Source organism: Adiantum capillus-veneris, chromosome 26 (assembly GCF_014529385.1).
Source record: "Adiantum capillus-veneris isolate H3 chromosome 26, ASM1452938v2, whole genome shotgun sequence".
NCBI lineage: Eukaryota > Viridiplantae > Streptophyta > Polypodiopsida > Polypodiales > Pteridaceae > Adiantum > Adiantum capillus-veneris.
Genome location: NC_140956.1, coordinates 42995042 through 43067130, shown reverse-complemented (window position 1 = coordinate 43067130; position 72089 = coordinate 42995042).

Below are 72089 nucleotides of genomic sequence, written 5' to 3'. Positions count from 1 at the left end.
GTTATCCTCCATCTCATCATCTTCATCATCATGACAATCATCCTTGCTAAGACTTGCTGCTGCCGGACTTGATTCATTGACCTCCATCTCCTCTGTCTTCACCTCATCCAAAGTTGGAGGTGAAGAGGGTCAAAGATTGTCACCACTTCATTAGTGGAAAAAATGGTTCTCCCCCGAGGTGTTACGGAAATTACAAACCAAAGTTTTGGTTGGTGGATTGCTGGGATATAGATGACCTATAAAAGAGAAGTTCAAAGTGAGTAATGTTGGTATAATTAATGCTACAATCAAATAAGAATAAAAAAGATACATGTCACTCACCTGCTCACAATTTCACAGTAAAACTAATTGTCATACCTCCATGTGTGATGCACACTAGAGTCCACCATGTAGAGGCCATTCTCATGTCGTCTAGACACATTTACAAACCACTTGCGCTCAAAGATGAAGGTATGAAAGGTTCTTAAATTAACCTTTAGTATCCTTTCAATAGTCGCAGTACTGGCTTCATCACCATCTGTGTCAAAGTTGCCCATGATGGCAAAATCCATGGTGGTTCTACTCTCATCAATGTGGTGCGTACAAAAGTGACGACCCTTTGACCACATAGAGTTAAAGGAAAGGCACTACAATATAGAAAAATATTTTTTATCAAATACAAATTAAAGATAACACACAAAAAAAATTTACAATATGGTTAAGGTATATGAGTAATCTATCTTTGGTATGCAACCTCATGCATACTCCCATTCTTTGTTGCTGATGGCTTCTCCGCCTGCTTTTGCTTCGGTCATTCTCTCATGAATCCACTCCTCACTAATGAGATCTGGGAAACATGCAAGGTGTCTATTTGGCGAACGAAGCAACAGAAGGTCGTGGCCAGAAGGACCATATTTTTCTAAGAAACCATTGTAAAATTCTTTTGTAAAGAAGCATCTCTAAGCCGGGAAATTGTTAAAAATGTATGATTATTCTTATGGGAGCAATTGTATATGAGAGAGTCAGTTTTGAGATTAGGGGCTTATGGACGGACAAGCCATTTTTGCAAAGACCTAATCTATAAAGGTCATTTTTTGTAAGTTTTGAATAATCTTTTTGAATGGAAAACTGAGAAGACAGCGTACGTTTGAGAGCTCCTTCTTGTTCAAACTTGTAATCTTTGCCATTGCGGCTACGGTAATCCAAATTCAGTTTTGATTATTGCATTGTGTTCCTCTCCTCTTGCTCTTTCATTCAAGATTCGGTGTAGGTTTTCGACTACGTGTTTGAGGCTTGAAATCGCTATTTTGAGTGTTTATATGCGTGTTTTATGTCGTTTCGACCCTAGGAGGGGCTTTAGGGACCCTAAAACGACTCATTAGGATCAATTGTTTGCTATTTTTGTTTACTTTGGGACGAACGATCGCGATCGTTGTACCTCTCCAGAATGCTGTGACAGTGATAGGATATGATCCTAATAGTCCCCTAAAGGTTCCCTTCAAGTTTCGTGCGATTCCGAATAGATTTGCATGGTAAACGGGCATGACGATTGTAGAGCTGGGTAGAAGGAAATAGTCAGATTACTTGGGGGTGATGTGTTTGATTTACTTGTATAGTTAATAGTTGCATCTCTTTGAGTTCACTTCATTAGGAGTGACAACCTAGTGAGTTTCCATGCCTCATCCGAGTCGCTTCCCCTGTATTGATAAATATGTTGATGCTTGGGAGCTATGCTATGGACGTCCGTCGCGGCGACCTGCAAACATTGGCGCCATTGCCAAGGAATGCACCTTAGGTGATGAGTGACCGAGTGCGTAGTTAGACTCCTTAAAAAATATCAATCCACAAATCTATTTTACACCTCAGTTAGGCTACTAGACAAGGGTTTAGAGCCTAGGGGAATCTAGAGCCAATGGACTGGCCAGATCCTCTCTTAGGAGATTTAGGGAGCTGTGAGTGAACGTGTTAAATCATTTTTGCTCTTCAATTTCTCTAATTCGATTGAGTACTGAAATCTCACCCGAAATCCGTCGTGTTTGCTCTGTTTGATTCAATTTCTTATGTTTTTTCAGTTCTGTACTTAGAAGTAGGATAAGCAAATCACATTCCAATCAGATTTGGGGCAAAAGTTAGAGTCGAAAAACCAAAAAACCATGACCTTGGCGGAAAAAGCCATAAGACTCTGAAATTCTGAAAATATGACCAAACAAGGCTAATATTGATTCAAATCACAAAGTGGTAGCACAAAACACTAGGAAACACTTGTCAGAGGGAGTAGACAAAATTTCATCAGATTTGGCTCAGGTACTACGATCGCGATCGGTGTACCTCACTCTCAGAAGTGTACAAGATTTGACATGTGATTTCCTGATAAGATTCTAAACAAGTTTGTCTAAAGCAACCACACCCAAAAACATCAAAAAATCAAGGGAATCAGGCCACTTGGGTAAAACTAGCCTGACAGACCCAGAAACTGAAAAATCTTGACTTTTGGTGATCCAAATGCAAAAAGACTTTGAGGATAGCCTTACAACATCAGTGTCTACGAGCATGCCAAATTTGGTCTGATTTGGGCTCAGAAGTATGATCGCGATCGGTGTACATAAGTGCCAGATTTTGACCAGATTTCATCTGTGGAATCCCCAGGTATCTACAAACATAAAAGCCCAAAGGACCTAGAGCTAGAAACCTCAAGATACTTGTCAAACCACCTGAATACAAATCCAAGTCAAAAATTGCTAAACTGGCTTAGAAATTGTCTTTCAGTTGACCAAAACACATCAAAACTGGGAAGGAACCATACAGAGGGATAGCCTCTACACAGGACAACGCCTGGTATCTTCTAAAGCCCAAATCAAACTTCAAAATCCAGTCAAACTGATAAATTTGGGAGAAACAGGCACTTCCAACCAAGAAATGGTAAAAACTTAAATTTTTTTAGTCCAAATACAAAAGTGTATGGCAGGTAGTCTTAAAATAGCCTAGTGAACAAGTTGGTAAAGTTTCATCTGATTTGGGCTCAGAAGTACAATCGTGATCGGTGTACCTGTGGCCCAGATCCAACTCATTTTTGACCTATTCATAGACCTAGGTTATACAAGATACCAGAAGTTGTCAAAACTCAAATTGGCCATACTGTCAATAATCTGCAAAGCAAAATTGTGTTGAGATCATTTTGAAGTGTTGAATCTACTAACAGTTGGAATGATACAGTGATCTCATAGCCATCCAGTGTATTCATTTGCAGAGACCGGTCAAGTAAAAGTCCATGCAGTCGCAGGAATCGGAAGATCATTCCATCTCCAGGTAAGAGGTTTGGATTCAGTTAGTAAATCCCACTTTCTTCATGTTTTTGAGATCGGGAAAACAAATCAACACCAGAAACCTAAATTTAGCGGATCAAACGAGTGTCGCGTCAACGGAGGAGAGTGTAAACCAAGGGATAGTACGACCGTTAGAGCCGATCCTTGAAGAAGTCATTTCCGATACTTCTTCAGAGAGATCTTCCGAGTACTCCACATAACACTTGGGGCAAATAAAACTAAACCGGAGAGAAAACATGGCGGCAGGACCATCAGACCCATCGGCCACACTAAAGCTAGTGTTCATCAAGTATCAATATGACAACAAGCAAGGTGCCAAGATATACAAAGATGGTATGGACCGCTATTGTGTGAAAATAGAAGATAGACCAAGCGAGTTCAGGGACTTAGTGCCGGTGATCTATAGCAGAGACATGTACCTAGATGACGAGGGTATCTTGTATTTGGTAGTCCTAAATCCTAACATTGTAGACAAGTGGGGATTGATGGGCACAAAAGCCAAAATAGACGAGGAACATGAGGAAAGAGCTCCAACAATGAGCTTACCGAATGCGAAATCAAGGCGAGAAAACGAAATGATGCGAATCAACACGGATAATGTCTACTTGGGGTTATACAAGTATAATAATGGAGAGCAAGATCTCTATTATAGATACGAGGAACCCTACGTCGGAGAGATGACTGAGCGGAAAAGACTTTATGTCTTCACTTACACCGAGGGAGCAGAAATGAAAATTGCTGCATATGACAAGTATGGAAGACGATATGCAACAATCGATAAAAAATAATTGGAGGGATATACGTACTTTGGGAGACCACTTCACCAGTACTATGTCACTCCAAGCCCTCTTAGACCAGCACCTACAACTGTTGTGCCAGAATCGTTGACCACCAGTGGGAGAGGACTCATGTAGCTGATTCTTTCAGTCGACCTCATTATTCGATGCCAAGCACCATGGGAACGTTACATTCTAGAGAATCGATGGCTATGAATCAAGGTAGTACGGCTCCTATCTCTACACATACGGCTTTAGGTCCGACATTTGCAGCCATCCCATCACATTTGCCTCCTAGTAGTAGATTTGGGGCAGGTGAGCCAACGAGAGCAACCTACAACCTCCCCGAGGCACGAGAACGATTAAGTCGAGACATGGGAGTATGGTTCCTATCTCTACACATACGGCTGTAGGTCCGACATTTGCAGCCATCCCATCACATTTTCCTCCTACGAATCGAGGTAGTACGGTTCCTATCTCTACACATATGGCTGTAGGTCCAACATTTGCAGCCATCCCATCACATTTGCCTCCTAGTAGTAGATTTGGGGCAGGTGAGCCAACGAGAGCAACCTACGACCTCCCCGAGGCACGAGAACGATTAAGTCGAGACATGGGAGCAATGAGATTGACCGCAGACCATAGACAGATCAGGCCATCCCAAGTAGCGAAGTGCATGCCGAGGAAGTATAGCGGCTAGGGGGATCCATATGCCCATGTATCGCTTTTCAGGCAAGTCTTAAGAGCGGAACAGATCACTGATTTCCATACTCAATACGAGGGATTCGGGCTGACCTTGGAAGGGACAGCCTTAACATGGTTTCAACCTTTAAACCTTGAAACTTGTCCGAATATTGAACATGTATTGCGCGAGTTCGCAGAAGAATTCTCAAAACGGGTATAAATCATAATACTGTATCACAGATATACGCTTTTAAGCAAAGGGAGAATGAAAAAGTGAAGGAAGAAACCTTGAGATTCAAGCAATACATTGAAAGGTGCCCGAGGAGAGAATTACCACAGGATGAGAGATTGTTTGTGCTCTTCGTTGAAGGACTTAGGAATGAAACCTTGAAAAAGGACCTTCACCTGAAGGCATGTAGCACATTTCAACAGGTTACAAGGGAAGCGTTATATCTTGTCGATAACTGCAAAGCATATGGGGAGGTGTCAGAGGATACTGATTCAGTAACCAGTGGCTCTTCATCGATTAAAAGCGAACCCTCTACCAAGAAAGATACCCAGGCATCCTTGATGCCGACAACTGATCAATTGATAGAGGAGGTAACAAAGAGAATGCAGCAACATATGAGATCAAATCTGGTGATGAGATAGCCTCAGACGAGGAAGTGTGACACATGTGGGGGGGATCATCCGACACCGTGGTGCACTCAACAACCGAAAGCTTCAGTTGCGAGTGGACGAGTACTGAAATGGTGTGCCATAGAGCAGAAATGGATGAATCATAGCACTGAGGAGTGTTTTTATAACAAAAATCATGTGAGGGAAAGACCGTATGGACCTCCAGCAGGACCATCCCAACCACCTTCTCCAAGGTATAAAGTTGGACCAAATTTGAATCTGGTAGCAGGAGCAGACAGACCTCAACCTGTGTTGGGTCAACAACCTCCATTACCACAGGAAAATAGGGCCATGATTAGATACGCTCAACCTTGTGAAGCATCACCAGGAACGAATAGTACACTTCAAGTGTCTTATTACGAGGAACCGAATGAGCCTTACGCAATTGAACCCGAATCACAAATATACGCAGACGAAGCATATCAACCGTGGAGAAATAGCGAGGGTAAGGCACCACCAACGTATGTAGCACAACCTTCGAGAGATCAATATTTAGTAGACGAGAAAACGTTAATGTTCATTGCGAACCAGAATTACAAACCAAGAGGGTATCTTAATAGAGCAGGATACCCTATGGGACCACCTCCTCAAAATCAACCACCAATTGGATAGTGCTATAGCTGTGGAAGTACGGATCATTGGGAGCATAACTGTCCTTTCAAAGGCAAAAGAGTGAAAATTTTTGGGTTTTGTGATGGATGTGGTGTGAATCACATATTGCCAGATTGCCCAAAAAATCCGGACAACAAGGGAAAAGCGACTATGAATATAGTGGGGGTGATACCAAGTGCAAACAGCGGATCAGAAACCGATCCAATGATCCAAATCAATGCGATAACCAGAGCCCAAGCCAAGGACTTAAGGAAAAACGAGTCCATGGAGGAAAAGGTCGAGATGCCGATACCCATAGAAAATGAGATCTTATCCGTGAGAACCCAACAAAAATCCTGGAAGGCGAAACGAGACAGGATGAAAACGAGAAGGTTGAAAACGCAAATTGCCATGCAAAAAGAGTTGCATGAAACGAAGGAGCAACTCAAACAAGAGAGAGAATAAGACAACTGAGGTCAACAACAAGCCGAGGAAAGCGTCCTCAAGAGGATCAGTCTTGGTTGACAAAGTGCTAGAGCCGTTAGATGCTCTATTACAAGCATACGAAGCAAGGCTAAAAACAAACCAAACCTTAGAGCAGAGATGGTTGACTTATCCTCAACCAGAAGTGGAAACAAAACGTTTGGAAATGTGTAAACACCTCATTGAGACAGCCCAGGCGTTGATGGAACCTGAGATAGCTAGAACCCCAGAACAAGAAGTATTGATTCACAAAGAGCGAGAAAAACTAAAAATCGATGAACCAAAACAAGTAAACGAACCCAGACCTGAAACAGTATTGCTACTGGATCATCGAGTTGTGCCAAACACGACTGATGACGCTAAATCAATGACGATGATGCCAATCCCAGAAGTTGAAGAACAATGGCCACAACACTTATGGGAAACCATTAGAAACAGAAAGAATGGAAGCGCGACGTTACAATCTGCTCCAATTCTTGAAATTAACATGGATAACGGATTTTATCCAGTCGATATACAATCGTTGTATGGGGATACGGGAACAGAAGTTTCAGTGGAAAGCAAAACCCAATCCTTGAAAACGTTGCCTTCATTTATAGGTGAACATGAGGCACAATCGTAGATAAAGTTAGTCCCATCCAAGATGAGAACTATCCCACATATGGTTGACTCAAAGAGTCTTCAAGATATGCTGTCGACACCTATAACATGCACAATCACGTTGTCCGAACTCTTGAGAGTCAGACCACACTTATGGCAAGACATGGGGAAACATTTGGAGCACAAGGGAGTAAAGATTCCTCTTCCGACAAACCCTACGGGAGAAGAGAACAAACGGGAAAGTCAACCCTAACCCCAACCAGTGCCCATAAACAAGGTCGGAGATTACTGCGAAGGAGAGGAGGGTAACACAACATTACCTGTTGAATATCAGGATATAAAAACAATAGCTATCCTAGACAGTGGAGCGGGAGTGGCGATTGCTACAAAGCAAATCTGGGAGAAGTGGGGCCGTCTAGCTCTCACGAAAACTAGAATGAAACTGCAATTCGCAGATGGGTATGTAGAGAGACCATTGGGGATCCTGGACCAAATAGTTGTAACTTCGTGTGGAATTAACTATGAGCACACCTTTGCCATGGTGGATTTCGGAAAAAAGAACAACTTTGACATTATTTTGGGACGACCATTCATGCGTCAACTCAAAATGATACAAGATTGGGGTTACGATCAAATCTACCTAAGGCACGAAGAGCTAATAACGAAAATCAACATGAAGGATCACATATATAGAGACGTTGCGAAAACACCAGTGCAAGACTTTAATTCGACCACTGTAAATGAAAAAGAAATACCTGCATGTATGCAAACAAAAGCGCATGTCTGGATGTGTGGAGCATCTGACTGTGGTGAGATAATCAGAAAGGAATGCATTCTGGAAAGATCCGTCGAAGACGAGGCATATTTCCCAGAACCTTTCTCGGAACATTTACTTGATCCATTCGGGTGGACTCAAATATTGTCAACTTTAGACCTATGTGTTAAGGAATGCACACCTACGAAATTTTGTGACGAAGAAGGATACGACCTAGTAACATTGCAAATGGCTAGCATTATCCTTGAGTCGGGGTTGGAGAGCGAGGAACAGGAAGAACCTCCACGTGAGACTGAGTGTAAAAGAATAATTGATGAGGTATCTGTAGTGAACGATAGAATTCAAACGGAGGAGGAATTCACGGATTCACTATGCTATGACCTTCCATCAATGGACGATGAAAACCAACTGATAGAGGCTGACGATGAAAGATCAAGCGCATCAGAGACAAACGGGAAATATAGGTTGAGACAGGACAGGTTTTACGAGTTTCATAACCAAAAGCCTAGTCAACAGGAGCGGTATAAATCAAAGAGAACGAGAAAATAAAGGGCGAATAAGAATAATCCGATGCCTCTTGTCAATGACAGAACGGGATATCTAAAGCTTGTCAAAGCCGAGGATTGTGTCAAAGACGAGGTCACTGGCCGGTTTACCAAAACTAAACCATGGAAAAACAACAAGAAGAACAGACACGAAAAGCGGATGACTAAGTCGCAAAAGGAGAGAAAAACAAGGTCTGTAATGACCAAAATAGAGAGGAAAACAGAGTACAATAAGCTCAAGAGAACCCTCAGAGACATATGGACGACCGACTTTGAAACAAATGAGGACACGAGTTCTGACAAGATAGATGTACCATCCCATTATAAGAAATATACCATACAAGATAGGAAAATCATAGTGCAACAACCTATGAGGAAATTGAAGGAACCGGGTACATCCTACGACGGTCTTGAAAAAGCCAAACGAAAAGATCTAGCAGCTAGGAGAAGATCCAAAACTTGCATATATTGCCACGGATCTTACTGAAGAAGAGGAAAAGATTTTGGTAACTAATCTTAAACAGTATAGAGATGTGTTTGCGTGGTCGTACAAAGATCTTAAGGGGGTGGATCCTAGTATCTGTCAACACACGATACCCCTTAAGAATGACGCCAAACGCAGCAGACAACGTCCCTATACTTACAATGAAACATTTGCCAAAAAGATCAAGGAGGAGATAGATAAAATTAAGGAGACAGAGTTAATTTACGAAATTGAGCACACCGATTGGGTTTCACTGATTGTGGTGGTCCCGAAGAAAAACGGAAAGTTGAGAGTGTGTGTCAATCTCAAGAAAGTAAACGCTGCTACAATTCAAGACAACTATCCCCTACCCATTACTGATCATGTAATAGAAAGGGTAGCAGGAAAAGAGGCTTATAGCTTCTTAGACGGCTTTTTGGGTTACAACCAACTCGCAATAAAGCTAGAGGATCAGCAAAAAACGGCGTTCGCAACTGAATGGGGTATTTTTGCATTCCGGGTAATGGCTTTTGGCCTAACAAATGCACCAGCCACATTTAAGAGGCTAATGGGTCATGTTTTTAAAGAATATCTAAGACAATTCTTAGAAATTTATGTTGGGGTATAAAGCCCAATGTGGTCGCCTAGGTAAGTGGGCGGGCCGCCAGGTATGTACACATATTCTTTTGTGAAAACCTAATAAGAACTCACTATGCTCTACACATTACAGTAGAGCGAGTTCACCATATCATCGTGCTCTTCTTCTCGCACTCTCTCTCGCGTCGCACTTCTGCTCGTACTCCTTCAACTGGTATCAGAGCTCAGATCGAGGCTCGGGGCAGCACTGCAGGAGGCTAGAGTCACTAGCTTAGATTGGAGAGAAATTTGACAGGCGAAGACACGACCCCAAATCCTGTGGGCAAGCCCGAAGGGCTTGGTGTTGTCAGAATTTCATTCTGAGGTCATCTCGACCACCGTTCGGCTTCGACAAAGGTCTGCACAGGCCATTTTCGACTACGTGGTCTCGACACGTGCTGATACGACTCTGCAAATTTGGGGTTTTCGGCCTATGACTGCAGGTGCTGAGGATATCGACACTCCTAGAGTGTTGATTTGTGGCTATCTACACATCGAAGGATGGCTCACAGTTCTTGGAGGCGTGTCACATATGACACGGACGCATCTACACACAGACTGTAGGCGACATCCACTAGTTCATCAGGTAGCTTGTGTTTGCTGCTTGATATTCCAGATTTCATCCTGAAATTGCAGGTACTTCCACATGGGATGTATTGTCAGAGATGATGTATGTTTGTTGAGGGTTTGCTGGCTGTGAGTCACGCAGCAAACAACCGCCGCAGCGGTTACACCATATAGTGGGAAATTTGTGGATGTATGACTGTTAAGGCGGTTACGCCGCTAGCGGAAGCTAAATAGCGAGAACTCAACCAACAACAGAATTTGTCAGACGAGGACGGACCTTGACCCACAGGCACATGGAAACAACTAGGTGGGTGTCAAATCACCTACTCGACCTTCTAATGACAATCACTACTAAGGAAATCAAATCTAAGTTCTAAAATACGCAAGTGACTGAAATCCGTACTACGAACGAATGCTATACGAAACAAGATCTAGAATCATTGAATCGATCTCAAACTCAAGGGGAAGTCTATACACTAGGTAAGAACAACACCCTAAAGACTTGAACTGCAAACTCAACCTATAAGCACTCCGTGCGGTAAACGCGTATGAAGATAGGCCGAAATATACAGGTGATCGAAACTTGACCCAGATGGTACTAATGTGTAGCTCTACTCGTTGTGGTTCTATAGATATGTTGCATGCTCAATTCCGACACACAAGTTGGAAGAAAATTCACACCGAAGCTCGTAGGAACTTACCACACATAGAAGTCGATAGCGCGCACTCTTGGTATCTGTGCGTATCTCTCGTCGTTGCTAACACAATGGCGGTGTCGCTTCTCCAATGGCGGCTCCGTAGTTCGTGTAGCAAGTAGATAAGACTCTCTCTCTCTCTCTCTCTCTCTCTCTCTCTCTCTCTCTCTCTCTCTCTCTCTCTCTCTCTCTCTCTCTCTCAGACACAGTCACGGCGCTCCAAAACTCACTTTGATTAATAATCTCAATGCTTAGGTTACAAAAAATTTGGCTTATATACCTCAGCCTTAGAGGTGAGAACATCTCTAGCAAATTACATCAGCAAGTGAAATTACTTCGAGATTACAAGCTGGAAACTCAATTGAGTCCCGTTACTTAATGAATGGCTCAAATCAAAATTAATGTCGGAAAGACATTTATTACAATCAATGGCTACAAAATGATGAGTGTGAGAAAAAATGTGGGTGTGATCCTCTACTGGCTCAACACTTCCCCCCCTCCGCGTTCATGTCGTCCCTGACATGACTTTTATTGTTGGTAAATAAAGTCCTGTCGTCTTGAGCATCTGCAAATGTGATTCACATCGTAGGTTGCCGATGGTCAAGGTTGGGCCGAATATTTTGCTTTCGTGGGTGAAAAAGCTGGTGTAGAAAGCTTCTTCAAATGTTTGCATGTGGAAGCTAGGCAAAAACATAATCCTTTGGTATAGGAGGTGTAACACTTTTGGAGAAGGCTGCAATGAAAAATCGTACATCATATCAGACACCGTGTCGGCCGTCGATAGTAGACTCGAGGTCGTGGCTTTATCTGGCGCGAACACTTCAATGCAAGCTAAGAGAGTCCTGTAGATTTTCTTGAGCATCTGACATGAAAGGTCAGGAGAGCTAGTAAAGAGCTTGATGGTGCCCGTTAGGGTTTTCACCATGTAGGCTTTACCTATTCTCTCTCCTACCTTTGGTCCTGGCATCCTGGGATAATTAAGTCAATTTGGTTTCTTTTCTGAAATCCTGCCATGCTCTTTCCAGTTTTTGACTCTTGGCACCGGGCAGAAGGTTGCATCCTCCCGGATCTCCTTTGGTGCCTCCACCAAGTAGATGAGGTAGGCTGGGTATTTATTCAGCCAACCTTTCCTCCATCTAGGTTGTGAATCTACTATCTTCTTTGATTGTTCCTCCTTTGTGATGTTGCCTTCATAAAGAGCGACATACTGCTCCCCTTCTAGTCTCTTTATCGTCTTGAGCACTTCAAATTTCATCAAAGGGAAAGGCAGGCTGGGTTGCATCCAATGTTCATGGAGCACTTTTGTGTCTAGTCCCTGAAGTCTAATGGAGATTAGGAGTCTCCTCTCCCATTCCATTTCTGCCTTGGCACTCTCCTCTGCTGACTTTTCTATTTGGTCATGGAGCCTTTGTTCTTCTTCTTCAGAGATTCTTGAAGTCGAGGCCACCTCTTGAGCTGGGGCTGGATCTTCAATTGTGGTTGCCTCTCCAATTTCTGGTAGCTCTATGGCTGCTCCACCTGATTCTTCTTGTGGTGTCTCTGTCTCTCTTCTATGTTGATCTTGTAGATCTTGGAGCTGTTTGCGGAGGGCCTCATTCTTTGTCCGTAGTGTTTGATTTTCTAATGTGAGCCTCTCCTCTGTGGCCAATGATCCCTCCGCAATGTGCAACCTTTGCACTTGCTCTAATCTTAGCTCTCTTTGTAAGCTTCGGACCTGGTCTTCCAAAAATGGTACGATAGCTCCCTCTTGTTCGGTTCCTGCTCTGCTAGCTCTAGGGGTAGACCTAAGTCTAGTGATTGTTCTTTCTTGGAGCTCGACTCTTTCCCTTAGCTCAATGAGCTCATCCTTAGCCGCCTCCAACTCATCCTCTATCCACTCCCTTGCTTCCTGTGCACTTGTTACTTCTCTTGAAGCCTCGGCTAGTTGGAGTATCAAGCCATCTCTCTCGTTTTCCGCGTCATGGAGTGATGCTTTATGACTTTCAAATTCAGTCATAGCATTCTCTAAATTTCTCTGCAACTCCGCTTCCCTTTGTTTGGCTGTCTCAATCTCTACTTCCTTTGCCTTGGACCTTTCTTTTATCTTGCTGAGCAGTTCATGCACCATGTGCATGTCTTTTTCATCATCATCTGTCAACTCTAAAGCTCTTTCCGCCACCACCTCCACTGGCTTTGGCTCTTCTAGTATTTTCGGTTCGTCCAGTTTCTCTTCACTTTCTTTTTTACTCTTTGTCTTTTTCTCCGTCCCTCTCCGTTCATCTTGTTTTTGTAGGGTGATCCCATAAACTGCCTCAAGGGCCTCTTCTTCGGTGTATCCTATTTCTACCAGATCCTCATAATCATTTCTCTTTTGCTGAACTGGATCTATCTTCTTTTCTTTGGTCTCGGCTTTCGGCTTTTCCAAAACATCTGTGTCCACCTCTACTGTGGTCTCTTCTGTAAAGAATGAGGATGCAAGAGAGCTACACAAGGCAAGCACAAAGCACACAGAGATGGAAAGCTTCTTCTTCTTCTTCACAGAAAAGAGAGTACAAAATGACTAAGTGCTAAAGCTGAAAAGTAGCACATATGTACATGAAGTCACTAAGTGTGAACTCGCTAGAAGCGTACTAGGCTGGCACTATAAGTGTAGTCCAGCTGTAGAATCACTGGCAGAGATCCTCCCTGTCGGTCACCTAACGCGCCAGTGAGTAAATACAGTAAGCGGCTAAGACCCGTAGTGGATGCCAGCTCAAGGTGTAGAGCTCGACATCTCAACACTCCCCCTTGAGCTCTGCATGTCGCAGAGTCCAAGCATAGTCCGAAAACGTCGAAGCTTCTCAGCTCCGAGGGCCTTGGTAAAGATATCCGCTATCTGCTCCTCTGTGTTGACGTAGACCAAGTCGATGTCGCTTGCCAACACTCGCTCTCGAACGTAGTGGTAATGGACCTCTATGTGTTTGGTCCTAGCATGGAACACTGGGTTCCTAGCCAACTGCATGCTGCTGAGGTTGTCACAATGAATGACAATTTGCTGGTCCACCTGCACTCCCAAGTCCTCAAGTAATGTGCGTAGCCAAGCTACCTCGCACGCCGCAACTGCTGCACCTCTGTACTCGGCCTCTGTGCTCGATAAAGCAACCGTAGGCTGCTTTTTGCTGCTCCAAGTAACAGCAGCACTCCCAAAAGAGAACATGAAGCCACTCGTAGATCTCCTATCAACAATGCTACCTGCCCAATCTGCATCTGTATACCCATACAATGCTAATGGTGCATCTGCTGCATAGAACAATGCGTAGTCAAGAGTCCCTTGCACATACCTAAGTGTGCGTCGTACTCCATCCAAATGTGGCTTCCTCGGAAGCTGCATGAACTGACTCTCCAAGCCTACTGTGTAGCTCAAGTCTGGCCTTGTGATAGTCAAGTAGATTAGACTACCCACCATCTTCCTATACATATTGACATCCTCAACAACATCACCCTTCTCTGCACTCAGCTTTGCATTCACATCCAAGGGAATGGAAATCGGCTTACAATCAGCCATACCATACTTTGACAACATGTCCAAAGCATATTGTCTCTGTGACAGCCATACACCCTCTGGAGTCCTGATCACCTCAATGCCAAGAAAGTAGCGCAACTTGCCCAAATCTTTCATTTCAAACTCCTGTTTGAGAAGACCCTTCACATGGTCAATCTCCATAGCATTGTCACCAACAATAATAAGGTCATCTACATATATGGTAATGACCACAATCCCCACATCACTCTCACGTACATAGAGTGAATGATCAGCATGAGCTCTCCTAAAACCAATACTGACAAGATACTTGGCAATCCTGTCATACCATGCTCTAGAGCCTTGCTTCAAACCATACAAAGCTTTGAGAAGTCTGCATACATAATCTGGGTAACCTGGATCGACATAACCAGGTGGCTGATCCATATACACTTCCTCTTGCAACTCACCATTCAAGAAGGCATTCTTTACATCCATTTGATGCATAATCCATCCTTTAGATGCAACCACTGCTATGACAGCTCTCACAGTCGTCATCTTTGCCACTGGAGCAAAGGTCTCCTCATAGTCTATGCCATACGTCTGTGCATAACCCTTTGCGACCAGCCTTGCCTTGTGACGCTCAATGTTACCATCAGCCTTATGCTTGGTTTTATACACCCATTTACAGCCAATAGCTTTCTTGCCACTTGGCAATGGCACCAACTCCCATGTGTCATTTGCTTCCAATGCAGCCATCTCTTCATTCATTGCATCATCCCAATGCACATTTCCAACTGCATCCTCAAAACATGTGGGCTCCACATCCTGTATCACCTTAGCCATGTAGGCTTGGTGATGCGCTAGATACCCATCATAAGTCAATTTCTGAACTGGATTTCTGACTCTATTAGATCTGCGCGGTCCTTGGTCACTCCTTTGCCCTCTAGCATCTTCTTGTACTTTCCTTACACCAGGTGTCCTGACAGCCGGAATTCCAAATTCCTCATCAAGACTTTGTTCAGAACCATCTGAATCCATGTCTACATGTGAAAAACCTGATGATGCATCAACCATAAGGGGAGGTTCATCAACCTTTTCCTTTCCTTTTCGTGATACATTCCCTGTACCTGTTGGTGGAGTAACCTGCGTACGTTGTCTACCATTCCATGGTTTCTCAACAGAGCCACGAGAAGAGGACTCTTGTGGTCCACTCAAAACCTGTGACTGTGGCCTCACATTTTGTACAACCACATCATCTTTTACATCAGTCCCAATAGTGCCATGTGCATTACTGTACCAGCTGCTCATCTCATCAAAGACTACATCTCTGCTCACTCGTAATTCTCGTGTAGTAGGATTGTAGCACCTGTACCCCTTTTGTTCAAGGGAATATCCCACAAGAATACATTTCTCTGCTTTAGGATCCAATTTCCTACGCAACTCATCTGGTACATGCACGTAAGCTATGCAACCAAACACTTTCCAGTGTGCCAAATCAGGCTTTGTACCTGTAAACTTTTCCTCAGGTGTTACATCATGCACCGCAGCTGTAGGTGTCCTGTTCATAATGTACACAGCTGTATTTACAGCTTCAGCCCAGAAATGATGAGGCATGTTCTTCTCATTCATCAATGCACGTGCAACCTCTGCAATGTGCCTGTTTTTCCTTTCTGCGACCCCATTCTGCTGTGGAGTATATCTGCATGTAAACTGCCTGTGTATACCATGCATTCGCAGAAAATCTGAAAAATCATTGGAGAAGTACTCTCCCCCTCCATCTGACCTCAATGTCTTGATTTGCATATCTGTCTCCTTCTCAATCATGACTTTGAAGTCTTGAAAGTGACCAAACGCTTCACTTTTGTTACGCATGAAGTAGACCCATACTTTCCTTGTATGGTCATCAATGAAAGAGACATAATACCTGCAACCATGTATACTTGTAGTATCGGTTGGACCCCAAACATCTGTGTGCACCACCTCAAGTGGCCTTTTACATACATTGCGCTCATGTGGAAATGAGCCCTTTGACTGTTTTCCAAACTGGCATGCTGCACACACTTTATGCATACCATCCACCTTGAATTTGGGCAAACCTTTTACAATCTGTTTTGATTGCATGCTGCGCAATCTCTGCTCATTGACATGGCCAATGCGTTTGTGCCAAATGTCAACATCAGCCACAACACCTCTACCCTGTGCAAATAATGCAGCTTTTACCTCAGGCATGTCTACATTCAGCGTAAACATTCTGCCCACACATTTTCCCTCTGTGATCAGCTTACAGCCATTCTGGAAATCTTCTACATAACAGCCATTTGGATTGAAGCGAACCTGCAAACCCTGCTCAACCATTTGTCCAACATAAACAAGATTCTTTGTAATGTTTGGGACATGAAGTACATCTGCTAAGTACTTTGATTTCCCACTCTTCGTATTTAGAGGTATGTCCCCTACATGAGCAATGGGGTGAGCTGTATCATCTCCTGTCTTCACATAGCCTGACACATCTGGTTTGCGCATATCTCTAAACCACTCTCCACGAGACGTCATGTGATTAGAGGCACCTGAATCCACATACCAAACATCATCTTGGGTGGAATTCTCTGCAGTCATTGTATTCATTACATGCTGCATAACAAACATGCGCTCGTTTTTGCTGTCATCTGCATCTCTGCTAGTAGATGCATAGTTGCCCTGTTCTCTCTTTCTACTTGCTTTTCCCTTTGGACAGTCACGTGACATGTGACCTCTTTCACCACAAGTCCAACATTCTCTACTATCTGGAGTATGTTGCTGCCTGCTTGATCCTGCACCACGACCTCTTTGACTCCCCCTGCCTTGAGACTGGTTTCCCCTGCCACCTGTATTGTTTTGATTTGATTGACCTTCCAGAAATTGGCCCCTGCAACCCCTTGGGCCTCGACCACGACCTCTACCTCTACCTCTGTTGGAGTTAGAATAGAAGGCCTGTTCAGAATTATTTCTGCCATGAGAAGAAGATGTGTCAAGGTTCTTCTCCTCAAGAATAAGCATAGAAATCAAATCTTGGAACACGGGGATGTCGTCTCTTGTATTCATGGAAGACCTAAAATGTACATACTCATCTCCTAGACCATCCAAGCATGCACGGACAATGTCATCGTCTTCCACTGACACTTTAATAGATCCAAGAGCCTCAATGATACTCTTGATCTTCAAGGCATAATCATTGATTGAGAGGTTGTTCCTCTTAACCTGATTTAGCTCCGACTTTAGTTGAAGCTTCTCGGCCTTGGTGTTCACCTCGAACACTCTGCCTAAGTTTCTCCATGCAATGGCGGGGGTTTCAGCATCCTGTAGATAGCCCATCATGCCATCTGTGATGCTCATAGACAGCCAATACATCACTTTGCTCTGGCCTTGTTGCCAGTCCCTCAAAGCTTTCCTTTGTTCTGCTGTAGCATTTGCCTCGGGAATCTCTGGTTCCTTTTCATTGTCTCCTTCTACATAGTCCCAATAACCTTTTCCTTTTAGGAAAATTGTTATTCTGAACTTCCATGCAGGGTAGTTATTTTTCTCAAGCTTCTCAGTAACAATCTGACTGAAACCGTCAGACATCTTGAAGCACTAAGACAAAATAGCTGCAATCTGCAAAAACCTGCAAATCTGTTGAACCTGCTATCGTGGTTCCTGTAACGCTTTCTACACTCAACGAGTGTCCACAATCAAGCGTTTCACAACCACTGTACTTGTACAGTAAATCTCTGTATACTGCACTTTGGAGACCTGTTCAGAAACTTGTGCGAAAAACCCCTAAAACTTGTGGATTGCAAACAAAGGGATTGTGATGCTCTTGCTCTCTTAGCCTCTCTTGCCTGCACCAGGCTCTGATACCATGTAAAGAATGAGGATGCAAGAGAGCTACACAAGGCAAGCACAAAGCACACAGAGATGGAAAGCTTCTTCTTCTTCTTCACAGAAAAGAGAGTACAAAATGACTAAGTGCTAAAGCTGAAAAGTAGCACATATGTACATGCGGTCACTAAGTGTGAACTCCCTAGAAGCGTACTAGGCTGGCACTATAAGTGTAGTCCAGCTGTAGAATCACTGGCAGAGATCCTTCGTGTCGGTCACCTAACGCGCCAGTGAGTAAATGCAGTAAGCGGCCAAGACCCGTAGTGGATGCCAGCTCAAGGTGTAGAGCTCAACATCTCAACATCTTCCACAATTTTTTCCGTCTTCTTCGGGCTTGGTACATCATTCATAGAGGGATGTTTGTCCTCAACTTCCTTGGCTTTTCCTTTGTCGGCTTGCCCATCTTTCTCTTGAGGCTTAGTAGACCCATCTACTTTCCTTTTCCCCTTATCGTCTTTTTTCTGCTCAACTTTTAATTGCTGTACCTCCTCTTCAGTGTATGGATCGACAGGTTGCTGCTCCAAAATAGCCTCTGACTCCTCATAAGCTTTAATATATTGATCGTATTGATCAATATGTGGCCTGGCCGAGCTAGTTCCGACTTTAGTGGGGTCTGGCACCCACTTTTCTTCAAAGTCACCCTTTAGAGCTCTTTCCGCTCTGAACTGCTCCACTAATCTTTCCATTCTTGCCGCTTTCTGACTTTTGGTTTGCTTGGGAGCAACCTTCTTCTTTACTTTCTTCTTAAGTGGCTCGTCCACATCTTCTTTAGGTTCTGAAACTACTTCTAGTTTCCTGCGTGCTCTTGTGGATGCCCTCTTGGATACTTCGGGTTGTTCTTCCTCCTCGTCGGCTTCTCTAAGCCACTCATTCTAGGAGGGAGCCTTTGGCCACTGATCTCTAGCTCCAATAGCTTCATAAGCTATTCTTGTCAGAATTTCCGCTCCTCCTATGTATTTTGGCTTCTCGTTGTGCATGGAAATTACTTGCTCGTGGATGTGTTGAGCGTAATTCACCTCTTTTGGCATATTGCTCTTTAATTCCCATGTGATGGTGGTCGCAATGGCATGGGGTGGTGTCGTATACTTTTGCGGTCTTTTACTGCAAACATGAAGAAATTGGTTGTACATTCGGCAAAGGGTTGCCGCTCTTGGGTCCTTCATATCTCCATAGGTTGCATTCTGTTTCTTGGGCCCATAGACCTCTATGGCCTCCCTTCTTTCCCTGACCGAGCTCCCTTTGTTGTGCAACTTCAATGCGTCTGCAATTAGCTGTGGAGTGATCTGTACTTCTACCTTCTCTCCATCCATGGCTGTCAATGTGGCTTTTCCATCCTTCTGAATGGATGTTGCCAACTCGTACACTCTTCTTGTATCCACACCTGATGGTCTCGAGGTGAAGAAACTGTGCAAGTTTGCCCTTTCCAGGTACTTGCTGATGTCTTCTGACCTGCTATAATCTACCAATTCCTGTGGGATCATCGGTACATCCACCGCTTGCCCTTGAGGATCTCTGAAAGTCCCCTGGTAGATCTTTATTCCCTCTTTCTCCAATACTGCTTCCTCCACCCAAGTTTTGGTTGGCTTGAGGGTTTCTGCTGGAATGTCAAATGGTTCTGCTTTTGCAATAGCATCTTTGATTGTCGGTCTTTTTCTCTTCGTTGCCGATGACTTGGTGGAATCCATGGATCCTGTAACTCCAATTTCAGAAGTTAGCGTCTTTTTAGTACTGAAAGCCGAAATGAAGCTTTTAACTATCCAAATGACTTGAAATTTGAAACATGAGCTATTCAGGGCCTAAGGATGCAAGGTAGGTGAAAAAATATGCAAAATGGGCTCAAAATCATGCTGGATACATCATACGCGTATGATGTCTTTTGTGTCAAAATGACTTCATATTGATTGTGCTTGTAGTTGATAGTGTATACATGATTATCATATGCTTGGATTTGAGTTTGGATCCCATTTGGTCAAGTTGTGGCCAATTTAGTCCAGTTCCGGCTCTTGGAAAAATTTTGAAAGGGAATTGGATTTTATGATCCAAATTGGATAAAACTTGGTGGTTCACTTTCAAATCGCATGTAGATCACTTTTGTTTGGTGGTTGAAGCCCTGAGGTGCCAAAATCACATAGTGAGACATCATACTCGTATGATGTCTTTTAGTGTATTTTTGGACCAAATTTCTCTATAAGCTTGGATTTGGCTTTAGATAGGCTTATTCAGTGGATTTAGGAAGTTTGGATAGATTTTGGTCTAAAAATGGCTATGGAGACATCATACGCGTATGATGTCTTTTTCATCAATTTTGCATGGGATTGGTTCTGTGGACTCCCCATGTACTAGTGAAGGACTGTTCCTACTCAAATCTTGGTTTGGACTTGAGTATGTTGGATTTGGGCCAAGAATAGGCTTTAGGTGAAGGATTTTCCCTCAATTGGGCTAATGGGGTGATCCTCTTGACCAAATGGTTCCAAATTTCATATGTAGCATGTATTAGATATATATAATGGATGTATGATGACAAATGAGCAGTTTTGGCTCTGTAAGTGCAAATAGACATCATACGCGTATGATGTCTTTTGTGTCAAAATGGTGCTTTTTGGTTCCAGATAGCTTGTAGATGTGTTTAACAACAATCCTACAAAGTTTCAATGAGTTTGGAGTTATTTTGACAAAATTAGGACCAAAAATCAATTTTATGGCCTACTTTGTGTCTTTTTGGTTTTCCTTGGGTTTTCTAACTCCAATTCTCATGATACTTGGTTCATAGGATGTGATTAACATGTGGAATGAGGCTATGCACTCAAATGTTGAAATGGATGTGAAATTCATGCTGTGAGACATCATACGCGTATGATGTCTTTTCTTGAAATGTTGGTCTTTTTGTGCAAAGAATGCTTTGTGCTAGTGCCCTAAGCCCTGCTGACTAGTTTTCAACTTAAAAAGTCATCAGTTTAGCTAAAAAGCCCCCTTATAGGCATTTCAGTCTCCGAAGTTGTCTTTTTGCCTTGGAGTTGAATTTCTTCAACTTTTCTTCTCGAGAGTTGCATTTCCAGCTCATTGGATATGTTGTGAAGCCATCTATTTCGTTGAAATTGACTTTGGCTCCCCGTTCTCCATCTTTCTTCCTTTGGTTGCCCGAAAGCGTCTTTTTCACCATCGGTAAGTGAATCAGCTTTCTTTTGGGTTTTGCTTGCAAACATAAGTCATCGATAGTTACTTGAAGCTGCTTGTGAAGTTTCATTTCATTCGGTCGTCAATTTAAGCCGTTATGCCAAAATGACGCTTTGTGTGTCCGCAGCCAAATCGGTTGTTCCGACCTACTTTTTGTGATTCAAACTTGGAGATATTCTATGGTTGCATTGTCCTTGATGTGGTTGAACTTCCTGTGAAGTTTCCTGTTGTTTCGACAACTTTTTCCTGTTTGCCTCTTGCAGGCTCTGTTGACCTAGGGTTTTTCCATTCGTTCTTTTTCGAGCTTTGAGTGTTAAAAACCCATCTTCTATACTAGGGTAACCCACCTATAAGTTCTTGCAAGGTTTGGTTAGGCGGTTGTGCCACTACCTAGCATTCTACCCCATTCCCCGTCTGCTCTTATTTCTTGGTTTTGGTCAGTTTTCGCGACAAAAGTTAATGATAAGCATCAAAGCTTATGGCAACGAGTCTACCTCTCATGTATGGTGTCCTCTGAGCTCTCGTGGAAGTCGCAGAAGGTCGTAGAAGATCTGTGCTCCTGTGGCTCTCTGCTCTTCTCCAAGAAGGTAATAGTGTGAATGAGCTTGAAAGTGATGTGAAAAATACTTGACTTCGGACTTCCCGGTTCACTTGCCACCAAATTTGTCATGTGCTCCTATCTCGTTGTGAGATGTGCTTTAGGATCTGAAATTTCCCAAATCGAACTCCGTTTGACCTGTTTTCTTAGAATTCCGTTCACTTGCCAAAATTCTGCCGTTTCGGACTTTTCGCAACTTTTTCAGAATTGTACCCAATTTTTACCATGGGTTGCCCTTGTCATTAGGACCATCACCGTCTATTCTTTTCTTTTTTCCGATCTCATTTCACCTGATTTTTTCTTATTTTTCTTTTACTTTTATTAAGAAAATCATAAAAAATAAAGGAAAATAGAAAATTGAAGCCAAAAAATTCCAAACATACACAATAAATAGCTGGCAATCCTGTGTATATGAATATACACTTATATATGATTTCTGGACTTGGATTACCACTTTTTGGCTCCAAAAACACTCTTATTTAGTGATATTTACACGTCTAGAGACCCAAATTCATCATTTGATCTCTTCTTGTTGCAAAACAAGGTATATAAGGGCATAAATATTATCAATATCCGCAATCAAACATAAAAATTGCAAAATCATGTAAGACACTGCCCTTGTAATATAATTTTTGTTTTTCTTTGTTTTTTTTTTCCGCTTGTAGCTGCTTTGTAGCTCCTGTATACCTGTATACCTCCCCCCCTCCTAGTCTGAGTCCTCCCGGACGACTATGAAGTGTCTGTGGGCAAAGCATTGTAGTTGTTTGGGTCATAAGTTCCCAATGCAATTGTAGAGCGATGATACAACAGTCTTTCCAATAAAGCTGCTCTTTCTTTGATTGAAGGATTGGTGGTCGGTTGGTTTGGCACTTCGGTAGTAGAATCAGTAGATGGATTCTTCTTTACCTTGTTGTTCTTTTTCACAATCCAAATCTGCTTCCGCTTCGCTTGTGCTTGCCACAAACTCTTTGCAACCCAAACCTGCTTTGTTCTTTGTGTTGATTTCCTCGCCTTGAAATACCTAGGAGTTTCCGTGGATTGTACTGAAGGGAGTTCCTGTTTACAAATCCTTGGGATCCAAATTTGCTTGCTATAGCTTTGTGCCATCATGAACTTCTTTGGAATCCAGATCTGTTTCGCTGTCCTTGATTGTTTGGAATCACTTTGTTGTCTGGTATTAAAGACTCTTTTTTCCACCTTTGTGTTCTCTGGCACAACCTTTTTTGGTCTCCATACCAACTTTGACTCTGTTTTTTCCCAAGGTTGAGCTGTTAAATTATTGCTTGTGTTCCTTATCCAATGTTGAGAGTTCCTCGTCAAAGAGCAATCTAGTTGTACAGAAACTTTTGGTTGCCATTGCTTCTTCTTTTTCTCTGGTTGTTGTTTACCTTTGTTCTTGGATTCTTCCTTTGGAGTTGGCACTGCTCCTTTGGTGAACTTAACTGATTGACTTTCACCTTCGTATTTGATAAGCACTGATTTAGAACTCCAGTCAATCATTGCATTGTATTGCTTCTGCCATGGTTGTCCTAGCAATAATGGATGTTGTGTAGCTTGGTCTTCAACCACGTAAAACATATGAGGATACACATACTCGTTAATCTGTATATGTAAAACTGTGCATCCGACAGTTTTGATTGAATTCTCAGAGTAACTCTTTAACTCTTGCTTGGCAGTTTGTAATTTAGTGGCATTTGTCAATTGTCTATACAAACTGAGTGAAAGTAGGTTAGTTTGAGCTCCTAAATCCAATAGTGCTCTGGCTTTGATTTGGTTGGTTCCTACTTTACATTCAATGATGGGTTCTTCTTTGTCATTATCCATTTCTGTTATACTGACTGCGTTTATTCGTATTGCTCCTTCATTGCGCTGTTTCTGACGCAGTAGTCTTCTTTTCTCCATTCTTTCCTTCGCCTCGGCTTGCGCTTCCTCCACAATCTTTTTCTTTTTCTGGACACGCAGCTTTTCTTTATGTATTTTGAGAAGCATGTCTTGGGTTAGCGGCAAAAGATACTTTTTCACTCTGCATCCACTAATCCAATTGGGCATTTCTTCTCCCTCTAATGTAGCAAGCTTGATGGCTCCACTTGGTGATAGATCTTTAATCACCAGAGGTTCCATCCCTCGCTTTTTAAGCTTCTTAGCATGCTGTTTCAGAGTGTAAACTAGGACATAGTCCCCAACCTTAAACTCTTTAGTCCGCACATGCTTATCAAAAAATTTCTTTTGTCGCCTTTTTTGAGCGTAGATAGAAGCTACTGCTTTTAGGCGAAGCTCGTCTAGCTTTTCCAGGTCATCTATTCTATCAGAAAGCTCGTGCCCTGTCCACTCTAGATCCTTAGCCACCCTTAAGGTTGAAATCAAGAATTCTATTGGTAGGATTTAGCCCAAAAACCATGTTATATGGGGTCGTTCCTATTGATGTTTTATATGCTACCCTATATGCCCATAATGTTCAATGCAACTTCTGGTCCCAGTCAGTTCTCGACTCAGATATAATCTTTGTAAGGACCGTGCATATGGTTTTGTTTGTTGCTTCAGCTTGTCCGTTTGCTTGTGGATGATACGGGGCTGATTTCCTATGGATTACCATGAATTCATCTAGAAGGATCTCTATCACTTCATTTATAAAATGTGTGCCTCGATCACTCACAATTTCTATTGGCAATCCATATCGTACAAAGACGTATTCATATAGAAATTGTGCCGTGGTCCTGGCATCTGCTTTTTGAGTTGCCTTTGCTTCGACCCACTTTGTTAGATAGTCTGTAGCCACAACGATGTATTGTGCATGAGTCTTATATGCAGGAGGTGAAATGGGTCCGACATAATCAATCCCGCATTTTGCAAAAGCTCTTGCCCCCATCATTGGTCTAAGCGGCATATCATCTCTTTTAAGTGGTACTTTGGTCCGCTGACAGTCATCACACCGTTTAACGTATTCCTCAGCGTCCATATGTAATGTTGGCCACCATATTCCTGCGGCTAAGACAAGTTTTGTTGTCTTATCACCTGAGAAATGGCCTCCACCTACTCCTCCATGAGCTTGCTCTAGGATTATCACATACTCAGACTCTGATGCGCAAATCCTAAGCTGGTTGTCTTTACCTCTCTTATAGAGTTGATCTCCTATTAAAGCGTAATCTCTAGCTTCTGTCTCTACAGATTTCTGACGAGTTTTTGACGTTCCTTCTGGGAAAGTTCTATTTGTGAGATATTCAACAATATACTGACTCCATTCCGGAGCGATCATTATTTATCTGATATAATGTCAAATACTCTGATGGCAGTTTTGATGAACATACAATACATACAGTGACATATTCATGTATGCTTTCTTTCATTCCTGGCCAATAGACTCCCAATTGTAACAAATTCCTATATGTGTTCCTTCTTGAACAATGAAATGCACATTCCTGAACATGTGCTTCGCGCAGATATATATTATATTCCTCAGGATTGATGCATAGTCGTAAAACATGATCATTTCCCAATTGATACAACCTTCCTGCAACCAATTGAAGATTCTTGGATTGCTGAATAGCAATATGTTTCTGGTTGTAATCTCTTCTATCAAACTCTCCTCCATAGGTTAATAGGCTAACAACATTTTGAGACCACTTCGGTATCATTTCTATGTTGAACAAGTACGTGTCTGGCATGTCGTCATCCACTCCTATAGGGTCTTCTCCATTCGTCAATCGCGAAAGATGATCAGCTCTAAGATGTGTTTTTCCTTTCTTTACTACTACCGTTGTGAGCGGGATGGAAACACACAGAACGCCTCTATAACAACCCGACACACACTCTTGGGAAGATACACACACACACTATGGGGCACCACTCGGCTTACACAACACACCTGGCCGAGACAGGACACACACCGATGGAGTGAGAGGAGAGAGACTATCCACTTGCCCACTCCACACAGAGAGAGAGAGACACACACACACACCCAAAAAACTCAGATCAAAAGAGGAGAATTTCTGATGTTTAGACACAATAGAGCTTGGGCCAACACCAATGGGGCAAACAACTCACACAATATGGGTAAAAGATACCAGATACAATCACAAACTGGAGAAGAAACTTCGCTCATAGGAGAAACTTACACAGAAAAACAGCAGGAAAAGAGTGAGGAATTTGGCAAAATGGACAGCGCCATCGCGTCCGGAATGGCCCAAAACCCCAGTCTACAATGTCAAAGTGCTCAAATCCGACCTCGGATGAGCAGTTTACGGCCAAAACAGGCTCCAAAATGAGCAAAAACACACCTGCGGCTGTCCCTCCTCTCTTCTCCACGTTTTTTCTGGTCTTCTCTTTGTTTTTTCAGTTCCCACACTTAGCTTTTTTAGTTGGGCACCCTTGGCCTTTTAGATGACCTCAAACGGACCCCGAACAGGCCAAAAACTGACCTCGCAGTGCATAGTTGTCACCTTTTTGCATCCATACGCACACCTGGCACTCATTTCTTTTCAATAATGCATCCCGCAACCACGTGAAGTGGCCCCAAAAAGTGGTCCTAATGATGACCTTTCTGCATAACTCTCATAAGAAAACACCCACGTTGTGTCTGTACTTATCCACGTGCAAGTACTGACCATGTTCGGCCTCCTGACGCCACTCGATGCCATCTGACGCACCTGCTTACCTCATGTCATCGGCCCGCGGATAGCTTCCTCGAGAATTTTTACGTGCTACCAACTCCTCCTCATTGTAGAAAAAACACAGTGGTACTAGTAATAGTGAAAATCGATGCACTATGTACATGCTATCCTAGCTGTACACATGTGGGCCCCACATAACCACCTAGCTAAAGAAAATGGGCAATCCTTTAGTTGATGCACCATGCATTTGTATGTACGTATGTGCAATCCCTTGCTCCAAAAAACTCCTGACATAATTTGCCCACCCCCTAGCCTGCTAGAGCATTCATGCTCAGCAGCAGCAACACTAGTAGATGCTCATTCCACCTGGATCCCACACAAAAACACTTTGCATTCCCTGCATCAAAAGCTTAATCAAACTTCCACCTGGTTCCCAAGGAAAACATGTAGAGATGCCATATATCAACCTTGCATCAAGAAAACCATCAATTACTTTGGCATAGACCTGCATGTGCAAATATATCTCCTTCTCCATAGCTGAGAGGTCTCCATTGATCATTTGTGTCATCAATTCCTGCTTCTTTGACAATTCAACCTTTGATTGCATCAACCCTTCAATCACTTCATAAGGCCCTTCACTTTCATCCTCATTCGCAAATGCAACTAACCATCCTCCTGGATTTCTTTTTCCATAAAAAGAAATGAAACATCAGCATCCTCATCACTGCTGGTAGTACTATCATTGTCCTCATCTGTCACCGTGGAAGAATCTTCATCACTAGACTCATCCTCATCTTCATAAAGCTCCTCTAATCGTTTCCTTGTGTCCATATTATAAAGCTTCTTGGTACCTGTCTTTCCATAGAGGCTAATCGTACCATGTCGCCAATCTTGAACAACTCCCACTGCACGTAACCATGGTCTTCCCAGTATAATAGGATATGCTCCCAACCCTATGCTCCCAACCCTGCTGGCATCACATGAAAATCAACCACTGCCTTTGCATCATATGCCTCCACTTCTAAGCTCTTTACAACACCCAAGCATCTTACTTTTTGATGGTTTGCCAATCTGATCCGAAAACCTGACACCCCAGCCACTGTGAGACCCATCTTCTCAACGCATGAGTGTGTTATGACGCATATTTGGGCTCCGCCATCCACATAACCTTGTCCCAAATTTTTCCTTTTATGCCACACATCTACTATTGGACAAATGTCTGGTAGCTCATCCATTGCCAACACCTTTACTGAACCTCTCTCTGGCTCTTTCTCCATTGGGTTAACCATCCTCTTCCACTGTCGCTTTAGCTTAGGCACCATCTCTATAAGCTGCCCAAAAGTAACATCTGCCTTCCTGCTCGTCAGATCCTCCCTCAAGTCATAGCTTAATTTCTCATCCCCTAGTGGAAAATCTGAAACATGAAACTTTCGACGAGCTCTCCTTTTCCTCTTGGCCTTGACATCCTCGCCTTCATGGCTCTTTCCTTTCTTCTTACTAGGACCTGGGGCACTTCTTCCTTCCTTATCCTCTGTGGTCCTCTTCCCAATAGGCATCAATAATGTATTCTCTAGCTTTGATGCCTTCTCCAAGGTGACTACACTTAGCACTTTTGTCTTTCCCTTTTCCTCCTGGGTCAGTCCACTGGTTCCTTCGTCTCCCTTAATTTCGATGCCATAATCATTTGACCTAGTTAGCACCTGTCTTGGCAATGGATACATGTCTCCCCCCATCCTTGGTGACTTATCACATTGCGGGCTGATGTGACCCAACTCTCCACAATTATAACATGTGGGCGTCTGCCTCCAAAACCTACCATTGCTTTGTCCAACACCATTCCTAGGCCTTTCTTCACCTCCTTGCTGATTTGCAAACCTCCCTCGACCTCGATTATTTCCCACTTGACCTAGCATGTTTAGGCTGAGATTCTTCATCAAATCTACCATTTGCCTCATGTCTTGCCTTAGCCCATCATCTTGCACTGCTGTAGTGACCACTGCTGGCATAACCTGAGTAGTAACAGAAACTACTGGTTCATGATGAACCCCTGACATGCGCCCTTGTAAAGACTCTATAGGCTGAAATTCAGACCTCATTGGCAAAGACTCCACCCCTAACTGGCTCATTTTCCTCAGCTTCCACTCTTTGTTCCTTGCTACCTCTAGTGCATCCTCATATGTCCTAGGCTTCTTTAGCTCCACTCTCCAACGTATATTCTCCCAAAGACCAGCCAAGAACCTATCCTTCTTCATCATGTCAGGCGGGGGTACCTGTGGTGCTAAAGCCTTGCACATTCGCTCCCATGCCAATGAAAACTTACGTATGTACGCATCTACTGGCTCACCTTCCTTTTGCACCAAAGCCTGTACTTCTTGCCACACTTTGTCAGGATCTTCTATCTTCACAAACTCCACTTCCAACCCATGTCGTAGATTGTCCCAACTCAACCTTACAGGTGGATCAGCCACACGCAACTCCTCTTCAAATGCTTTAGACCAAACTCGTGCATCACTCTTCAAACAAATTTGGAGAAGGCGTAACATTTGCGTAGGGTCATGAATCTGGTTGCTAATGCAGGCAACCTCCATCTTTTCCAAAAATTCTTCCACATCTTCATCACTTCTTCCATGAAACTCCGGATAAGAGAAAGCCATGCCTACCCAAGTTACAATGCTTTGAGAACCCCTTTGAACACACGTGCAAGAACCCAAAACTTTTTACTACCCAATCCCCAGAACTTCAATGGAGCTCAACTTTAGATAAGGACAAACACATGCACATCAAATGAGTTTTCATAGTTGATCATCGGAATGACAACAGGCAAAGGACATTTCAGGATCTCTCTCAATCTTCTTGGCCCAAACATAAAGACTATGCGCTCCTGGAAAAAGATCTTCCTGGACACATGAACATTAATCTGAATCCTTTGAGTTAAATGAAAAGGAGTGAAATGAGGGCCATTTTGATCATCAATTAAAGCCAACCATGAAGCTCGCAAGAAGGCACACCTGACTCAACCTCTGATTTTGCCAAAATTTCAGCAGCATAACAGCATAAATGGCTCAAAATACCAAAAAACCAGCCATCATAACTTGGAAAAATTTTGGCAGAGTTTCCCCAGAAGTAGAGCAGTGTGAACCCAAAATATAGACTGTCTATGTATGCATAAACTGTCAACAATAGAACCCGAGCATCAAGTAGGACTCACTAGTACATAGCCTATGGCGAGGTCACAAAAAGGGTGCTCCAGCTACCTATATCACCGAAAGGATCTCCACATTTGAGAATCCCCCAGCTCAATAAAAACCTCACGCTATCGACCCTCACACGAAGGCTAATGCAAATCGCATATAGTCAAGTCTCAGAAATGACTATCTTCCAGACCAAGTCTCAGAAATGGCTGGGACTGCCAAATACAACCAAGTATGGCTCCACAAATGCGTACAATGGCAGTTTCCAAAGTAACGTACAATCCAGCAGACAATGCGCTCAAATAGGCGCCAAGTGATGCATTCCCACAACAACTACAAGTGACATCACTGCTAGTATATCACTGTACTCCAGCTACCTGTACCTGTGTGAATCACCTGTACCTGTACCTGTCCTTGTAACCTGTAACCTGTAACCTGTAACCTGTAACCTGTAATCCCGAATCTCGAAGCTTGAAGCTCGAAGCAGAAGGTACTCGAAGAAGATCCTCGGTGGGGGCGCCAAAAGAATGTGAGCGGGATGGAAACACATAGAACGCCTCTATAACGACCCGACACACACTCTTGGGAAGATACACACACACACTATGGGGCACCACTCGGCTTACACAACACACCTGGCCGAGACAGGACACACACCGATGGAGTGAGAGGAGAGAGACTATCCACTTGCCCACTCCACACAGAGAGAGACACACACACACACACACACCCAAAAAACTCAGATCAAAAGAGGAGAATTTCTGATGTTTAGATACAATAGAGCTTGGTCCAACACCAATGGGGCAAACAGCTCACACAATATGGGTAAAAGATACCAGATACAATCACAAACTGGAGAAGAAACTTCGCTCATAGGAGAAACTTACACAAAAAATAGCAGGAAAAGAGTGAGGAATTTGGAAAAATGGACAGCGCCATCACGTCCGGAACGGCCCAAAACCCCAGTCTACAATGTCAAAGTGCTCTAATCCGACCTCGGATGAGCAGTTTACGGCCAAAACAGGCTCCAAAATGAGCAAAAACACACCTGCGGCTGTTCCTCCTCTCTTCTCCACGTTTTTTCTGGTCTTCTCTCTGTTTTTTCAGTTCCCACACTTAGCTTTTTTAGTTGGGCACCCTTGGCCTTTTAGATGACCTCAAACGGACCCCGAACAGGCCAAAAACTAACCTTGCAGTGCATAGTTGTCACCTTTTTGCATCCATACGCACACCTGGCACTCATTTCTTTTCAATAATGCATCCCGCAACCACGTGAAGTGGCCCCAAAAAGTGGTCCTAATGATGACCTTTCTGCATAACTCTCACAAGAAAACACCCACGTTGTGTCTGTACTTATCCACGTGCAAGTACTGACCCTGTTCGGCCTCCTGACGCCACTCGATGCCATCTGACGCACCTGCTTACCTCATGTCGTCGGCCCGCGGATAGCTTCCTCGAGAATTTTTACGTGCTACCAACTCCTCCTCATTGTAGAAAAAACACAGTGGTACTGGTAATAGTGAAAATCGATGCACTATGTACATGCTATCCTAGCTGTACACATGTGGGCCCCACATAACCACCTAGCTAAAGAAAATGGGCAATCCTTTATTTGATGCACCATGCATTTGTATGTATATATGTGCAATCCCTTGCTCCAAAAAACTCCTGACACCGTGAAGTCAACAGTAAGATAATGAACCATCTCACTATTCTCCCGGTATTGCATGGTTTATTCACTAGGTAGAGCAAGGCTTGGTGATCCGTAAAAAACATAAACCTTTTGGCTAGAAGATAATGCCGATATTTCTTCACAGCATATATCATTCCTAATCCCTCTCGCTCTGTTGTGGTGTAATTCTTCTCTGCATTGTTGAGCTGTCGACTGGCGTAACAGATAGGAAAATCCATGTTTCCTTCTTCTGGTTGAGCCATAATGCATCATATTGCATATGCCGAAGCATCTATATGCACATGGAATATCTTCTCCCAATCTGGTGATTTCAAGATTGGAGCAGTAATGAGTGCCTCTTTCAATTTCTTGAATGATTCCTCACACTCCTCTGTCCATTCAAAGTTCACTATTAGCCTGTAAAGTGGTTGGCCTATTATAGCGTACATGTAAATGAATCGTTTATAATATCCGCAATGTCCCATAAAGCTCTGTACTTGTTTCACATTGGTTAGTCTAGGCATATCCACTATAGCTTTTATCTTCTCTAAATCCGTGGATATTCCGTTTTGTGAGACAATATGTCCCAGAATTCTGCCCTGTCGGACCATAAACACACATTTCTCAGGATTGAGACAAATGCGATATGTCCTACATTTCTCAAATACTTTTCTTAGGTGTTCTAGATGATCATCTCTCAGAAGAGAATGTACACATAAGTCATCCATGTATATTTCTAGAAACAACCTTAAGTATTCTTTGAAAGCATGCGTCATCAGCCTCTGGAAGGTTGCGAGAGCATTGGTTAGACCAAAAGGCATAACCCGATAAGCATAAATTCCCCACTCCGTTGCAAAAGCTGTTTTATGTTGATCTTCCGGTGCTATGGCTAGCTGGTTATATCCTGAAAAACCATCAAGAAAGGAGTATGTTGTTTTCCCTGATACACGCTCTAGAACATGATCAGTTATCGGCAGGGGATAATTGTCCCTGATTGTTGCAGCATTCACTTTCTTTAAGTTGACACACACTCGGAGTTTTTCGTTCTTCTTGGGTACCACCACAATCGGAGATACCCAATTGGTGTGTTCAATCTCGTATATGAATTCAGCTTCCATTAGCTTATCTATCTCTTCTTTGATTCGCTTAGCAAACGTATCATTATATGTGTATGGTCTCTGTCTGCTAGGCTTTGCGTCTTGTTTTAGTGGGATTGTGTGTTGGCATATTGATGGGTCAACTCCCTTTAAGTCCTTATAAGACCCTGCAAACACATCCCTGTACTCTCTGAGAAGACTCAAAAGTCTCTCTTCCTCGTCTGGAGACAAATCTGTGGCTATGTACACCGGTCTAGGTGTCTCACCTGGAGCTGCTAAATCAACTTTTTTTGCATCCTCCGGTCTGTCATAAGATTCGTTCTCCCTTCTCTCTCGAATAGGTTGGGTTAATACCACCTTCCTATCCTCTATTGTGAATTTCCTGTAGTGAGAGGGAACATCCATGTTTTCCTTGATTTTGGCGTTTTCGTCCTCTCCACTCTCAATTTCTGTCGTCCAAACTTCTTTCAGAGTTTTCTTGAGCTCTCTGTACTTGTTTCTACATTCTAACTTGGACTTCGTGTGTTCTCTGTTGCGCTTGTTCTTTTCTGATTTTTCTGTTTCAGTTTTCGTTCCATTCCTTTGAACTTGATTTCTTGAGCTTCTTTTGTCTTTTCGTAAGCTCTTTTGCTCATTGCCTCTTATTCTTCCAGAAATCTTGTCCTTAACACAATCTTCCGCCTTTACTAGCATTAGGAATTGATTTTTTCCTCTTATTCTAGGCATCGGATTGGTTCTAACCCCCTTTGTTTTTCTCTTTGCTCTATAGCGTTTCTGGCGTTGTTTAGTTTGGTTCGGAAAATCATAAAATCGGACATCCGTTATAGTTTCTTCGTTTCCGCTTGAATTGTCCGTTGACTCGTTGTCTGCTTCATTTCCCCACTCTGGATGATCGGGAATGTCGTGAAACACCTCTTCTTCATCTTCCTTTTCCATTGTATCGTCCTTTTCAGTTTCTTTTTCGAGTATAGTTCTCAGCATGAAGTACGAAACCACATCGTACCCGTCCTTGTCGCAAAATTTCGTTGTGGGACCATCCGGAATTGCACAAACATCTAGGGTTGTTAGAATGTGTGTCCATTCTAATGGTTCAAGCGTGTCCTTTGGAAAGGGTTCTACTATATAAGTTTCGTCTTCGATAGCCCTTTCTAAAACATATTCTTCTCGCCTCAGACTTCCACATTTCGAGGCTCCACACATCCATAACTCCTTGGGCTTACCTAACCAAGATGGAAATTTGGATCCCACCAAAGTAGCTGAATCAAACTCCTCTACCGGTGTTCGGTTCACATCTTTGTAGCTATGGTCTCTCAAGTTCACACATGTAGTGGTTTCCATATTTCTCGGGTATATGTGATCATAGCCCCAATCCTGGACCATTTTCAACTGTCTCATGAATGGTCTTCCCAGTATGATATCATAGTTATTCTCCTTGCCAAAATCGACAATAGCAAAAGTATGTTCGTATTCAATGCCGCAAGAAGTTACTACGACTTTTTCTAATAACCCCATAGGTTTCTCCATGTGTCCATCTGCTAATTGAAGTTTCAACCTAGTCTTCCTTATTGCTGGTTTACCCCATTTTTTCCAGATTTCTTTTGTAGCAATGGCTACCCCAGCTCCGCTGTCTAGTATTGCCATCGTGTTCACTCCTTGGAATTCAACTGGTAAGGTTGTATTCCCCTCTTCATCTTCGCAATACTCTCCGACCTTGTTTAAGGGTACAGGCTTAGCGTTCTTTTGTGGTTTTCTCAGCTCTTCTATACCCTGTTGCAGTCTCGATGTTGGGTCTTTTATCCCAAATTTCTCCAAGCATTTTCCTACAGTGGTCCACATATTTGGTCTTAGCCTGAAAAGCTCAGCTAGAGTGATAGTGCATGTCACTGGTGTTGACAAGATCTCTATCAATCCTTGCGAGTCCATGACTTTTTCTGATGAGATTCTTCGTGAGGGAAGTGCTCTAATCTCGGATTTTGCTTCATACTCTCCTACGTATGAAGGTAAGGTATTCAGTGAATGAGGTTTTCTCTCCATTGTTCTAACAGAGCCCCCTTCTCCCCAGTAAGATTGCAGATCCAAGTCCACTTGAGATCCTGCCTCAAATTCCACTATGGGAGGATTCCTAATGTCCTTTTCCCAATTTGTCTGATTAGCTTGGCAACTTAGCTCGTTTGTAAAGTTTGCCTCTCTCACTTGTTTCCAAAATTCATTGTAATCCTCATCTCTTCCGTAAATCCTCTGTATGACTGGATGAAAACTCTCTATCTCCTGATCGGTTGTGTTCAATACTATACGGTCATCCTTGTGTGTATTTTCAGGCTTTTGTGCACTGGGAGTCTTTTTAGCTACCCGTGAAATGATAGTCTCTTGCTGAATTGGATTTTCCGTTCCACAATTCATTGTTTCTCTTGGTGGTTCTAATAAGGCTTGTGCAGTCTCGATCATTCTCTGGAACATTTCAAGTCTCTGCTTTTCCAATTCCGCGTTTGGGTATGTCATCCACATCTGTTCTTCTGTTTGGTTGTTCTTTAACCTAGCTTCGTAAGCTCTCATCAGTGCGTCCAATGGTTCGTGTACTTTGTCGACCAGCACTGATCCCCCTGAGCTTAAGCTCATTGTTTCTTTGATACTCTTTTGTTTCGTTCTTTCCGGGCTCATCTCTCGTTTCCCGTTTTGACTCTCAAGTTTTTCTAATCTATCTTTAGTTCGCTTTAGTTCCTCAGCTAGAATAGCGTCTTCACGTTCTTTTCTCAACTTCATGCGTGCTTTTCTAGCTTTCCATGTGTTTCTCTGACTCCGCGGTCCTTGACTAACCACTTCAGTCGCTAACTTTCCATTCTCAGGTTCTCTAGTGGTTTCCTTAGCTTGAGCTCTAGTAACAACTTGCGTTGGTATCAGAGTTTCATTTTCGGACCCACTGCTGGTAGGAATAGTTTCTAGCATATTCAATGTCGTCTTTTGCACTTTTTTTGGATTCTTTGAACAATCCTCAATGAAGTGAGTAACCCCACACTCAGTGCAATAAGCGTTAATTCTAATGATTTCCGTATGTGGACAAACATTCATGAGATGGTCACCTCAACACTTGTAACAGGGTCCTAGTGCTGGTCTTGGTCCCACTTGATTCGTCCTTTGTGGATAGGATGGTCTTTGTCCTGTTAACCCTCCATGAGCTATGAACATCAATGTTCTTGCGTCCAAATTGTATCTCTCTTCATTAGAAGCACTTGTAACTGTTGGTGTTCCAACATTCCCAATCATGCCCCATGGTTCTGGTTGTTTGGGTTCTTCTGGTGGGTAATACACAGTTGGAGACATGTGTGCACCAGATTCTTCATAATAGGCTTGAACATGCACTAAGGCTTGTTCTTCCTAATTCTCTAAGATTGGTGCATATCTAATGCCCACTAGTCTTGCTCTTGGTAAAGGTGGTTGTTGTCCCAATACCGGTTGCAGTCTTTCTATCCCCATAGGTCCTGGTACATTTCCCGTTGGGTATCGAGGTATTGGATGTACCTGAGGTGGTGCTAATTGAGCAGGAGGTGCATACTGACGCTCCCTTACATACCCTTTGTTGTAATAGCACTCCTCTGTTGGGTGGTTTCTCCATTTTTGTTCAATAGCACACCATTTCAGTGGTTTTGGCAATGGTTTTTGGTATGGTGCCATCCTTTTTAGAGCATCTTCTATCATTTGCTCTACATTTGGCATGGTTGTTGTTTGAACATTATTTTTAGTGGTAGTCTCGCTCGCTACAGAGGAAGAGCTACTGGATGCAAAATCTGTATCCGCTGACACCTCTCCATAAACCGTACAGTTATCCACTAAGTACAATGCTTCTCTCGTTACTTGCTCAAAACTTGTACAAGCTTTCAAGTGCAAGTCCTTCTTGCGAGTGTCGTTTCTCAATCCTTCAATAAAGATAACAGATAGTCTGTCATCTTGTGGTCGTTCACGTACTGGACATCTCTCAATGTATTGTTTGAAGCGAAGTGAAGCTTCCTTCACTTTTTCGTGTTCTCTTTGTTTAAAAGCATATATTTGTGAGACCGTATTGTGCTTAATCCCTCGTTTTGAGAATTCCTCAGCAAACTCTCTTAGCAAATGGTCAATGTCATGGAATCCCCCTATGTTCAGTGGTTGAAACCATGTCAATGCCGTACCTTCTAGAGTAAGACCAAATCCCTCGTATTGTGTATGAAAATCTGTTATCTGCTCAGCTCTTAAGACTTGCTTAAAGAGTGACACATGTGCATACGGATCTCCTCAACCACCATACTTCTTTGGCATACACTTGGCTACTTGAGATGGTCTTATACGTCTATGGTCTGCTACCAATCTCATTGCTCCTGTGTCCCGGCTAAAGCTTTCTCTAGCATCATGGACTTCATGGGTTACCCTTGTCGGTTTCCCTGCCTTGAGTCTACTACTAGGAGGTAAATGTGATGGTTCCGCTTCGAACCTTGGACCTGGAGTGGTATATGTGGGGATTGGAACTGCACTACCTCAATTCGTATCCATTGACTCTCTGGAATGTAATGATCCCATTGGTCCGGGCTTCGAGTACTGAGGTTGACTGAAAGAGTCAGCAGCCTGAATTCTTTGTCCTCCTGTTGTCATTGGGTTTTGCCCCCCATTTGTTGGTGCTGGTCTTTGTGAGCTAGAAGTAACATAATACTGATGTAGTGGTCCCCCAAAGTATTTATATCCTTCTAATTTTTTCTTGCCCATTGTTGAGTATTGCCTCCCATACTTGTCGTAAGCGACAATTTTCACTTCCGATCCCTCTGTGTAGGTAAAGACATAAAGTCTTTTTTGGTCTGTCAACTCTCCACTGTAGGGTTCTTCACATCTATAATAGAGATCTTGCTCCCCATTATTATATTTGTATAGCCCCACATAGATGTTATCAGTGTTGATCCTTGTAGTTTCATTCTCTCTTCTTAACCTCACATCATGGAAGTTCATTATTGGTGCTTTCTCCTCAAGTTCTTCATCTACTTTGGCTTTGGTGCCCATCAATCCCCACTTGTCCACAATGTTAGGGTTTAGGACTACCAAATACATGGTACCCTCGTCATCTAGATATCTATCTCCGCTATAGGTCACACGCACTAAGTCCTTGAACTCACTAGGTCTATCTTCTGTCTTTACACAATAGCGGTCCATTCCATCTTTGTAGATCTTGGCACCTTGATCATTGTCGTACTCGTATTTTATGAACAATAGCTTCATTGTGGTGGAAGGGTTTGATGGTCCTGCTGCCATATTTTCTCTGTTGTTCAGATTCAAGTGTTCCAAGTGTTTGGTGAAGATCTCGTAAGATCTCTCCGAAGAAGTATCAGAAACACTTCCTTCAAAGATCGGCTCTAATGGTTGCACCCAACTTTGGTTTACACTTCCCTCGGTTGATATGACACTTGCTTGTTCCCCTTGTTTTGGTTGGTTATTCTGGAGATTCCTGCCCAATCTCAAATTCATCAATTCCCCTAAAGGACTTTAAGTTTTCCGTCTCGGCAATTTGTTTTTCCAAGTTTTTGTGGTCAGAATTGATCCAAACTGATTGATACTTGGTCAATTGTTTAATCTTGTCAATTGGACAACTTCTGTTTCATCAAGTGAGAATTTTGTTGCAGTTATGCTGAAAAAGACATTATACGCGTATGATGTCTTTTTTCACAAATTTGGACTATTTTGGTTATGCTCACTCTCAGTAGCCCCCTTATGCTCTGTCCACTCACAAAATTCAGTTTGAACTCTATTTGAGCAAGTTATGGCTAATTTAGGCTTTTCTTGGCAATTTTCCGCTTTTGACTTGTTTTGGGTCAATTGTGATCCAAATGGGATGAAACTTGAAATATAACCTCTAGACAGCTATTACAATGGATCTGTGTTGGCAAAGTATCAAAATATGTCCAAAATTAGGTAGAAGACATCATATGCGTATGATGTCTTTTTCATCAATTTGGGTCAAGACTTGATATTTATGCTTTCTACAGTGTTTGCAACAATCTTGTCAGGTCAGATATCAAAAATAAGCAGTGGATGTGCTAAAAGACATTAGACGTGTATGATGTCTTTTGTCCTAGATTTTGACTATTCTTGGTTTTAAGCCTTCTCCAATGTTTATAATTGAGTTTCAAGTGTTTTTGTCAGGTTTGAATGTAAAAACAAGATCTGAATCCAAAATTTCCTATTCTTTGCGTTTCTTGGACTCCGACTTGTCTTTTTGGGTTTCTTTGAGTGTTAATGCTCTTGTTTTAAGTTGAAATAAGGGTATAACCCCCCTTTTGAACACTCTGGTAAAGTCAAAATTTCTGTTTTGGTCTCTGTTTGGTCATTTATACATCATACGCGTATGATGTCTAAAGTTGCAGATTTCCAGTTTTTTGGCACATGTTAACCCTCACGGCTCACGGACACCCATCACCTACGATGGACGCGTATTATGTATTTGGTAGAGTCAAGTACCGGGCTTGTCGGACCAATAGGGAAAGGTAGAGTGATCGCCGATGAGAGGCGCACTTTAACTTGGACATTCAAGGGATTAGTTGGTTAAGCATGGGCGCCCAAGTGTGAATGGGGTGAGCTCCTATAAAAGCCAACTAAACCTAATTTTTACTCATTCTCTCATTTGTGCAATAGAAGAGTGCTCTTGCTCCATCTTTTCTTCTTCTTCTCCTTCACCTCCTTGTGTGTGTGTGTGTGTGTGAGAGAGAGAGAGAGAGAGAGAGGGAGAGTGTGTGTGCGATCGAGCATTACGAAGGCACGATGGCGGCGAAGCGGTTGAGCGCGGCACGACTGCAGCTTCTTCTTCATCGCGGCGAGGAATCCACCACGAAGGCGAGCGTAGAGCGGTGAGTGACACACCCTTTGTTTCCTTGAGCTTGCTAGTTTAGGCTTGTTGTGTGCTTGGAGCCGTTTGTGGCTCGCATACGGTGTATTGGCAAGTCCCTTGCTTTGACAGTGCGGCAAGGAGCGCACATTTTTGCGCCGCTGCCGGGGATATGCCCTACACTAAGCTCGGTTAGCACTTTACGCTTCCTTGTGGTGCAATTTCTATCATAGGAAAGGCAGGGAAGGAGTGTGTGGAGATTTCTGTTTTTTGCGTTTTCTGCATTTGCTGTCAAGTTTCAATTTTTGCAATTGTCTGCGTTTTTTCAATTTCTGCAATTTCTGCATTTTCAAGTTCGGCGTTTTCAATTTCTGTAATTTTTTGCATTGCTGCGTTTTTTTAATTTTCTGCAATTTTTGTATTTTCTGCATTTTTGCGTTTTTTCTGCAATTTTTGCAATTTCTGCATTTCTGCGTTTTTCAATTTTCTGCATTTCTGCATTTTTAATTTTTGCGTTTTCAAATTCTGTATTTTCTGCATTAAAAAAAATAATTTAAAAAATAATTTGGGAAAAAAAAATTCTGAAAAAAAATAAACAAAAAATAATAATTTCGAAAATAAAAAACGTGACTCTTAAAACGGACGGGTTGGTTTGTATAAAAGATAGATCGGGATCATTTTCCCAAGCCCAAGCCCAAGCCCAGGCCCAGGCCCAAAGCCCAGGCCCAGGCCTCAGTCCTCAATCTTATGATATATACTAGACTCACTCTTATATATATACCCTACTCCCTCAAGAGAGAATGAGAGCATGTGGGACAAGTCCTCCACTCTCCTCCTTTCTCTTCCTACTTGCACCCTTAGACTTTCTAGTTTGGGCCTAGTTCCCTACTGGAAATTGACAGTTTTAGGGATTCCGAGGGCATAGAGTGACCAAACGGAGGGCTGTAAAGCACGGCACGACCCTCTGACCGATACGCTCGTTTCGAGCTATCACACGGTCCATTCCACGACACGCTCTAAAAAATCTAGCAAAAAAACAAACAAAAAACACGCTAAAAACTAGTCACAAGGCCTCCTAGAGCAGCTTTTTGACACCTTAGGGTATCAGAAGCACATGCACTTACGCTCTGGGCGGGTGCTAGAACACGAGCATATTGAGGGTGCCTCTGTTCATACGGACACCCATTACCCATCCACGATAAGCTCTAGACCCTCAGCAGGGACACAAGGTAGCACCACCCAAGACCCTAAAATAGCCGCTAGTGATTCCTCCTCCGACTCAGAAATCATGGAAGCATACCCTACCCAAAACACTGAGAAAGAAGGCCATGCACCTCCCGAAGCTCCACAACCTAGTACTAGTATGTTTAGCCGTTTCATGGAAACATTAGGTAGAGCTACTCGCTCGGAACCTGATGCAAATGAAGCACACGAAGGGGGTGGGGAAGTGGACTGTCCTTTCACATCGCACGTGGACCCCACACCCCCAAAGAGTGTCCATGTGGATATCCTGCCAACTTCTTACCAAGAAGGCCCTGTTGAGCTGCCTCCTTCAGAAGTTCCCTCTAGAGTACCGTTGGTGACAAGTAAAACCACGGGGAGCAATATTGCTTCTACCTCACAAGAAACCGTTAACACGTCGACTCTAGAAGGATTGTTCATTAATGATCATTGGACATACGACCCACACTGAGGTGTTGACGGATCTACACTCTGGCCACGCCTACCATGTAGGATGGATAGAGATTGTACAATCCACCTCTAGTGCCACGAGCATCGAAGATCAACAGAAAATGATTTGTAATGTTATCCATGACATTATTCAATCAGAAAGGCAAAACCGAGGGGTAAATATACTCTCAACTGGCCCCATGAGATTTTTGGATACGAGTAAGGCTCAACAGCCTACTCTATCACAAATGGAGACTCCTCTAATGAGCCCCATGGACCCATCTTACGTCATTTCACCTGGGGTCTCTATGCAATCTGAGCCTCCGAGCGAAAACTTTAGCTTCCCTAACTTGGCTCAACCCTCTATTAAGGAAAACCCAGTGCTCACTCCAGGGATAAGCCTGACAGAGAATGTACCGATGACATCTACGGTTAGCGCAGTGCCACTACCTAGTGTCGTAGTACCTAATATGGGGCCTCGATCATATGTGCCTCTAGCCCCTTATGCACACATGGCCCCCACACCTCCAATTGTACCACTTGCTTATGCTCCTCGAGTGCCGCTCCCTAGCTCTTATCCGAGTGGACCTATGCCCGGTTATGTTCCATATCCTGCATCATCCACACATATGCCAAGACCGGCACCCATCCCTCTCCCACATATGATTCCAAGAGTACTTCCACCGGCCCTGCCTCCTCACATAGGTGACTTGGCAGCGTTTGCTCAAACCATAGGTCGATCTATCGCGGAAAATATGCGTCACGCTTTTGATAGAGAGCCTAGAAGTAAGGCAGTACAAATTGCCAAACTCACGCAAAAATTCAATGGGGACGAAGATGCTAGGAAACACATTGAAGTGTTTGAACAAGTATGTGATTCCTTAGGGGAACGCAACGAACTACATAAGTGCAATGCCTTAAGCTTGACATTAAGTGGGAAGGCTGGAGATTGGTATAGAACCCTAAGGGTGGACGAGAAAACAATCTACCCTACCCTTCGAAGGTTGTTTCTAAAGGAGTACATACGAGAAGGTGTGCTTTGGGGTGTAGCATCTCAGCTACAGAAGGCCGAACGTAAGGAAGGAGAGTCAGTAAGGGACTTCATTAGTCGTCTAAAACACTTAAACTCTCGCTGCCCTGTAAATGAGCGCTTCAACAATAACCAACTGCTTGATCGATTCATCCGAGGGTTGAGGAATGAAGGAATCTATAATGGACTAGTGATTAGAGGTATCACAACCTGGGAAGATGTCACTGCCAATGCAATCCAATTAGAGGACAACTTGATGATAGCAGGCATGAGGGTGTCTACTAACACGAGATCCACTAGCTCACAAGCCATTGAGTATGAACCCATGACTGCAAAGCCCATTGCCAATGAGCCAAAGGTATTTGAGACATTCTTGACAGACCTCACCAAGGCAATCCAAGAGTCTCTTAAGGATAATCGACCCCCTCAAAATAGTCACATGTATCCAAGAAGGGAGAAACAATGGTGTTCCATTTGCTTAGGTCCACATAGCACTAGTGAGTGCCCTACCTTTAGAGTAAAATTTAATGGAACTTGCAACGCATGTGGAGGTATGGTCACCAAGCTAAGGATTGTTTAATGATCAAACGTATGATGGCAAATAGACCACCTATAGCCTGGACGGATGCGCCTTGAGCTCCTGTATTGATGCCTACTCCACCTGTTGAGAAACTACCGCAACACATGGTCCCTAGATCTCAAAATGTTGTACAAGCTACATCGCTACCACCTCCTGTGCTAGGACCGCAGCCCCCGCATCCAAGAGTCGCCCCTATGAACCAAGTGGGTTGCGAGCCATCAAATGCTTATGCAGATGGCTGTGAGGAGTAAATAGACACTAGTATTGCCTACGGACTTGATACATTGGAAGAGTGTCCTATATACTACATGGAAGATTGTTGGGGACAAGTCAAGCCGGTTTATCAAGCTGCTGCTCTCGCATCCAGAGGTCAAAATATCAACACCCAGGCTAGGAGGCCACCTCTTCAATGCTACGAGTGTGGTGGACCACATCGAGTAGCGGAGTGCCCTATTAGGCTGCAAAAGAATGCTGCACAGATGCAAATGAATCAAGGGAGCACGTCTACAATGCCAATACTCACATGTAATCGTTGTGGCATAGATCACTTGATTGCCCAATGCCCCTATAACCCAAATGCGCCTAAAATCACACCCCTGAATTTGGTCGAAATTGCTAGTGTGACATCACCAATACCACCCGTCGCACCCGCTTATGCGATTACACGGTCCATGCTTCAAGGGCCAGGACATATCCTCAAAGAGAGAGATACCGCGTCATTTATCCAAGCAAAGAAAAAGAAGACACGAAGGAAGAAGTCGTAGAATACGGAAAATTCAAAGCCAAGTTCCAAAACAAACATAGGAACAGGAGATGACACCGTGTATATGAATGACCTCGAGGATGATTCAGATTCAGTCGAGACAATGGAGACTAGAACCAATACCACAAAGGGAAAGACCGACAAAGAAAACCGTAACATGGAACCAAATGAAAACCGAATAAGAGAAAACCATAAAGAGCCTCTGAAAACACCACAAGTGTTTCCAAATCCAATCCAAGACCCCCAAGATAAACCGCAGGGGCCAAAAGGGAAGAATCGTAAAAAGAAGATTGGGACGTACCCAAACCCAGTAGACGAGATTGAGCAGGTGAAACATCTAAGAGGTTTAGTGGAGGAGACTCAAAGGAAACTAGAACCAGAACCCATGCAGGTCAAAATTCATGACACAGTGTTTCCCACGCAAGTTCATCCACCCCACAGGAACAATAGACCGTTAGCCATATCTAGTATCATCCAAGAAGGGAGTGAGGACGGGACATCAGAAAGTGAGCATACACCTTTCTTGTTGGAAAGGATGTTTAATGAAGGAATACCTGATCCCATTGAGGAATATGAGATTCCATCCTCACCAGTTCCTAGTCAAGGACCTACACCCTGCAAAACGCCAATGAATGTTGCCAAACTAGTGGACTTCATGTCTTCTGAGGTCCGAACCACGATCATAGCAAAGCTGTATGGAGATCCTGAGTTATTCCTTGCACTTCGAGCATTCCTTAACGGAGAGCTACGAATGGGATTACCGCAGTTTGCGCAACCAAATAGGCCTGACTCGATTATGATTGATGAGGAAAATCATGTGCAATCACTTGACTTAGATGGACACGAGTCTGTGATCGAGGTACCCATTAACGAATTAGGACAGTATTTTGAAGGCGACGAGTCTAATGCGACCCTACCCATCACTACCAAGGGATTAACTATAAAGGGAATTCTTGATGGTGGTGCGGGAGTTAGCATCGTTACAAAAGATTGTTGGGAATCCATGGGAAAACCCCGCCTCAGTGTTACTAACATTGTGGTAAAGATGGCAAATGGTACCATAGCCAAACCTATGGGGATGCTCAAGCATCTTAAGATCAAAGTTCTAGGACACAAGGTATGACATACGTTCATTGTAATGGATTTCTCTAAACACCTTATGTCATATGAAATGATTTTAGGACGACCATTCATGAGGGAAGCACAAATGGTTCATGATTGGTCTAAAAATCATGTCTATTTGCAATTCCAAGACTCTGTCCTTAGAGTGGATTTGGTGACTGGTAAGGTACACCCCTTAGGGAGTAAAACCATTATTGATCATCGCTCTGACACCACAGTTCACTCGGCCCCACTACAATATTGTTACACTTGTAAGAAGGATACAGACATTGGCCAAGATTCTCCTTACATGGATGTGTTACCGGGTATGACGGAATCAGACAATGTGGATTGGGTCCACCTAGCATCAACCATAGACACTTGGGGAAATAGGGGGACGACCTGGGTAACACCTGAGGGGGATGAAATGCCTGTACCCTTAAATATGCTACAAGCAATGCATATCGCTTCCGACAAGACTCATCCTAATGTCACGAAGAAAACATACAAGTGGGTCCCTAAAGCTTCTTTAGTGACCATAGCTAGTGCTAAAAAACAGAAGCCTTGTAAGAAACGTACCACTCGCTCCAAGAAAATTAAGAAAATGTTGCGATGGATCCCTAAACGACTATTGGAAGCCCAAGGCTACTATCAAGGAAATGATCAAATCTGGGTGCCAAAACGTAGATTGTGCTCTTACCTAGCACCTGACCCAAGTGAGCCCAATCCCGTAGCTCCAAAACGAATCAGTGATAGTGAAAAGAAAAAAATCAGAGAATGCTACACACCCGCTCCCGAGCTAGTTTGGGTACCAAAGAAAGAACGATTTGTTCCACCTAGCTCAGGAAGGGGGGAGTCCCATGAAGCTTCTAGCTCATCATGTAATACATCCATAGAGGTAAAAGCTTCTACACAGCCTCCATCTATAGTAGTGGACCTCCATGAAGCTACAAAAGAATCCACACCTCCCAGTGTTCAAGAATCACCTAATGAACCACTTCAAGTTCAATCCTGGGAGAGTACCTTACCACCCTTGCAGCTTGACAAGGCACCTAGGGTAATAGAAAACTACTGGCAAAAATCCTCACCTATTACCAACTGGAACAATTGGTTTCAAAGGGTGACAAGCTCATTTCAAACGGTATGATCTACCCAAGGAAGGGGGGAGTGTTTGCTGACAGTCATCATTCATTTATTTCCCTCTCAACCTTTTTCCCTGACCTCTCAATCACCAATCTTAGGGAATGTACATATAAAGCTTTATACTCAAAAAAAAAAAAAAAAAAAAAGAGCAAGAGCAATTAGCAAACGAGTATGCACATTAAAGTCAAAACATTGACTCAGACCTACACATGTCACATCTGGTACAGTGAAACAGAAGCCTATGCCATAAAACACCTTTGATCCTCATCACTTGAGTGATGGAGGGTAGGTAAGATGAGTACGATAGGAGTGTTTCTGTTTTAGAGTTGAGAGATTAGCAAAGTTCTCTTTTCCCACTAATGTGCCTCCTGGAGGTATTCCTTTTGTTTCATAGTGTGTACAGGAGCGTATTGCTATTGATAGGATTTGGACCTTCATGGAATCTTTATCTCGACTCACTCTTCAAATCAAGCGCGACCATCGACACAAACAGGTGTTTCTTGTCCATTAGCATTGCCCTTATCTTTTTGCATCTATGTTTGTCTGCTTTGATTGTGATTGGTAGCATAATATTCAGCGCATTTGTTTACTATCAAACATTTAATTCAATGTAGTGTTTTGTCATAATCACTTGTTTAGGTTTAAAAATCAAGCAGTCCGACTAAGCTAGTTTGACCAAGCTAGGTATTAGAAATCTTCTCTTAATACCATGGGGAATGCCTTCCTAATAAAAAATGGTTACTTAGGTTCTTAATCCGATTTAGGCAGCATTGTATGAAATGTACTAGGGCTTTCTAGTGGGCTTAACTCTATTGACCTTTAGCTTAAGTATTATAAAGGGAGTTTACTAATGTGATGAGCCTGGGGAGGGTAACAATGTTATATGACCCCCCAAAGTTACAAAATCAAAATGTTGAAAATGAACAAACAAAAAATCAAAGTGCCACAATGTAAAATTTTAAGCTGGAAGAGAAATCTTAGCTTGATTTGGTACTTCACTCACATGTATCGCCTATGGTACTAGAGCCCTAGAGGTTCCCAGCGTGGGCGCTTTTCCTTGAAAAGCAAAAAACCCAAGGCATACAAAATAAGCACACACATCAAAATTGAATCAGTGTGAAAAGACTTTGGGGGGTCAACGAAAAAGTAATCAGTCAGGCGATGATTTCATGAGAAATTCCTTTTATGGTAGCTTAACTACAAAGTTTTCTAGATATAGCCTCTAGTCAGCCCTCGAACATGAATACTTGGCTCTCGCGATTAAACAACTTAATTGACCAGAGAAAATTAAGAAGCTTACCCATGGTATTAATATTCGATCTCTAGTGCTTTTCGACCGTCAAATTAGCGACCCCATACTTATTTAATTTTCTACCTTTACATCTGTTTATGCATTTGATTACATTGAAATTTAATGTTCATTGCTGACAAATTGTTTGAAATTCTTTTTCCAATCAATGTGTCTACCTAAAACTGCATATGCTTTTTAAGAAAATGCAATTACTGTGCCAATGTTGTTTGATTTTGCAGTGACTGAAGAAGGCTAAGGACATTCATCTCAAATGCTCTTCCACCTCGACGAACCAGCTTCAACTCAATAGCTTCCGAGGACGGAATCTACATCAGGAAGGGGGGCATGTTAACCCTCACGGCTCACGGACACCCATCACCTACGATGGACGCGTATTATGTATTTGGTAGAGTCAGGTACCGGGCTTGTCGGACCAATAGGGAAAGGTAGAGTGATCGCCGATGAGAGGCGCACTTTAACTTGGACATTCAAGGGATTAGTTGGTTAAGCATGGGCGCCCAAGTGTGAATGGGGTGAGCTCCTATAAAAGCCAACTAAACCTAATTTTTACTCATTCTCTCATTTGTGCAATAGAAGAGTGCTCTTGCTCCATCTTTTCTTCTTCTTCTCCTTCACCTCCTTGTGTGTGTGTGTGTGTGTGTGTGTGTGTGTGTGTGTGTGTGTGTGTGAGAGAGAGAGAGAGAGAGGGAGAGTGTGTGTGCGATCGAGCATTACGAAGGCATGACGGCGGCGAAGCGGTTGAGCGCGGCACGACTGCAGCTTCTTCTTCATCGCGGCGAGGAATCCACCACGAAGGCGAGCGTAGAGCGGTGAGTGACACACCCTTTGTTTCCTTGAGCTTGCTAGTTTAGGCTTGTTGTGTGCTTGGAGCCGTTTGTGGCTCGCATACGGTGTATTGGCAAGTCCCTTGCTTCGACAGTGCGGCAAGGAGCGCACAGCATAGAATCCTTCCTAAAGCTTTCTCAAGTGCTCAGCAACTCCTAGATACACAGAAAATTTCTCTGACTTTTGTGTATTGCAAGTTTCACTACTAACTCGACGGTTTAGTGATCTAACATGCAATCAACCATATCAAGCAAATACTCCAATGATTACTAGCTCTAGATCAGGATCAAATGAAGTCCTACCTAAGCTATTCCTAATCATAAAATGGGTTTGGTAATTGTGATTTTAAAGAGATCCACTGCCACTCACGGACTAGCAAATTCTTCTTCTATCAACAACTACTTAACACCAACAAAACAACAAACAAATCTAAGCTAAACTAAAAATACTTTCAACACGGAAGACCCAGGAATACCCCACTTCCTAGTATCTCTCGAGATCTTCGGAGTCCACCACTCCTAGATCTTTTCTAACTAAAGTATACAAAGTAGTTTATACCACTCACCTCGTAGGATTAGTCTAAGGTCACCTACTTAGGGCTCTCGTCCCCGGCAACGGCGCCAAATGTTAAGGCGGTTACGCCGCTAGCGGAAGCTAAATAGCGAGAACTCAACCAACAACAGAATTTGTTAGACGAGGACGGAGCTTGACCCGCAGGCACATGGAAACAACTAGGTGGGTGTCAAATCACCTACTCAATCTTCTAATGACAATCACTACTAAGGAAATCAAATCTAAGTTCTAAAATACGCAAGTGACTGAAATCCGTACTACGAACGAATGCTATATGAAACAAGATCTAGAATCATTGAATCGATCTCAAACTCAAGGGGAAGTCTATACACTAGGTAAGAACAACACCCTAAAGACTTGAACTGCAAACTCAACCTATAACCACTCCGTGCTGTAAACGCGTATGAAGACAGGCCAAAATATACAGGTGATCGATACTTGACCCCGATGGTACTAATGTGTAGCTCTACTTGTTGTGGTTCTATAGATATGCTGCACGCTCAATTCCGACACACGAGTTGGAAGAAAACTCACACTGAAGCTCGTAGGAACTTACCACACATAGAAGCCGATAGCGCGCACTCTTGGTATCTGTGCGTAGCTCTCGTCGTTGCTAACACAATGGCGGTGTCGCTTCTCCAATGTCAGCTCCGTAGCTCGCATAGCAAGTAGATAAGACTCTCTCTCTCTCTCTCTCTCTCTCTCTCTCTCTCTCTCTCTCTCTCTCTCTCTCTCTCTCTCTCTCTCTCTCAGACACAGTCACGGTGCTCCAAAACTCACTTTGATTAATAATCTCAATGCTTAGGTTACAAAAACTTTGGCTTATATACCTCAGCCTTAGAGGTGAGAACATCTCTAGCTAATTACATCAGCAAGTGAAATTACTTTGGGATTACAAGCTGGAAACTCAATTGAGTCCTGTTACTTAATGAATGGCTCAAATCAAAATTAATGTCAGAAAGACATTTATTACAATCAATGGTTACAAAATGATGAGTGTGAGCAAAAATGTGGGTGTGATCCTCTGCTCGCTCAACAATGACTTTGTGGGAAGTCTATGTACTGTCAGATTTACTGTAGCCTTTGTTGAGGGTCGAGTGAGGTTTTATTGAGCTGGGGGATTCTTGAATGTTGAGATCCTTTCGGTGATACACGTCTTGGAGCGATCCCTCGAGCACCCTTAGATAGGCAGCTAGGATGTATTGAATGTGAGTTAGACAGTTGGGATTGCATCTTTGCTTTACTGCCGTTGAGGCATTGTCACAGTCTATGCTTACAGGACAGTGACAGGACAGTGAGAGACAGTACAGGTGCAGGACAGGTTTACCCGCAGCTTACAGTGGTTTTTTGAGCTATTTTTTGGTCTGTTTTTAGTACACCAGAGCCATTTTACAAAGGAGACTCTGCCAAAATTTTTGCAGAATCTGAAGCTTTCTTGGTTCATTTGACAGGTTGATATTGGTTCAGAGGTCAGTTTACAGGGGAAACTCTGCCGAATTTTTCCCAGGAAAGTAAACTACTATGAAGCGTAGCTATGGCTGGATCACAAGACACTGCTCTTTACAATATCAAGAAGCTAGATGGAACCAATTTCCCATTGTGGAAGCAGCAGATTTGGCACGTGTTGGTACAAAAGAAGCAGATCAAACCTATAAAGCTCAAGGGGATAAAACTAGAAGATATGGACGAAGATGAATGGAGCGAAATGGATGAATTTGCACTTTCTACCATTATGCTGACTTTGGCAGAAAGCGTTTACTTCAATGTAGCAGACGAGATGTCGGCTTATCAAGCATGGTTAAAGCTGAGTGATCTTTATGAGAAGCAGAGTGCAGCTTCACAGGTATACTGGCTTAAGAAGCTTGTTGACTTGAAGATGAAAGAAGGGACACCTATGTCCAATCATCTGAATGAATTCAACACAATCTACAGTCAGTTGTCAGCTCAAGGTGTCAAGTTTGATGAACCTGTTAGAGCTATGTTCCTGTTGATCACATTGCTGAAAAGTTGGGACACTTTTCACACAGCTTTGAGTAATTTTTCACCTCCAGATGGTTTGAACGTAGTAGGTGTAGAAGGAAGTCTGCTTACTGAAGAAACCAATAGAAAGACAATGGACAAAGGCAAAGGAACAGCCTTAGTTGTCAGGGGAAGGACCAAAGAAAAGTACAAAGGTGGAAAGAGGAATCAGTCTCGTAGCAAGTCCCGCAACGCTAAAGGCAAGAGTGACATAGAATGCTACCATTGTGGCAAGAAGGGTCACATGAAAAGAGACTGCAGAGAATGGAAAGCAGAAAAAGGCAAAGAGAAAGCTGAAGACCATGGTGAGAAGAACAAGTCCTCAGTGAAGATTCAAGAAATAAATGTGACAAACACTGTTGCAGAGGATGACAGTCTAGTGTCAGGAGACATCTACTTCTTGAAGAATACAATGGACTCAGCTCTTCTTACAGCATCTGATGGAAATGCACTGAGTGACTGGATTATAGACTCAGGGGCATCACTTCATGTGTCTCCAAACAAGGAGTGGTTTACCTCTTATGTGAACACTAAAGATCATGTTCGGCTAGGAAATGGACAGACATCTGAGATCTTAGGTGTTGGAGATGTTCAATTGAAGTTTCAGAATGGCTCTTCTTTCACGCTGAAGAATGTGAGACATGTTCCCGCAATTACAAAGAGCTTGATCAGCACAAGTTTACTTGATGATGCTGGCTACGTCACCACTTTTGGACAGAACATGTGGAAGATATCCAAGGGTTCTATGACAGTAGCACATGGAGTAAATTCTGGAGGACTTTACATGATTTATGTATCAAATGTCTCTAAAAATGTAATCAATGTAACCGAGCAGCCGAATGTTTCTTTGTGGCATAGCCGGTTAGGACATATGTCCAAAATGGGAATGGAAATCTTGTCTCGTTCTGGTTATTTGCCTGGCTTTTCATTTAATGATTTTGAATTCTGTGAACATTGTCTGTATGGTAAGCAAACACAGCAGCCACATAAGCATAGAAGCAGTAGAAGAGATACACAATTGGCACTTGTTCATAGTGATTTGTGTGGACCTATGCCTAACCTATCTCTAGGGGGAGCTTCTTACTTTATGACATTTATAGATGATTACTCGAGGAAAGTATGGTTTTACTTTCTCAAGCACAAGGATGAAGCGTTTAGTGTTTTCAAAACGTTTGTGACACTTGTGGAGAATCAGAGTGGCAAGAAGCTTAAATGCTTACGCACTGACAATGGTGGAGAGTATGTTTCAAAGGCCTTTCAGGACTTTTGTGAGTCAAAAGGTATAAAACGTGAACTTACTGCTCCTTACAATCCTCCTCAAACTGGTGTTGCTGAGAGGATGAATAGGACCATACAAGAGAAGGTCAAAAGTATGTTGTCTAATGCACAACTGCCAAATGGGTTTTGGGCTGAAGCTGTATCAACAGCTGTTCATCTTGTAAATAGATCTCCTAGCAAGGTTTTGCAGAAGGATTCAGTGCCAGAGATGGTATGGTCAGGCAAAATACCCTCATACAAGCATCTCAGAGTCTTTGGCTGTGAGGCATATACTCACGTTCCAAAGGAATTTAGGAACAAACTTGAGCCAAAGAGTAGAAAGTGCATCTTTCTAGGCTATGGTAATTCTGGTGAGATGGGGTACAGACTTTGGGATCCCGAATCCAGAAAGGTTGTCCGTAGCAATGATGTTCACTTTAATGAATCCAAATATCATTCTAAACCAGAGAGGGTTGAGGAGATTAGAAGAGTTGTCTTCCAAGAAGATGGACTTGCACGTGCAAGACAAAATGTCAGGGCTCAACAGGAGCAAGGACATGATAGAGTGGAACCACAGGTTGTGGCTGAGCCTGAGCCACCTATTGTGCGTAGATCTGGACGTGTCACGCGACCTCCTGATAGGTTTGTTCCATCTATGAACTATGTCATGTTGACTGATTGCAATGAGCCTTCATGTTACAAGGAAGCAGTGCAAATGAAGGACTTCGGGAATTGGCAATTGGCCATGCAGTCAGAGATGACAGCTCTGCATAAAAACTAGACATGGAAGCTAGTTAAATTACCACTGGGCAAAAAGGCTCTACCTTGTAAATGGGTTTACAGGTATAAGATCACCGCTCATGATAGTCAGCCAAAGTACAAAGCAAGGCTTATTGCCAAGGGCTTTAAGCAAGAACAAGGCATTGACTTTGATGAAGTCTTCTCTCCGGTGGTCAAGATGACTACACTGAGATGCTTTCTTGCATTGGTTGCCATATTAGATTTGGTGTTGCACCAAATGGATGTCAAGACAGCGTTCTTGCATGGTGATTTAGATGTGGAAATTTACATGCAACAGCCAAAAGGGTTTGTTGAGAAAGGCAAGGAATATTGGGTATGCCAGTTGTTAAAGAGTCTTTATGGCTTAAAACAATCACTGAGGGCATGGTACCATAAATTCCACAAGTTTATGCTTTCTCAAGGCTACAAACGTAGTGCGTTCGATCACTGTCTATATACAAAGAAGGCTAAGGATGGTAGTTGGTTGATCCTTATTTTGTATGTGGATGACATGTTGATTGCTGGCAAGCACTTGGAAGAAATTTCAGCTTTGAAGTCAAAGATGGCAAAATCGTTTGACATGAAAGACATGGGTGAGGCAAGCCATATACTTGGTATGCGCATTGAGAGAGACAAATCAAAAAAGTTGATTTGGTTATCTCAAACAAAGTATATTGACAAGGTTTTGCAACGTTTCAATATGGAGAAGGGAAAGGCATTGAGTGTTCCATTGCCACCATATGTGAAACTTAGCAAACAAGATTGTCCTGTGTCTGAGGAAGAACAGGCTGAAATGGATAAGATTCCATATGCATCTGCAGTGGGTAGTTTGATGTATGCAATGATTGCTACTCGCCCAGACATTGCATTTGCAGTGGGAGTAGTAAGTCGATACATGTCAAACCCAGGCAAGAAACATTGGGAGGTAGTGAAAGAAATATTGAGATACCTGAAAGCTACAAAGAGTATGCGTATATGCTATGGGAGTCCGGAGCTAAGTGTAAAGGGTTTTACAGACTCAGATTATGCAGGTGACTTAGAAAACCGAAGGTCTACGTCAGGGTATGTCTTTACATTGGCTGGTGGAGCAGTATCATGGCGTTCTAGATTACAAGATTGTGTTACTCAATCTACTACAGAGGATGAATATGTTGCAGCATCAGAGGCATGCAAAGAATCAATTTGGCTTAATCGACCAGTAACAGATTTGGGAATCAAAGAAGAGATGCCTGTGTTATATTGTGATAGTCAAAGTGCTATACAATTGGCTCGCAATCCAGTTTATCACTCAAAGACAAAGCATGTGGATGTGAAGTATCATTTCATCACGGAAATGCTCGAGGATAAGCAACTTCAGCTTGTCAAAGTTCACACCACAGAAAATCCTGCTGATCTACTTACAAAAGGACTTCCCTCAGAGAGATTTGCGCATTTTCGCAAGCAGTTAGGTGTAGGGTAGTACATCACTTCTCTACATCTCTTGTATATTAGCTTCTCTCACACTTAAAGTACCACATTGGACTTTAAGTGGGAGGTTGTTGGGGTATAAAGCCCAATGTGGTCGCCCAGGTAAGTGGGCGGGCCGCCAGGTATGTACACATATTCTTTTGTGAAAACCTAATAAGAACTCACTATGCTCTACACATTACAGTAGAGCGAGTTCACCATATTGTCGTGCTCTTCTTCTCGCACTCTCTCTCGCGTCGCACTTCCGCTCGTACTCCTTCAATTTACATGGATGACTTATGCGTTCACTCCCTTGTAAGACTGGAGTACACAGAGCACTTGACCAAGGTGTTCGAAAAATGCAGGCTGTATTGGATTTTCCTAAATCAAGAAAAATGCGTCTTCATGGTAAGACAGAGCAAAATATTGGGACATATAGTCTCCAAAAACGGGATTTCGACAGACATGGAGAAGATCAACGTCATTGTTGATCTACCGTGACTAGTAAAGGTAAAAGAGTTACAGGCATTTATGGGTCATTGTGGATATTATCGTAGATTTATCTACTCATACGCTATAATTGAAAAACCACTTTACGCGCTGATAACTGAATTTGAGTGGACAGAAGAGTGGGAGGAAGCTTTTCAAACGTTGAAGCAGAGATTAATTTCCGCTCCAATTTTGAAGGCTCCGGATTGGGAAAAGATCTTTCACATTCACGTGGATGCATCAGCATATGCAATAGGATGCATACTTACACAACCTCGAATGGAAAACATGGATTTTCCAATAAGTTACTCCAGTAGAGACAATTGAACAATGCATAGAAGAATTACACGACAACTGAGAGGGAGGGATTGGGTATGGTCTATGCGGTAAAAAAGTTTAGACACTACTTACTTTCCAATAAAATTTGTATTCTTCGTTGATCACCAAGCACTGTTGTACTTAGTAAACAAACCTTGCAGTACGGGGAGAATTGTTCGATGGTTCATCATACTACTTGAGTTTGACTTTACAGTAGTGGTCAAGAAAGGTACTACACACCAAAGAGCGGATCATTTATCTAGAATGATGCATGGAGAAAACCCTGTAGGAGTTGATGATGATTATCCTGATGCATATCTTTTCAACATAGAAATGGTTCCAAGATGGAGCGAGGACGTAATTCCTTTGCTGACTATCGGGTCTTTGAATATGACAAGACAACCCTCTACCATTGCAGCATCCAGATCATTGGTAATGTTGGTGGGCAGGCTATACAAACAAGGATCGGATCAAATCCTTAGGCTTTGTGTTGAATCTAGTGAACGGGAATTGTACCTAAACCAAGCTCATGTACAAACAACCAGAATTCACAATGGGCATGCACAGATGTACCAAAGATTCATGAGAATGGGTGTACATTGGCCGAAAATGAGACATAGTGTTCATATGCATGTCAAATCTTGTGTTAAATGCACGCTTCAAAAGCCAATAGAGAACGCGACTCTATTCAGATTGTCTGTAGCACCCCGATGGAGTAGCTACATCATTGAATACCTCACCACTAGGATACTGCTTGAGGGGATGAGTAGATCACAAATCAAAACGATCATGAAAGAGGCAGAAAACTATGTACTGATTGAGGATGCTCTTACAAGAGGGGAAAAGACAATCAATTGAGAATGTGCGCGACTGAAGAAGAATACATTCCTATCTTAGAGCAAGCACACAGCGGACAAGCTGGTGGACATTTCTCAGCTGACAAAACGGCCAAAGAAATTCTTATTGCAGGCATATGGTGGCCTACACTATTCATGGACGCTGAAGAGTTTGTGAAACGATGTGATGATTGCCAAAAAGCAAAAATTCCGAGAGCGCGAGATGATATTTCCTTAAGGCCAATGATGGGGGCAAGAGCGTTTGCGAAATGGGGAATAGATTTTGTAGGACCGATAGTGCCTCCGGGATATAAAAATCCGCTCAATACATTATTGTGGCAACAGATTATATAACAAAATGGGCGGAAGCTAAAGCAACAGCCAGAAATGATGCAAAAACAACAGCACAATTTTTGTATGAGAACATTTTCACCAGATATGGCTTACCAATTGAGCTCGTGAGCGATAGAGACACTCACTTCATCAATGAAGTGATCGAATTACTATTGGAAAAATCCATGGTAGTTCACAGGAAGTACGCTCCCTATCACCCACAAGCGAACGGCCAAGCAGAAAGAACGAATAAAATTTTGGTGACAATTCTCACCAAAATTGTCGGCGAATCGAGAGCTGACTGGGATCAAAAGCTGCATTCAGCTTTATGGGCATATCGAGTAGCTTACAAAACATCCATTGGAACTACTCCATTCAACGTGGTTTATGGAATTCAAGTGATTTTGCCACTTGAATTCCTTATTCCCACGCTTCGAGTCGCTAAACAATTAGAATGGACGGGCCATGAATTATCCAATCAGGTAGATGTCCTAGAAAAACTGGATGAAACTAGATTGAGAGCCGTTGCATCAATCTACGCACAAAAACGAAACATGAAATCATTCTTTGATCAACATGTTATCGGCAAGGAATTTGCTACTGGGGATTACGTCTTAATGTATACCCTAAAACAACATTCCCGGAAACTCAAAAAGCGAGGAAATGGACCCTATGTAATTCATGACATATCATCTAGCGGTGCCATCAAACTTGCGACATTACAGGGAGAGGAAATGCCTAACTGGATTAGTGGTTGCAAACTAAAGAAATACAACTTACCACTAACCACAGAGATGCTTGCCAAAATACACGCTGCGAAGGAGCTCAAGCGCAGGAGGAGGCCAAAGTCAAGATTTTAAAAAGAAAACAAACCTTACAACAACAAAGACTCCCTCCACCAGCAAACATGGCTCAAATTCCTTTATCTATAATTCAAACTGATGAGCAATGGGAAACAGGAATCGATGTTCGCATCAATGTCAGACTCCCGCATGGCAGGTATCAGCGAGCATTAAATGACACAGGAGCAAGAGTTAATGCGGTCAACTTCTCCACTTACAGGATGCTTATAGATGAACCCCTCGTGCAATCTGCACGTGATCTACAAGCAGCAAACGGTGCAACAATGCCAACATTGGGGATAGTAAACTTACCAATCAATTTTGACGAAAATAGTTGTCCTCATCAATTTTTCGTCATGAAAGACGGAGAAATCAAAGAATCAATATGCTTGGGAGTTCCATGGATGAGAAAGTACAATGCAGTCTCACTGAATGGTCAGAACATGTGTTAAGGTACACACATGACTCTAACGTGTACATGACTCCATTCGCCAAAACAGATCACTCGTGGCCAAGTATCCCCATCGACAATAAGCAACCAGTTATTCAGCCAAAAACACCCCCAAAGGTTAGTCAGAAGGTCTGGATAAAGAAATCATTGCTAACCAACAAACCGAGCAAGATATGGCTACCTAAGGACAAACTCCAGACGGAAGCAGCATCATCTCCAAAAACTTCAAAAGTTACTTCAAAGTGGAAATGGCAACCAAAAAAAGATAACACTAGAGTTTCAATGCCAGAGCTCGAAAGAAAAACCAAAACTCAAAACAAGAAGCCTGAATCTTCCAAATGGCACTGGAAATCGGTGAAAACTAAAGCAGAATCTGTAAAGCAACAAACCACATATAAATGGGTTGCAAAAATAATTGCCAACACAACACCCACAATCAAGGAAAGAGCAATTCAACTGCAAGCTCTCATGTTCCCTAAACAGCTACCCTCGCCATCAAAAGCCACTAAAAACTACGTTTAGTTCCCACATCTTTCATAGCATGTTGTTACCCAATGCATTGTCTCAACCATCAGAATAGGGCCACATTACACGGCCATGCATAGACAATCACATGCACATGCACATCCTTCGTCCGGAACGACTCAGACAAGGAAGGGGGGAGTAAGTGATGAATCTGATGAATCTAGCAACAGTTAGGGCCATTAAGGGGTCCAATGTGTATATATGTACATAATGTGTGTGTTTTTTCATTATTTAGAGTTCAGTTTTGAACAAATTCGATAAAATTCCGGCATTTCTAGCTGTTTTTTTGTATCATCCGACTAGCATAATAATGAGTTGTAATGACAAGTCCGGAGCATTGGGATGCTTCTAGAGAAAATATATGCTTAGGGGTGAGTATAATAACTTTGGCTAATTTTTTCCAGTTAATAAGTATTTTCATTTTATTGTGTTTGATTTTCATTAATAAAACATCAAAATTTTAAAAAAATCTCGCTCACAAGTGTCAGAATCAAGTTCTGCAAGCAAACATTGAAGTATCATGATAAGGTTATCAAGCATGGAAGATATGAAGCTAATCTAAAGATGGCAAATTTCGGCCTCAATGATCATGACTACATTTCACCAAAATCGCATCAAACGGTCATATGACGCTGGAATGATAAACGGTTCGACCCACAAGTGGTATGCAAATTAAATCAGGATCAATGGTGAGAAAAATCAACCCTGTGTTATGAAAATCTCGAGAATGATATAGGTCAAGTAGGCCAAATTCTAGCTCATTGTTCATTTTCACCTTTTGAGAGAGAAGGAGAGAGCTTTTTTAACCTAGATCGAGTTGCCACGTTTCTTCCCCGTACGGACGGTCGGAGCCAGCATTTCACACCAGATTTCACAGGTATGTTCCCTACCAAGTAAAGATCAAGTCTATTATTCATGCAAGCGCGAATCATTGCACAAACGGACGAAGGGATCGAATCAAAGTCGAATCGGGTCAACGAGGTCAAGGGCCCTTAGAGGCACCCATACAAAACTTTTTTCAGCTCCACAGAACACATCAATGTGCTCCCCACAAGGTCAGAAACAAAGCCATGTGGTCAAAACCAAAATTGGTGGTGGTACACCGATCCCTGACAAAAACTGGGACAGATCTTGCAAAACACCTCCCCTCAGACTCGCCTACAACCTACTGGTGTCAAAATCAATTTTTGCCTCCATGGTACGATCGCGATCGGTTCCCCCAGATGTAGGTTTTGCAACTTTTGGTTTGGCACAGGCTTGGAACTCGTTAAAAGTACACTCTCTTGAAATTTCAAGGAAAATGCACAAATTTTGCTCAGGGAATGGACCCAATTTGTCAAACACAATCAAAAAAGGAAAATTTGACCTACAACTACCAAAATCTGCTTAAAAATGATAATGGATGGCTTGGAAGGAACACTTGTCCGACTAAGAGTCAGGACAGTTGCAGAAAACCTCGGATGGATCTCAGAATCTCCTATAAGTACATATATGGTAATTTCAGTCTCGGATGATCACACAAAGCTAGAATTTGAGCCGAGACAATGCCAAAACCAAAAGGTCATTTAAGGATGCTCAAACATCACATGGATATCCAAGAAATGCTTGAAAAATGCCCAAATTTGGAAAACCTCCTAAGACAGGGTATAAAGTGGCTGATAAGGTCAAAATCAGACAATGGAGTAGGCTGATGGTAGCAGAACATCATGGGAGCAGTGGGATCTCTAAAACTAACTTCAACTAACTCCAGGATCTAACCAAAATTCATTAGGAAAACCAAATATGGTTAGACTTAGTAAAATATGGTCAAATAGTGAAAAATTGCTCTAAATTGTTCATTTTATGTCCAAACTTGAAAATAAATCATCAGTGGGCTAGGCAAGCATAGGAGTTCATGACCATCTAGTTTTCACCAAAAACAAGCCCAGAACACCGATCGCGATCGGTGTACCTCAGCTTCAGAACTTGACCAAAACCTATCAGATCCTTTGTACACATCTTGTTCAAGTCACCATCCAAGTTTCAAGCCAATTGGACATCAAAAACTCATTAAAAATCAGAGTTTAGTCCAAAACTCCCTTGTAACACACAAATGGGACGTGGAAACTCAAAAGTGGTTCAAAAGACACACAGAGTGGACCAAAATGACCCTCCAACTATCAGCAACCCACTCATATGATCAAATCCAAATTTGGCCTCTGTACTACGATCACGATCGGTGTACCTCAGACCCAGAAGTGGCTCAGATTTTTATCAGTCATAGCTCTAGTCTTCCTAGTCCCACTAGGTGAAATATGGACAAGAATGGATGAAATTTGTTCAAGTTATGATCAGTTTTAACTTTTGCACTGTTTTTTACTAAAAGTCTAAATGCGATTGATTGCAAGGGGAAAATCCTGACAACTTGTGATTCTCCTGACACAGAATGCCTCTCCCAAAGAAAGACAGGCAGTGGACAACAGCACCATATGAAGTGGAGGAGCTTGCCACAAATGAGAAGGCTCACATCTCGGATGAGATACTGGCTCAAATCCCTGCCCACATCTTCATCTCGAAGTTTAAGGATGCGGATCGTGACTTGGTGAAGACAACTATCATGCCACGAGAGATATGGAATCTCCACCAAAGGCAGGAAGTAATAGAGGCTGTGCCAGCGGTACACTTGGAACAATTTTTCAGATTACAGCCATGGGGAACAGATTACATGAGGGCCGACCATCTTATGAGCTCGATACAATATGATGGGCTAGAGATGATGGCATCATTGCTAGCATTGTTACAATTCATGAATTTGTTTTTGCATTTCCTAGAATATCATGTATGCATCTCTTTTATTGCACACATGTACATGCTGCCTTTGTGATTTCACAAAGTTTTTCTTCTGACACAAGTACTTCTATCGTGGATCCCAATGTTGCACTGTTATATTTCAAGGACAGAAGATATACATCAAGAAGGGGGGCATGTTAACCCTCACGGCTCTCGGACACCCTATCACCTACGGCAAACGTCGTATTATTTATTTCGTAGAGTCAGGGACCATGCTTGTCGGTCCAATAGGAAAAGGGTAACATTGATCACCGATGAGAGGTGCACATTCAAGGGTTAGTTGGTTAAGTATGGGTGCCCAAGTGTGAGTGGGGCGAGCTCATATAAAAGTCACCTAAACCTAAAAATCACTCATTCTTTCATTTGTGCAATTGAAGAGTGCTATTGCTCCATCTCCATCTTCTTCTTCATCATCTCCTTGTGTGTGTGTATGCATGAGAGAGAGAGAGAGAGAGAGAGAGAGAGAGAGAGAGAGAGAGAGAGAGAGAGAGAGAGAGAGAGAGAGAGAGAGTGTGTGTGATTGAGCATTGCGACAATGGCACGGTGGCGGGGCGAAGCGGTTGAGAGTGGTACGACGGTAGCTCCTTCTTCTTTGCGGCAAGGAATCCTCCACAAAGGTGAGTGTAGGGCAGTGAGTGACACACCCTTGCTCTCTTGAGCTTTCTAGATTAGTCTAGTTATGTGCTTAGAGCCATTTGTGGCTCACACATAGTGTATCGGCGAGTCCCTTGCATTGACACGTGCGACAGACGTTCACATTAGTCCTCTCACACAATCACTCATTTTATTCTGTGAAATATTCCGTCTTATTTTATTATGTGAAAGTTGACATGTTTTCTTTCACATTCATTTTTGTTCCTCTCATAATGTTTGGTGCTCCATAGCTTTGTGTTGCTCCATAGCTCTGATAAGTGCTCCAAGATCTATGTTTCTCTCTTGTCATATTGTTGGTAGCACTGACACACATGATATTCCCTTGCACAATGGTAAGGTATTGCTAATCTCTCACTATCTTCAAAGTTTTCTACCTCCTTCATGTGTTTTTCACAGACTACATGCAATCATTCAAGAAGAACACTATTTGTTTGAGCTTTCTATGACTCCACATTGTGTCCATGAAGGAAATGAAAACTAACTGATTAATGGTCTTTTGTCAACCAAATATCTATTATTGCACACATAGAGTGTGTTTATGTATCTGACAATGACAACATGGAGATAAATTATGCCAAGAGCACAACAAAAATGTTAGATGATATGAGACCTATAGTAGATGGTGAGGCGAGTGTGGAAGTATTGGAGCTTGATGGGGTGAATCTAAAGACATAGAAGATAGGCCATCTATGTCCATAGTGCAATGGATACAAAATGGTGAAGGGGCACCTCCACTTAAGAAGCTGTTAAAGATGCCTGGAAATCCTTTATACGTAACTGAACTTCCCTACACCTATAATGGATGTTTGTGCTTCGCGTTTCCTGCAAATTTTGGGAAAATGAAGAGAATGGAGGGTATGGAGAAAAAACACGATATTCATCTTTGGACACGACCATCCCAAAAAAACATGAGAGTAGCTTGTATAGTGATGCTAAATTATTGCCTTAGGAATCTACAATGTCACAGATAGTCTTGTCCATTTCATATGAATGAGAAGAAGTTCAATGATAGTTGTTTCCATGGTCATTTGGAAAGGTAGGTGAGCAATGGGTACCTTGCAGGTGAAGGAAAATCAATTATTTACTGCCATTATTGCCAAAAAACCATGACATGCATTGATGTATGCAAGGCTATGATATACTATGTTTTCCCTTTGGATGAGAGTATGCATTGAATGGTACTTCATATTGGCAATAATCAGCATAGTGTTCAACCAGGCACCTCAAGAGCCAATTTGACAAAAGTGTAGAACTTGGTTAGCACAATTCCTAAAATAGAGAAAGGTGGACCACAAAAAATACAAATGTTGGTAGCTCAAAAAATGTTGTTTGAATCTTTAATGAGAGAAGGTGAGGAAGTCACAAACTGACATTTACTTGGTTTTTTGGAGGAAATGATGCCACTAGTGCAAAACAATGAGTATGCATGGATTGAATATTTGCAAGGTACTATTCATGTGTCTTATGTTTTTTTCTTTGTTATGTTATGTCACTCACATTAATCTAGAAATTTCATGTAGATTTAAAGGTCTAATAACCAAAGAAAAGGCGAAGAAAGATGTTCATACGCATGAAGGATATGAAAATATTTTGCAACTGGAATGACATTGTATGTTGCCTTTTTTCCATGGTAGTAGATTCTTGAGACAAGGAAATGGAAGAGGAAAATGTGACATGTTCAAGATATCTAGCAAAGGTCCCGCATCATGTGTGGATCTAGTAAATAAAATGAGACAAACTAGGCAAGGTGACTTGAGGAATGCTTGGGTTCATTGTGATCATACGGATAGGATATATGGATGTTCAACAATGTCATTTTTTGTGCATGATCCAGGGTAGGTTTGTTTATGATTGGAAATATAAAGTATTTATCCTCCAAATTTTTTTTCCTAACATCTGCATTGTATTTGGCCAGCATGCGAGCATTGCATGTTATTGCAATTTGTGAAACAAAAGATGAGGATGAGGAGTCTCAAGTATTGTTTTCGGAAAGTTTGAATGCTACCATGGCTCAATATTTTTTTTTGTAGGGTTCATGTCATATGAGGCTAGGGAAAATTGGTTGGCAATAAGGACAATGCACAATGGAGGATTGCATAATACTATGAATGTAGAGAGCGCTCTTGCCTTTTTCATTGGGAGAAAATCTTGCAAAGTACACTAGAAAATTTGTGCCTACACCAAAGAAAAATGAGCACATTAGAATGTGTGAAGCATGGAGACTCTCAACAACTGTAGAAGAGGCTACGATTCAAGTGAGGCATACCAAAGATTGGTGGTTGATTCATGTGACAAAAGAGAACTTAGAGGCGCTTCAACGATGGTTTAAATGGTGGGAACAACAAATTGAGCGTTGGAGAAACATCAACAAGATTGTGAGTTTATATTTTATTTCTTTGTGATCCAAGAGAAACCATGCCCATATAATCATTTACAGTTTTTTGGATAGGCAAAGTATAAACTTATATGAGAGTATCCATGCTAGTTGGTTGGTTGGTGAAGGGGGAAGAAGAAAGATTTTGTTATATGATGCATGTGTTAGCCATATCTTAAACTCATATATACAATGTGCAAAGAGTTTGGGATTATTGACAGGTCGTTATATAGGCATGGGTCCCACACTTGGATCTATGCTCTCAAGAGTCGAGAGACAGTAGACTCCAAGTCCATCTGTCATTGCAAGGGTGGTGCAAGGAGAAGTCACAGGAACCCCAATGTATGATGAGTCCACACTGCATGGTCTCAAGGAAACTGTGCAATGAAATAAGAGAGAGACAAGAAATGCTATTAGTTCTCGTCATCCGAAATATGTAATGGAGTCAAAATAGTGTAAAGCTTGTGGTTGTCCATGACATATCAGATTTGAAACAATGGAGTCAAACAATAGTGAAGAAGAGGAGTCTGAAAAAGACTACATGCCTGAAATGATAACTTGAAATGCAATACAGAGCAATCAATCTATGTAGAGGAAGCTGATGTTCCTTGTGAACAATGGGCCTTGTGCACAAAAGCCCATTCATTGTAATAAGAAGTTTTTTGTTGTTGTGGGTAGGAAAAATTGTGGTAACACTCTTAATAGTGACGGTACAGGTTTGGTCGCACCATGCCTTTGGTCAGAAAGATGCTACAAAGACAAAGCCATAGAGAAATGGCTACGGTTTTGCAATCATGATGTGGAGCATACAAAGGTAGTTAAAAAGCAGGTGAAGGAGGTACTGATAGTTCCTATGATCTAGTCCATTGCAAGGGGGACAAAAGTCTCAATAGAAGAGCTTTCTAGTCTTACAATGACAGGTTTTCAAGTGGCTTGTATTAGAACACCAAATTCCAAGGTAAACAAGGTTTCCTCTCTATGTGGAGAAGGAGGTTCAAGTAGTAGGCATCAAAGTGGAGGCATGGTATTTCAAAAGAAGCACATAAAATAATTGAGGCAGGTGCAATGATAGCTACAACCTTCTTAGAGGAAGTCTCTTTGATTCAAAAGGAACATGTTGTATTTCATATAATCATTGAAAGTTGTTATAATGTTCATATCAAAGGCAAGCCAAGTTGTACATGTCCATATTTCTAGAAAGGGTGATACCTTAAAAGTCATTCATTGCTTTTAAGCTTATGTATTATGTGTTTGTGCATGTATTGAGCTTGCAACCTAAGGAGCACATGTTAATACATCAAACTACACTAACCACAATAGATGTTTCCTTCATACTTAGTCAACCCCGTATTGGAATCCCCGTTCTATGAACCCTTAAGTTTCTACATCAAAAATAGGAAACACCATTTTATGCCTCCCTCTATTTAGTGAGCTAGTATGCTCTCAAGTTTTTTATAACACAATGCTACCATGGAAATGCTTTTTATGTTTAATGATGCAACAATTTATATGTATATATATGTATGCATGTATTTGTATGTACGTATTTTTAGTTTGTGACACTTATTGTGCTGATAATCTGTTAGTTCATTTGTGTATAAATTTGTCAGGTGGTTTTGGACATTGTTAAGAACATGTATATTTAGTCTAGAAAACAACTCTGAAAAGCTCAAAAAATCATGCAATGATTAGAAAGCACAAAAATAAAATTTCATCAAAGAAATACACTCTAGCGTTAGGAGATCTTATGAAACACAAAGGTGCATAAGAGGTCCCCTTCAAGCTTGTGGCCATGGCGTGGACACATTGGCACTGCTGTGTGGAGCCAGCAATGCATGTGGGCCGATTTGGCCAGACAACAATGACAGAGCCGGTGAGCAATAGTGGTGACTTGGTCGACGGTGACAATTGTTCACATGGCAGCACCCAGATAGGGTCAGCTCACGTGGCCTTGGCCCAAACACTTTTGAAAGCACACATAAGGAGCACCGATAGTGCCTTTGAAGCTCCATTAAAGGGATTGTCCATGCAATGCAGTACCATGGTATGCTTATAATCTTAGACCCATGGATTATTTTTTGTATTGATGACCACTCATTATCATTTCTGGCTGTAGTATAAGTCACACACGATGGTAGTTGGTTGTAAAGGTCAGCATTTCAAGGTAAAACGGATTAAAAACAATAATTCTACATAAGATTGTGGAGTCGTGGAAAAATTCAAATAATCAAGTCGACGACTATCCTCTGATGAATATCTTGTGGTAGCGGAACACTTACTTTGACATGCTACACATAATGTTGAGGGTGGACTACAAAAGATTTTTGTGGACACAATGCTACGTGCATAGAGGAGAGTTGAGTTTCCGTCACGTGGACTCAACCAAAAAGTGGATCAACCTTTGAGACACTTTTGTTTTACCCGAGAATTGTGAACAACTAAGTCAGTAGATTTTTCCTCATCCGACTTTAGAGGACTTGTGTGCATTGTGAACAACTAAGTCGGTAGATTTTTCCTCATCCGACTTTAGAGGACTTGTGTGCATTGACCACTCATATAATATACGCCACTTTTACAGGTGATATCCCATCCTACAAAGTCATAGCCAGATTGGTGGTATGTGAGAGATACCCCTCCCTGGGGGTCTATGCACATAATATATAATTTACACTTTTATACAATTTTTAATATACATCAGAGTTCTAGAAGCATTTGCATAGGGGAGGAGTTCTCAGTGCTCGACCAAGTATGGAGTTTAGGCCATGAGCCGGACTACATCGAGAGGTACCTAGCAACTAGGCTACCCCTGAATGGGTGTTATGAATGAAAGCGTACTCAAGAAAAAATACAATATTGTGGACGGTGAATCTATGTGTACACCGCATTGCGGGAAGAGAGAGAGGGAGAATATAGTGGAGGGTAAAATAGAGTGCACAAAGACATGAGAAAATGACAACAAAGAATCTTTAAATGCCCCTTCTAAATGAAACAGGAAACCGTGTATTAATGCAATGACAAGATCTCGGTATACCATAACATCAAAACTTTTATGACAAAATAACTAGCACATCACTGGACCCCGTGTAGGGATCGACCGTTCCACCTATCCACATCCGCTCTACTATGGACAAAGAGAATTTCACTTCACCGGGACTGAGCCAGAAAATATCCAAGCTACCTTTGCCAGACATAGGCTGAGGCCGCTTCGCCTCTCTCCATGAACCCTAGCTCTGAAAGGATCCCAAGTACCATTAGGTGGTAGGGTATCAACACCAACCATACCAGCTTAGGCGCCATTCCTCTTTGATTCCCAACACCAGGTGTTTAGGCAAAACCAAGGCAAAATCACCAATGCATTAGCCGTGTAGGTCATTTAACCCCCGATGCACTATAACCGTGTAGATGAGCCTAACCAAGAAAGAAGACCTAGGCAACACCCACAATCTAGCAAAGCCCTAGGTCAACGACCCTTTAGTCTAAGGCTAAGCGATGTAGGTGATCCTAGTCTTGTAGCGACGCTACCATGAGAAACATAACACATGAGTCCAATCACAATAGCACTTTCCATATGGACAAACATCTTTTCGAAGTAGTTAGATTGTAGGGTCTCTACCCTTACACGTCTACCATCAACCATCTAGATCACTTCATGATCCAATCCCAAAAAACATAAAACATAATCCAATCATATCACACGGGTGAGCACTCCACCCAACTTGGGTGAGGCACAACCAATTCTGCATAACCACTTAAAAACATAACATGGATGCAAACATTTCGGCATTTCGGAATCATAAGCATATCCAAAACAAAAACCATGAGCCACACTAGCTTCCACTAGAAAATCACAACCATAATCTATAGAATTTAATGGCCTAAAAACTTATTTGTAGTGGAAATTAGCATGAACATAGTGGGCATTTCATTAGAATAGATTCCTAATGAGAATTACAAGAGTGCTTGGGTGGAGAGAGCAACAAAAAACATAACACCTAGTTAGATAGCATCAACAATACTTTCAAAAGAGAGAGAAATTAAGCTATTGACAACAGTTGAGGACCGGATTTTCATGGAGCCGGTCCCCCCCTCCAAAAGGCTTTGTATTATGGTTTCTCCCATCAAGAGAGACATTGTACAATACAATTCTTTGTGTTCATTCAAGACTAGCTAGTGCAATGAAGATGGAAGCTTCATGCACTAAGCAAAACACTTAATCAAACACAACTTGAATTATCCCCGTTCTTAGACCCAAGACCTCACACACCTTCGAAGATGGTGAGAGCTAGCAGGGTATGAGAGTAGATTGAGAGGAAGAAGGAGTATCTTACGAGAAAGATGTACATCTCCTCACATAATCACTCATATTAGCATAGCTTAGCTTAGTAATTAGCTTGGTAGAGGAGATGAGCATGCATTGAAGCTTGGCTCTTGGTTGGATTTGCATCCACATGCCAAGAGAGTGTCGATGTAGGCTTCTATCTCACAAGATTGGAGTAGGTGATGAGCTCTCCATTAAAGCTTGGGAGGAGATAGAGTATTCTTTCTTCACACATGGTCAAGTGTGAGTGTGTGTGTGTCAATGCCAAGCAAAAATTAGCCCCCTCCCTCTCTTGGGCGAGCCCTTCCTACTAAATTGGTCTGGCTTTTGCCTCATTGGACCTCCCCAAGTCAAGCCAATGGGTGTTAAGCAGCATAAGTGATAGCCTTCTGACATGTGTCCCCCTTTCCCCTTTTGTGAGAGCTTTAGGTAATTAAATAATTAAACTAAACTCTCATTGGGACTCTTTGCCTCCTGGCCAATAGGAATCAGGCAAGCCATTGGGCTCCTGAATGCTCATTGGACCCCTTGGGAGACTGCCCAATAGTCTTCTAGGAGACTTAATTCTCATTGGCTTCTTTTATTAAATCTTTTAAATTAATTAAATTAGATTTACTCTAGCTTTATTCTCATTGGTCCACTTCAAGGGTCTTCCAATAGGAATTGGGCACACCTTGTGGGCATCTGGCCTAGGGAGCTGACATGTGTCCCTAATTCCCTTTGTGTAAAGGGATCCTGTGTGTGTGTGTGTGGCTTTCTCTCTCATCCCCTACTAAATGGGCTCGCCCCCTCCTTTGTAGGCTTCGAAGAAGACTTTTGTACAGACACTAAGCATCCAATTTTCCCTAGGGTTGACCTTTGGACACAACCTTTGAATTTGGAACCTTAGCATTTTGGAAGTCTTAATGGGCTGAACCTTAGGGTCTTTTTAGCCCATTGTTACACATGGCTCTTTTGCAGATGGCCCCCCATTTTGATCCCTATTTTCCCTCCTTTGGATCCCTACTGTGGCCGGTCTGCTAGCTTAACCAATATTCTAGCTTTTTCTCCCCTATGGCGTGCCCTTCTTGGAGCAAAACAGCTCCAAGGAAATCACCACAAGCATCACATTGGACCTCAAATGGTTTTGAGAGATCTGGTAGTGTAAGCACAGGTTGAGAGATAAGCTTTTCTTTAAGATCTTCGAAAGCATTGTTCTCCTTAGCAGACCATGTATACCTAATGCTTTTCTTTGTTAGGTCATTTAATGGTCCCGCAATTTGTGAGAACTTTTCTATGAAGCATCTATAGTATGCACACATACCTATAAAGCTTCTTAGTTCATGAAGATTCCTTGGTTTAGGCCATCCTTTTATTACCTCTAACTTGGATGGATCCATTTGGATGCCATCTTGAGAGATAATGTGACCTAAATACTGAATCTCTTGCAAGAAAAATTCACTTTTCTTTCGATTAACATAAAGTTTATTCTCTCTTAAAACTTGAAATATTACCTAGAGGTGTTGCTTGTGTTCCTCCAATGAATTAGAGTAGATGATAATATCATCAAAGAACACTCCAGTGAAGGTTCGATGAGGCCTGAACAGCTTCTCCATCAAGCGATTGAATGTGGCTGGTGCATTTGTCAAGCCAAAAGGCATGACAATGTATTCGTAAAGACCAAATGTAGTACGAAATGCGGTCTTTACAATGTCTTGATCAACTATCCTTATTTGATGATAGCCACTTTTTAGGTCAACTCTACAAAAGTAAGTCGATCCTTGTAGCTTATCAAATAGGTCTTCTACCCGTGGAACGGGAAACCTATTCTTGATAGTGATCCTATTTAGTGCTCTATAGTCGATACACATACGATATGTGCCGTCTTTCTTTTGCACTAATAGCACAGGTGAGATAAATGGAGATGAGCTTGGCCTAACCATACCCTTCTCAACTAACTCATGCACCTGCCGCATAATCTCCTCTTGTTGAGCTTGAGAAAATCTATAAGGAGGTTTATTAGGCGATGAACTTCCTGGAAGAAATTCAATTGCATGGTCATCATTACCTCGTTTAGGAGGTAGCTCACAAGGGATGTCGTCAATAAAAACATCTTGAAACCCCTTGAGAAAATTGGATAACTCTAATTCCTTTTGGTTGCTTTTATTTTCTTTTGCTAAAGCATTAGGTTCATTTTGAAAGTCTTTAACAAAAATCATGTACACGGAAATAGAGCTCTTTATTGACTTGTTGAAAGCTGGTGTATGTACAATGGGGATGGTGTTACCCATTTCAGGAAATTTAACATCGGCAGCCAGGCGGTCAAACCATGGTGCCCCTAGGATTACATCCTCATGCTTGAGAGGAGAGATAAAGAAGTCCTCTTTGTCCACATAGCCTTGGACATGAAGCCTCAATTTCCCAATTAAGGGAGTGACTGAAGCTTCTTGCCCCTTGAAGGCACTGTCTGCGGGTAGGACATCTCCCATCTCGTCGGATTGTATTCCTAGCTTGGTGGCCAACTCTATAGATATAAAATTGTGAGTAGAACCAGGGTCAAAGAGAATAAAAGCATCATGTTCTCTTACCTTTCCCCAAGCATGGCATAGAGGAGATCCTTTGTGGTGAGTTTGGTGAGTCTCCTCCTCTTGGATTTCAACCAAGGAAGCTCTAGGAGGATCTTGGCGGTTGTTCTTTTGGGGACAAGCGCGGTATGCATGCCCTTGTTTGCCGCACTTGAAACACCGGTTATCTTTACGATAACGCTCAAGCTCTTCAGGAGAGAGTTTATTCTTACCTTTATAAACTCCCTTCTCTTTAGCTTTGTTGAAATTGCCCTTAGGAGACTTTTGGACATTGTCCTTCCCCTTAGGCTCATTGGAACCCTTGTTTTCCGGGGGTTTATTATTTCTTTTAACCCCCGTTTGGAAATTGATTCGAGAGGCCACCATAGTATGGTGTATTACCGCCGATATGGTGCGTGGCCTTTGGGAGTTGACATACTCCGCCATTTCTTCGGTTAAGCCCGCACAAAATTGTTGCTTTTGCTCTCCAAAATCCAACCTTTTGAAGACAATGGCTTTAAGTTGTAGGTCCCAAAACTTGTCTACATATTTGTGGATGGATTCATTGGGAGAGAGCTTTAAGCTTTGCCATTCGGTGAGTACTTTGTCTTTGGCATCGGTGGCCAAAAATTGCTTCATAATGGAAGCTCTTAAAGCCTGCCATGTTCGTGGAGCTTCACCGTTGTCTCGTAGGCTAGACCACCATTGTTTTGCGGACTTTTGAAAGTGCATAGCTACATGGCGTAGCTTAGAGGACTCCATGAAGCCCTCATCTCCAAACGCCACATCGAATTGCTGGATAAAGGCCAAGACTTTGTCCGTAGCACCAAAGGTACCATCATAGGTAAGTAAAGAGATGCTCTTCCCTCCCTCTTTGAATTTCTTCAGCTTGGACGACCTCTTCCATGCGGCATAGGATTTCCTATGGCCTCTTCTTTTTTATGGTTCAAAGGTTGCACCATCACTTTCTTCAGAGGGTGAAGAATTTGAAGAAGGTGGAGAAGAGGGTGACCTCTTTCTTGCCTTTTTCTTGTCTTGATCTTTATCATCTTCACCATAGTTTTCATAAGAGGAAGAGGATGAAGAAGATGGAGAAGAGGGTGTCCTCTTTCTCGCCTTTTTCTTCTCTTGCTTTTTATCATCCCTCTTTGAATTGTGGTGGGGAGAAGAATATGATGGTCTTCTCCGCTTTGGTGGTGATGGAGAGCATTTAGCCCGTCGTCTTCGTGGAGCCATCTCTGCCGAGGTGGCGGGAGATTCGCTTCTTTCTCGTTCCTTCAGTGGAGGCTCTTGAGTTCTCCTTTGGGAAGGAGATACATCATCAAGAAGTAAATTCTTGAGCCCTTCATAAGGATTCTCTTCTTCTTCCCGAATCGGAGAGAGACCTCTTTTGGTAGTCTCACGAGGAGGCTTCCTAGGTGTTCTCTCGTCATGGTGATTAGCTTGAAGAATCCCGTGAGCACGGAGCTGCCGTTGCACTTCACTTTGGAGATATGGATTGCCCATGGCTTGTTGAAGCCTAGAATCAAGATAGTTAACAAGCATTGAAGCATCATTAGTAGCTTTCTCATGAGCAAAATCAAAGTTATCAACATTAAATTCACTCTCTTTACTATTGTCAGCCATTCTAACAACTTTTAGGTGTAAACTTTTTAGGTGTACTTTGGCACTTCAAGCCCTAGTTGCTACTCCTCTTTACCCCTTTAGAAAAAGCACTCAAGCTACTGTAC